Source organism: Malania oleifera, chromosome 5, assembly GCF_029873635.1.
Source record: "Malania oleifera isolate guangnan ecotype guangnan chromosome 5, ASM2987363v1, whole genome shotgun sequence".
NCBI lineage: Eukaryota > Viridiplantae > Streptophyta > Magnoliopsida > Santalales > Ximeniaceae > Malania > Malania oleifera.
The window spans coordinates 21,692,580-21,764,668 of NC_080421.1; the positions used below are offsets into that span (position 1 = coordinate 21,692,580).

Sequence of the window (72,089 nt, forward strand, 5' to 3'; positions counted from 1 at the left end):
TTGAATCATCTGAATCAAAGGTTGGATGAGAGAGTTATGCCCATATTACGAAACAGTGTTGAAACTGTCCATAATCATTCAATTAGCTTTGTTTTGCGCTCAATACCTCCATTTGCTTAATTTTATTCTTTATCCTCCATGAACCCCACATACGCAGCTCTTTCAAAGAAAAGCTACAACCCTCACGTACACGATTCACTTTGCATGCATGGCTCAGTTTCTCTCACGCATGACCCGCGTATATTTTAATTTTAACTTTAATGTCCAAAAATCATCTTACAATAATAAGATACCAAAAATCCATAAATTATCGAATAAAAACCCAAATATTATAAATTGAGTTCACTGTTAAAATAATGAACATAATTTGGTATTTAATTAAAATTATAATCTTTAATGCATGAATTTAAACTCCTAATTAGGCAACTTTGACGCGTAATCAACTATACCCACCTACGTCCTTGCCTTAGGTACACCACCCAAGGATTCACTACATTGCTCCTTTAACCAGGCAGAGCAAATTTTTTACACATTCCTTCAAATGGGATAGAGTCCTCCTTTCCAAGTAATACCCCACGCTTGGTAAACCAACGATTCAACAACCTAAATCGTCAAAAACAACAAGAAACAAGAACAAATTCTTGTGTACAAAGACACTCTCACAATAAAGCTGATTAGTACAAGTTAGAGCACTAATATACTTCAAATTAAATATCTATAAAGAATGAATTGGAAGCTCAAGAAATTAATCACCGGGTTCTTCTTTAGATTGAATGAAACTTAGTAAGAGCACAAGAACCGAGTGGTTGTATCAGCAGAAATTTAGTAGAACTCTAGTAAGGATATGTGAGCACAAGAGATTTGAGAATTAGAGACTTTGATTGCTAGATTGTAAGTAGTTGTGTGTAAAAATCCTTTGGTTTTCCATGTATTTATAGAGTTCAAAAAGTAATTTCTTGTTGTCCAATTTTACTTGGAGTAATTTCCAAGTTTACTTGGAGTATTTCCCATGTTTATACAAAGTTTGGAGCTCAAACAAACAATTTTGAAAGTTTCCCATGCTACTTTATCTTAATTTTGGAAAGTCACTCGCCTTTCAAAAAGAGGTGTCGTCAACTTCAACCACCTTTCAGTATTTTGGGTATAACTTTCACTATACAAATTTGATTTAAACGTTCTTAGTATCAATAGAGAGTTAAGAGAAAATATCACAACTTTCATGCTGGACACTTTTTAAGATAAAGAGTTTTTGATAAAGAAAATTGCTCATCAATGCAGATGTAAGGTGTTTTTAATTTCAAAAATAATTTTAACCTTTTTGAAATAACTTTTGACCTAAAAATTTTTTCCAAGTATTTTAAAAATGGGTCTCTAAGTCAATAATCATTTCTACGAGCTTCAAAGCATCCATATTGATTTTAAATTGAAGTACTTACATAAGACTTTCTTAAGACTTAAACATTCGAAGTGTGAAGTCTTCAAGTATGTCTTCCTTTGAATCCATTTTGACTTTGAGCTTCAACATTCTTTAAGCTTTCATAAGGTTTGTCAAAGTTTGATCAGTTAAGCTTTCTTTTGATCACTTGTTTGAAATGTTGGCTATTAATGCACTCTTGATCTTGAACTCTAATGCTTAATTTCTGAAACATCATCACTTTAACCAAAACATGTTAAATTCCCTTGATTTGTTATCATCAAAATAAAATTCGTAAGCCTTGTTAGGCCAACATTGTTCTTATTATTTTCAGAATTTCTTTCGTTTGTAGTCATCTCATATGTAAGGAGCGATCCTATCAATTCATATAGAGAAGTATTTTTTAAGTTTCTTCCTTCCGTTATTACAGTAGCTTTAGGTTCCCATATTGGAAGAAGTCCTTTAATGATTTTCCGAATCATCTCATAAATTGAGTAGTTTTTCTTTAATGCATTGAGGGAGTTTATTATATGGGTGAACCTAGTATACATACTAGTGATAGTTTCATCTGGATTCATCTTAAAGGCCTCATACTCATTTGTGAGCATGTTGATTCTACTATCTCTAACATCAACTGTTCCTTCATAGGTTACTTCAAGTTTATCACAAATTTCTTTAGCTGATTTACATGTCATGACCCTATTGAATTCATTTACATCAAGAACACAATATAAAGCATTCATAGCACTTGAATTTATTTGTAACATTTTAAGATCATTGTCGGTCATCTCTTTTTCTTTTTTAGGTATTTCTTTACCGTTCACTATTTTAGTGGGGATAAGGTCACCATGTGTCACAACTTTCCATGCTTTCCAATCCATAGTTTGTAAGTAAATTCTCATTCTTTGTTTCCGAAAGGTATAGTTTACATCGTAGAAAATAGGTGGTCTATATGAGGATTGACCCTCAGCAAAAGGAGATACACCTATGTGTGCCATATAGATCTTTATGTAACTTCTAATTTAAGATTTACTACAACTTTGTTTTGATACCAATTGAAAGTAAGATGTATTCCCAAGAGGAGGAGTGAATTGGGATTTAAAATTTTCTTTGCATATTCTTTTTATAAGTTCCTTTAGTTAATTTTGAATCCCAACTATGTTTCTTTTCAACTGTTATACACAAACACAATGATTAAGAAACCTTTGAACTTTAACCAACTCAATCACATAAGTATAATTGGTTTGTAATGACTAAAACTTAATCCAATCAATAAGATAAGCTTGATTTCACAATAAAATAAAATTTTCAACAAGCCTTCAAAATTCAGATTTTGATATCAAACAAGTTACTTGAGTTTAAATATGTTAATGAACTTTGATATTTATCAACGTACTTCCTTTAATCAAGATTTCTGCAATCAACATACTTTCTTTAATCAAGGTTTCCGCAATTACTAAAGTCAAATTAATTTTCACCAATTAACTAAGCATCCACGCAATTTATAAATGTAGAAATTAAAGAGAGTAAGGTAAGGAGAGTGACACCGTATTTTTACAAGGTTCGGTCCAAGACCTACGTCCTTGCCCCAAGCAAACTGCTGTGAGGATTTTCCTTTCCAACTTTTTTTTTAGGCCAAAGTTATGACCTCTCTAACAAGAATCCCCTCTTGCTAGTACAACGATCCAATCCCTTGAACCGTCAACAAATCTCCTTAGCAAGAATACCCTCTCGCTAGTCCAACGATTCAACAACCTGAACCGTCAAAAATCAACAAGATACAATTTGTGTACAATGACACTCTCAAAAGAGCTAATTAGTACAATTGAATGCACAACAAAAATACTTAAATTAAATATCAATATAGAAAGAATTAAAACTCGGAAATTTATCACCGGTTTCTTCGTTAGATTTGAATTTCTCCATAAGTGAGCAAAGAACCATGTGATTTGATCAGGAAGAATTTTAGCAAGAACTTCAGCAGAGTGTTTGCAATAAGAGTTTTTGAAGAGCGTAACAATATAGCTTGAATGTTGTTTGCAATTTGTTGGTGTGTAAAATCTTTAGGTTTCCCACATATTTATAGATGAAAAAAGATTCTATTTTGTGTTCCCCAAGTTGCTTTGAGTATTTCCTAAGTTTTCATAAAGTTTGGGGTCCAAGTAAACAAATTTGGAAACTTTTCTTCGCTATTTAAATTTGACCATTATAAAGTATAGTTGACACTATCGGGGTCAGTCGCCTGCTCTTTTAAAAAATAATGAAAATTTTAAAGTCAGAATGAGGTCAGTCACCTGAACTCATGAAGTCAGTCGACTGGGCCTATTCTGTGTTCCCAATTTATTTCAGCATAAAAAGTACAGTCGCCTGACCAAACCAGGTCAGTCTCCTAAACGTGCAACAACATATGCCTTTTCAATTTCGTTTCCAAAAACTTTTGTTAACTTTTATACTTGCCATATTACTTTAAGACTTTTGAAAATATTTTCCAAGGTTTTCAAAATTTGGTCTCTAAGTCAATAATGAAACCTAAGAGCTTCAATGCATCCATATCGACATTAAATGAAGTACTTACATAAGACTCTTTAAGACTTAAACATTCTAAGCACCAAGTCTTCATGCTTGTCTTTCTTTGAGTCCATCTTGTCTTCAAGCTTCAATATACTTTAAGCTTCATCAGATTTTTTTATCTTTGATCCCACGCTTTAAATATACTTTAAGCTTTTGTTTGACCACTTGTCTTCGGAGTATAAACTTTCAACAAAGCTTGTGAGCACTTGATCTTAAACTCATATGCTTGATTCCTGAAACATCATCACTTAACCAAAATATGTTAAGTTTCCTTGATTTGTTATCATCAAAATAAGATTTGTAAGCCTTGTTAGGCCAATAGATATGACTCATAGAGTCAACACTTGGGAGCTTGTTTGAGATCGTACAAGCTCTTCTTCAATTTGCAACAAGATCCTCTTTACCTTTTACTGAGAATCCTTCTGGCGGTTGCATGTAAATCTCCTTATCAAGATCACCATGAAGAAATGTCGTCTTCACATCCAACTGCTCGACATGTAGACCCTCTGTGGCAACAATGCTCAATACTAATATGATGGTTGTTAACTTTACAATTGGTGCAAAGATGCTAGTCTAGTCAATTCCTTCCTTCTTCTCGAAGCCTTTGACTACCAATCAGGCTTTATACCTCTTGGATCCATCATGTTCTTCTTTGATCTTGTACACCCATTTGTTGTGAAGAGTCTTCTTAGCTTTGGGCAACTCAAGTAGTTCCCATGTTTTGTTGGAGTTGAGGGACTTCATATCGTCCTTCATTGCAAGCTTCCACTTGCTCGAATCTCCCGCCTGACATGCTTCATCATAGCATTCAGGTTTTCCTTCATCTGTAATAAGTAAATAATTCATATACCTTTTATTTGGTACATGCAGCCAAGAAGATCTCTTAAGCTCTAGAGCTGGAATAGGAGGTGGTGGTGCGAAAATCTGCTCCATAGGTTCCTCTGCGGCGTTTTGCTGTTGTGTCTCCTCTACTTGAGGATTCTCAGAGTGTTGTGTCTCGACACCTTCTAAGACATCATCCAAGTCTACATAGGTTGTTTCATTCTAAACTAGTTCTGCGAGTTCTATTGGTTCTGTTATGTGTCTATCTTTGTACATCACCTTTTTCATTAAAGATTACATCTTTGCTTCTGATCACCTTCTTTTTTTCATTGTCCTTAATGCGATACCCATACTCATCTTCACCGTAACCGACGAAGGTGCATTTCCGAGACTTTAGATTAAGCTTGTTTCTAACATGATCGCTAACATGCACATATGCTACACAACCAAAAACTTTCAAATGTGAAAGTCTCACCTCTTTTCCATTCCATACCTTTTTTGGTATGCCGTGGTCCAATGGTACTGATGAACTCCTGTTAATCAAGTATGCTGTTGTATTGATTGCTTATGCCCAAAATTGTTTTGGTAAGCCCGACTGCATACGCATGCTTCTAGTTCTTTCAGTCAATGATTGGTTCATCCGCTCGGTTACACTGTTGCACTGAGGTGCACTTGAAATAGTTCTTTCCATCTTGATACTATGCTCATAGGAGAATTTTTTGAACCTGTTGTCTTCGTACTCACCACCATTGTTGGGTCTCAGTTTTTTTATATTTAAACCAGTTACATTTTCGACCATTGCTTTCCAAATCTTGAAAGCATCAACTACATCAAATTTATATTTTAGAAAGTAAACTCATACCTTCCGAGAATGATCATTAATAAATGTCACAAAGTAATTCCTTTCACCTGTGGATGAGACGGTCGTCGATCCCCATACATCTGAATGGACTAGTTCAAGTCTCTCCTTCTTTGGGGTACTGGTATATGTTTGGAAACCGACTCTCTTTTGTTTCCTGAGTATGCAATCCTCACACATATCAATCTCTATTGACCATAGATCACACAACTTTCTTTTTGAGTGCATCATCCTAAGTCTCTTCTCACTTATTTGACTAAGTCATTGATGTCAAATGTTGCTATCATCATTTCTTGTAACAATTGAAATAGACATGCAGGACCAAGTGTGTGGTTGAGGCCAATAAGGATCTTCTAGGCTGGGGATGAATCCGAATAAGTTCAAGACATGAGAGGAAAGATTGGTTCAGAGGCACGTGGAATGCAATCCAATGCATGTAAACCGCCAGTGGTAAGGCCCACTTGAGTAATTGTTAGGGAATTGGACTTACTCGCATAAGGGAGACAGTTTCTATTCAAGGGTGAGTAGTTGGAACTCACAAGTGAGGAAGAGATTGTTGAGAATTCTACTTATGAGTTTATCCCACATTGGAAAAAATGAGTGAATGATGGGTACTTATATACATGGTTGGGCTGAAGGCTCATAGGTTTAAACTTTTGGATCAAGTTGATATTTACCTATATGTATCAAGTCCACTCATAAACTCCTATGGTGCTAATAATAACACTATGGATGCATGTTTATGAAGAGGGTAGATAAAACAAGTGACTTGAATAGGTTAACAACTCGAGTCAAGCCTTTCGTAGGCAATCACCCACTTAGTTTGCATTACTCACTTTTTTTGTACCATGTGAGGTGATGAGTCATGAGCCTTAGAAAATGACACTTTTTTTCACTTATTGTCGGGCATCATCAAAGATGCGATGTGTAGCATTATTCTAATATGTATTATGCAACTCATATTTTAAACTTAAAACTCTTTTAATTATCAAAATTTGAGTTTTAAAAGTTATGACTTTTCATTTAAGATAATACCCTAATATTGAACTAAAGATGGATAAAGAAACGAGTTCATTACTTTGAAAAATTAATCAAATACTCAAAAATCTCGAACATGGTTTAAAAAATATATATATATTATTTTATTTTACATGGACCGAGGTGACAAAAAGGAGGTTGCAGTTTGAGCATCCTTTTTGTTTTATGTTTATGTTTTTTTTTGTTTTTGTTTTTTTTTTTTTGTTTTTACATTATATTTGGGTAATGAATCATAATGGGTCCATCCACCTTATGTAGTAGAGATGCAGGTGGGTCTACTAGATGGTGTTCGTCGTTGATTGCGTCACGTGAGCCAATGGGTCCTGTGATGTCACGACCATGGGCCCCAAGTATTTTCTATTATGTATAAGTGCATCTTGGTCAAAAGTCTAGGAGCTGAAATGGAATTCTACCTACGAAAGGGAGTGGATCACTCTATCAACTGATTCAACTCTATCGCCAACCTTCCCTGTCGTCGCGAATAGACTTAGAAAAATAAATAAAAATCCGTTAATTCGAATTGTATTTAACTCGTTTTAACCAACTCATAATCATCCATATGGTAAATGAGTTGAACATGTGTTTTCATTTTCATATTCGCCCCCTTAGTGAGTCGGGTCGGGTTTATCCGGCGGAGATCCGCCGACCTGCTTACTTATTAACCCATAAAAGCCCGCTTATAACCAGCCCAGCCCGGCAGCCCCATTGCCCCAGCCAGCCCCAAGTGCGGGCACACGGCCACACGGCCCGCACGCCCTCTCGGCACCTCCCATTCCCAGCCCCCAGGCCAGCCCTAATGCCAGCCCCATTCCCATTCAAAACCAGCCCTAGCCCTCCCTCATCATTTGAGATTTTGAGCCAACAGAGAAAGAGAGCCAGCTGGCGGCCGCACGAGAGACGGGAGAGTCGGGGAGACCCTTCTTCTTCGACCCTTCGAAGCCCTCTGCCATCCGACCCTTCGCGAGTCTCTTCGATCCTTCGAACCAGTAGGAGTTTCGTGAGTTCTTCTTCAACGCTTCGAAGTTTTAACCAACAAGACCTTTCGCAAGTTCTTCAGGAGCTTCGTGAGTTCGTCACCCTTTGAACCAGCTGCAAGTTTATGATTTTGTAGCAAGTTGGCACTTTTTGTTTGTTCATGTTTATGATTTTGCTGCAAGTTGGCATTAGATTAATTTTAGTGCAATCTAATTAATGATTTTGCAGCAAGTTGGCTTCGTGAGTTCGTCACCCTTCGAACCAGCTTCTTGTTATTTAGTCCAATTTTCTGCCGCGTTAACTTTTAATCTTTAAATTAATTTTATTCCGCATAAGATATTATGTTGTGCTCCTGATTCTTCAAGGTTTTCAGATGAATAATTGAGTTTAATCGGCTTTTCACGACCTCATTCGCAGGTTTTTGTGCTTTAGACCTCTTTCCATGAGGGGAAGTCCCATTAGGGTTTCTAGTTCACGATCGTCTGTTGTTTTTTGATTTCTTTTCTCTTTAATTTTTATTATTGTCTTCTTCTGGTCCTATTGCCTTTCTGGCTCCAAACTTTATAACTTTTTGACATGGTTTAATTCAAAATAATCGCATCGGATCGTATAATCAAAGGCCAATAATAACAATTGGGCATTTTACCCCTTCGTTTTCAGTCTTTGTTCTTCATTGTTTCAGAGTTTTTTCATTCATCGTTTTGATCTAAGTGCAGCGGTGGGATACTCGGGAATATGGATTTGGTGTCTGGTTACAAGGTACTCTCTCTCTCTCTCTCGTGAAAAATTGTTTCAGAGTTTGACATATTGCGTCTCTACCATGTTCATCTTGATTGTGTATATCAGCTAGCTATTGTGGTGTCGCCAGTTTAAGTCGAGCTTAATGTTGTAAAATGCCCTCAAGGTTTAATGGCCATTTCCATTTCTATTCACCTTTTATGCTGTTATGACTTTTGAGAGCATGCTTTAGCTCTAACTTAGTGTGTCATTGTGGTTGGGGTTGGGGTGGGGTGTTTGGAGTAAAGTTAGCCTATTGTGGCAACTACCCAGTGAAATTGCTGAAACAAGATGATGCTGGGGACACCTGGGATGTTCTTCCTTGAGTTAGCTAGTTCATATTGATTAAGTCGGAGCATGGAGAAATTATGTGCTGATTGTCTGATTAGAAATTAATTTCAGTTTGGAAGATGGTTCAACTGGGCGATGGTTTAACTGTTTAATGCCTTGTCATACTTGGTCTTATAGGGAGCATTTGGCATTTCTAAATTCATGCTCCAGAATCCATGGGATTGAAATTAAAAGTTTCTTTGTTTTGGCGGCTAGGCTAGGCTAGACTAGACCCTCTTAGCCTATCATTGGCGGGAGGGCCCATAGGCTGGCCAGTCCCTCCCCATGGGCCAGCAGTGACTGAGCAATAAAAGGATTGGACTGCTCTTTCTTTTGTGTGTTTGTTTTCTTTTATATATATATAATATTTTAATCTTTTTTTTATGTGTATTTGAATCTTTTGAATGAATGACTGGTCCGTCCTTTATAGATTGCAATCCGAACATGGAACATGGATACTACAATAACCATTCTATTGAGTCCAGTTGAGCCTTGTAAACTTAGCCACCAAAACAAATGCTCCCTTAAGTTGAAGTGATGGGATATAAGAAATGCAACCTCATTTAAGGTTATTTGGAGAAACAGTCATTGCAAAATTTAAGTGGTAAAGATGTATCTAAATAGATGTTTTTGTATGAGACGAGCTAAACAAGTTTTAGTTTTGTTCTTTTGTTGTAGGTTGTTATATTTAATGGCAATAATTTATTTTAAAATTGATTGCAATAAAAGTTAGGAGAAGATAAAATAGGTTGTCAAAAGAATTTCTTGTAGGTTAATATGGGGTGATACTTACCAATAGCTCAAGAATGCAGTGTGTACCTCTTAAGACATTATACACTCAATCTTGTAATATATTCAATATATAATTACTTTAAGCTATATGCTTTACTGTGTACTGTTTAATGTGCATTCATTTGAGATAGTGCCATAGCTGTCTTTTATGGCTTTATGCTTTATATGTTGCATTAATATGTGATCAAGTTACTAATTATTGTGCAGGGGGTTGTTGGGCTTGTTTTTGGAAGTGAAAACTCTACTTCAGGCGAAGATAGGTAAGCTGCTCTTATATGTTCATGATTATTTCTAAGGGTTAAAATTTTTTTTTCCCCATGGTCTATTATCAATATGATTTTGCATGGTGCTTGACTAAGGATTGGTTAAAGTTTCTGTACATTTTGATGTACAAGTTGTGCTGGTTATGATTTTAGGCACTTTGCTTAATCTGTATAAATATAAATATCTACACTACATATGTAAACATGATAACTAGTGTGTGTTACCATTTTCCCTTCAAAAACTCATATTTACCCATTTATTTATTTTTATAATATTAACATTAGTTGGTTCCTAGGCTGGTGTGCTCTTTGAGACTGACTTTTGGCTGTACCCTTTGAAACCTCTTAATAGAACTGTTTGTAATAAGAACCACTAACCCATTTTACCTGGAAGAATAAATGATGATGGATGTAAAATTCCAACAAAGTTGTATATGTGGATGGTAATAATTTTACTGTATATATATTTCTGTTACTATTTTGCATATTTATTGCTCATCCTTTTAAAATGATTTTATGTGAAAAAATGAAGCTAAGCTGCATTTTACTGTGTGAATTATGTCAAGCTTTACCCTGTATGTCTTATCTTGGTAACTTTTAAATCTGTTTTTATTTAATGACTTAGAGAAGAACATTTCATAGGTTTGTGCATGGACGAATGGGCTAAGAGTGTGTGATTGCTGCAGCATGGCTTTGAAAATCTAAGTTGCAATAGTATTGAGTTGAGTTTATATGCCAACAGGTAGAGGATGGGTGCAATAGAACAATATGAAAGGGTTTGAAGCAATGTTTTAAAAGGCGAAGGCAAAAGGCAAGGCATTTTAACCCTCAAAAGGCGAGGCATAAGCCTTAAGGCATTCGAGCGTAAGCCTTTTGAAAATTTCTTTTTTAAGATAAAAATTTGTTAAATAAATTATATATATTTAAAATAAAGTAAAAAATTAAGAAAATCACAAATATAATGTAAAAAAGAAAAACTAAATGTAGTTCGCAAAATACTTGTTGGCCATTCAAAAATTTCTAACTTGAATACATGACATAAATACAAGAGATAGCTATACCATTACAAAGTTCAAACTATTTTCATGATGTAACATACAAGTCCAGTTATTTTGGAAAGGTTGAGGTTCAAGAGTTTTAGAAATAAACTCATATTATGACATTCCTTTTGTACAAACATGTAGTTAAAATTTTCTAACCAATTCTAACTTGAGAATCACACACTCAAAATGCATAAGCCTCAACTAAAATGCGCAAAAGGCGTGCTTTTTTGTAAAAATGCCTTAGCCTCAGCATGTAATGTGTAAGCCTTTTTTGGATTTTGTTATTTTAGATTGAGCCTCAAGGCATTTTAAGCATGCCTTGCCTTGAGGCTTGCCTCAATTGAGCTTTTTAAAACACTGGTTTGAATGCTAAAAGCAGGGCTGTTCAGTGGGTAGCAGCAGCAATGGTAAGAACTGTTGGATTCTATGGAGCAGGAAGGTTAGGTTTCAATTTATGCAGTTGGACGGTTTAATTGATAGGATTTGGTCTGAAAGTATAGGTTTAGAGTTTTAAGGTATGAGAAAAGGTACTTTGATTAGGCTTGCAGGAGGAGTAATTAGGTTGGTGGATGTGTTACTGTGCAACGAACAGTTACTTAGGAGCCTGTTGCAGCCTGGAGAGAGAGATAGAGAGAGAAGAGTTGCCCAAAACTCAAATATTCATTTGTTCAATTTTTATCTTGAGGATCAAGAACTTATTGGAGACTGGGTAAAGATTGGTCTCAAGCTTTACGACTCAAACTGCTAATAAGTTTTATGTTCATAACATGATCCTAACTTGTCCCATATAAGATCCATGATGCACAACTATGATCCATTGCAAGCAATAATGAATTACAAAAACACCCCTGGGCACAAAACTCCATTAAACTGATATTAGGCTAATGTTTTAATAAAAACGAAGTACACATTTCTTTCTACCAAAGGACTTGCTGCCGAATAACCTGAGACTTGAGCAGTATAATTTCATGTAGCCAAGATATAGACTCACAATTGGAGATTGGGAGAGAGGTGCATGGATGTGTTGGATGAACAAAATAAAAATTGATGACTTTCAGTACGTGAGAAATGTTTTAAGTTCGAACTGCATTATTGTTGTTGTTGTTTTCTTTCTTTTGTTTTTTTTTTGGGGGGGGGGGGGGGTGGGAGAGTGTAATAATGATGAAAATGGAACAGATGGTCCTGATTTCATGAGCTTATGCATAGTTTTTTTTTTTTTGAATTTAAAATTTAATTGGAAATTTATCTGTTCATTGTTTGACTTGTATCAATAGTTATGTTGAACGTTTGCTCGACCGAATAAGCAATGGCGTACTGGCAGAGGACAGGAGGACTGCTATTGCTGAACTTCAATCGGTTGTAGCAGAGAGTCAAGCTGCCCAGCTTGCATTTGGGGCAATGGGTAAGTTTCTCCTTCACAGATTATATAGAGGCTTTGCTTTTATTTCATGTTTCCCGTGTATGATAATCACTTATTTCCATTGCAGGCTTTCCAGTTCTTACAGGCGTTTTAAAGGAAGAACGTGATGATGTCGAAATGGTTTAAAATCTTTTTCCATTTTTTTGGTTCTATTCCTATCTAGGGACTGAATTGTGAACTCAAGGGGGTCCTTATTCCGTAAATTTGACATTCTATTCCACTCTGTCTGAATCTGATTTTTAATAATAATAATTACATAAATATGAAAAAGAGAAGGAGCAACAAGAAAAGGGGAAGAGTAGTAAAAACATAATTGGATATAAAATTATCTTCTTGTCTTTAAGCTTCCTGGTGGTGTTTAGAAACTGACCTAGTTTCCTTATGGTAATTGCCATTGCATTCTCATCCAAAAAAATGAACATGGATGTTTCATGCTTTGCATGCATGCAGGTTCGAGGTGCTCTAGAAACTCTTGTAAGTGCTTTGAATCCTATCAATAGTGCAATGGGAGCAAAGAATGAGGTCCAGCCAGCTGTAATGAACAGTGATTTGCTTTCTAGAGAATCTGAAAACATTTCTCTTCTTCTAAGTTTGTTGGTAAGAGTCCTCTATTTGGATTTAACACATGGAAATGCAGTGGTTACTGGGTTATGACATGGCTCCTACTTTTGAACTTTGACAGTCGGAGGAGGATTTCTATGTTCGGTACTACACACTACAACTTCTAACAGCTCTTCTTATGAATTCTCCGAATAGGTATTCTTCCTTTTCTATTTTCTTCATGTTTTATTCAGTATTTGGATTGTCTCAGTTATGCTTTTCCTGTTCAGGTTACAGGAAGCTATTCTGACCATTCCTCGTGGTATAACTCGGCTTATGGATATGCTCATGGATCGTGAGGTATGAACTGGTTCGTTGATGGACTTTTTTGGGTTCTTTTAAAGTTAGTTATAAAGATTTTAAACTTAATGGCAGTTTGCCTGTATGAAAATACAATACATGATGATATGGCAAAGAACAGTTCTGTAGCCTTGTGTTTTCCTGTTCATATTTCTTGGGTGCTGATTTACAAGAATTAGCTTTGACAAAATATATTATTCTCAGATGTTTTCCAGAAACTGTGCATTGTGGAGCCCTATGAGGCTATGAGATATTGAATTGGTCTTCTGCCTTTGTTTTTGTTTGGATTCATTCCTTGTTGCATCATTCTTTTGGGATTCAGATGATTGTGGTCCAATTTCCAGGTTATACGAAATGAGGCCTTGTTACTTCTCACTTATTTGACGCGTGAGGCCGAGGTGACCTTTCCTCTTTTATGGTTACATTCTCCTCAGAAGAACCCCATGTTTGAAACTGGTTTATTTTCCTACTAATGGGCAGGATTTTATAATTGCAGGAGATTCAAAAAATTGTGGTATTTGAAGGCGCATTTGAGAAGATCTTTAGCATAATTAAGGAGGAAGGAGGTTCAGAAGGCGGTGTTGTTGTGCAGGTAATTAATGGCCTTTTAAACCTTTATTTTGTGCAGTTTTTTGTTTGGGTTCGATGTTTTGTTTGATTTTGGATGCTTTTAATATTCTTGGTGACTTGCTAGTTCCTCTCTGGATGCTCCTATATGCAATCATGTGCTGCTGTCTACTGCATATTGCTCTGGGTAAATTTATGAATGTAATTGTAAACTATAATGTTGCTAATATACTTGCTGCCACACAGGACTGTCTTGAATTGCTAAACAATCTCCTGCGTAACAATGCCTCTAATCAGGTGTTCGTCTTTGTTGTTATTGTTCTTTTGTTTGGTTTCTTCACATTTCTAACCATAGCATGTACATGGTTTAGATATTATTGAGAGAGACTATGGGTTTTGATCCTCTAGTATCGATTTTGAAGCTCCGAGCAAGTTCCTACAGTTTTACCCAACAAAAGGTTTATTATTGTGGTTTACATTGTGTACCATGTAAATAACTGCTGTAGATAGATGAGATACTATTACAGTACTCTTACTGTTTATTTGTTTTGTTTTATGCCAAACACCATACCAGTAGACAATAAATCTGCTCAGCACGTTAGAAACCATTAATTTGCTAATAAGGGGTGGTCCAGAAAATGAGTCTGGAAAAGATGCCAATAGACAAACCAACAAGACAGTATTGGTTCAGGTTTGTTACAAATTATGTTTATGATATGAATTATGATAAGCTTTTTACTTGGTTGACATCTCACTGTTGATCTGCTGGATGACTGTAGAAAAAGGTTTTGGACCACCTTTTGATGTTAGGAGTTGAAAGCCAATGGGCTCCTGTTGCTGTGCATTGTGCGGTAAGATAGCTGTTCTGTGCCTTCCTACTGCAGTGCTATGTTGTCTGTCTCTCTCTCTCTCTCTCTCAAGTTAAATGAAAGAATGCAATCAACTTCAGCTCTGGTGAATTAAGCATAGTTTGTACTCTCAAGTTTACCTTTTTTAATGGAGGAATGCAATCAACTTAAGCTCTGGTGAATCAAGCATAGTTTGTACTCTTTTGTTGGTCAATTGCATTTGTCTGCTGAGTCTTGCTTAGTGATCAAATAGGTTACAGGAGTTCTCAACTTGCCAATTACAATTTTTTGTTTGTATAATTTTTGTCGTGTTATATATAAAACCACATTGTTGTTTCAAAGAAATTTAAATTGTATTTTGTTTAATATTGTGTAGGCTTTGCTTGCAAATGATGCATTTGTTGCTTGTGCTGTGCCACCATATTGATGTTAGAAATTAGGACTGTTTTGCCTGTATTTGTCAAGTTTTTCACCCTTTTTGCTTGTGCTGTGCCCCCATATTGATGTTAGAAATTAGGACTGTTTTGCCTGTATTTTATCAAGTTTTTCACCTTTTTTTTTGGATTTCTATGGTTCTTACTTCGTCCAATGCATGTTGATGGGTACGTGTGTTGTGTGTTGTGTGTTGAGTGTTTTAACTACATTTTTAATGTAAATGACTATAATGTTCTGTTTGATATTGAATATGACTCATTCCAAGCTTGCCTTTGCTTTTAAAATAAATTGATTTCTAATCTTAGCATGTCTTTGAACTAGTATGTAATCATGGAAAATCATAATAACAGCCATTAGGATTTTGTAGTTTTATCCATTGTCTTTTAATGTGTTATTTCATGTGTACATTTTTTTCAATGTATTCTTCTCCAACATGTCAAGTTATCATCCATCTCTGCTTAGATTCGAAGTGGTTGAGTCCATCAGTACTAGGGCGCCAGATGATCTTACTAATGTATGTGTATTTTATATCATGACATTATCATTAGTGAAGAGGATATCATGCATCATTTGACCATTTATTTCAGAAAATGAAGTGGCATAAATTTTGAGTTAACTTTTCCTGAACTATGTACTCATTGATATCTCTCTGCATCTTATATATAATATATCTCTCCCCCCCCCCCTCCCATATATATTTTTTTAAGAAATTTCAGTGCAACAATAATTTCAAAGTGTTATTATCTTTGATTCTAAAGATGTATAAATTTATTGGTAACTTTGTCAGGCACTACAATGCATTGGTGATTTAATTGCTGAACATCCCAAGAATCTCGATACTCTTGTGAGTAAGGTTCTTGGAGAAGAACCTCATGTAGAACCTGCTCTGAATTCTATTCTCCGAATCATTATGCGGACTTCTAGTCTGCAAGAGTTTGTGGCGGCTGACTATGTCTTCAAAAGATTTTGTGAGGTTCACATCGTGTACTTCCTCCATTACTTTGTTTGTCTTGGTAAAATTTGATAACTTTTTGCTTGTAGTTCATCATATCTCACTTATGTTCACACTCCTGGTTTTCGTTTTACATTGAGACAATTTAATTACAATACCTTTCATTTCTTATTTAATTCACCTCATTGGGAGCAGAAAAATTCTGATGATCAAGTGATGCTTGCATCCACACTAATCCCTCAGCCGCATTCAATGACTCATGCTTCAATTGATGAGGACGTGAACATGTCTTTTGGAAGGTTGGTTCATTCTCAATGTTTTCAATACTCCATTTCGATTTATAGCTAAATTGTATTCAAGCTTTTATGTTGTCATTGCATTGGTAAAACTGAGACTTTTAGTCATTCTTTTTTGTGATTTTACCACTTCCAATGAGTGACATTTCAGGAATCTGTTTTTATGGCAGCATGCTATTACATGGTCTTACTCCAAGTGAAACTGATGGTGATCTTGAGGTAATCTATGATTTTAATATTTAATTGGTCAATTTGAAAGATGACAGAAGAAAATCTGCATTACAATTTTTGTATGTGTTTTTTCTAAATAGGGGTTAAGTGGCGGGTATTTGCTTTGCTTGCATTCACTGTTCCATGGATTTCTAGGCATGTGGTGCTTTTTTTTTGTATAAGGTTTTAACTAAAAAGATTACTCTGAGTAGGAAAATGGGCCCTTGTAAGGGATATTTTAGATGGAGGAGCCAGTGATATTTTGAGAAGTCAAAAGTCCAAACTAACATCTGGAGATCCCTTTTCTAGTATAGATGTAATCCGTGCAATTCCATGGAATTTCTTTTCTCAAATTTGGCATTTGTTCTTTCCTTTGGTCAAATTCACAATGGATAATGGTTATAGAGCACATTTTTATAAGGATGTCACCCGGGGGGGTGGGGGGGGGGGGGAACTCATTTGGCGAGTGCTTCTCTTAGTCTTTATTGAATTTGGATCCTCAATGATGCCTCAATTTCTAGTTTCTTGGTTCTTAGTGGGGTAATTTTATTTAGAAATTTCATTTTTTATTTCTAAAAGTCTTAACCAAAAGGAGGCTGAGGATCCTCCTTTGTTGCTTGTCTTATCATACTTCTTTCAACCTCCATCTTGTGGGGATAATACATAGTGAATCCTAAGGGTCCATTTGGTATTGTTGTTGTTTTCTGTTTTTGTTTATATATAATGAAGAAATAAATTATAAAAACATGTTTATTTATGTTGCCAGTTTTCTATTTCTATTGTTTATTTTTAGTTGTTTGTGAAAAAAACTGAAAACCAAATTTATGGTTTTCAATTATTTTAGTAACCTATTGCCAGAATATCTCTGTAGTCAAAATTAAATTTTTTGGATTAAACAATTCATTTTTTTGCATACTTTTTTTTAATTAAAATTTAAGTTAAAATTAAATGATCATATGAATTTAAATATAATAAAAAATCCGTAAATTTTCAAAAAAATTAAAATAATAATGAAGGCCATTAAAAATTCTTTTTGACTATTTTTCAATTGTCATGTACAATAAGATTGTTCTTGTAAAGTGAATTATGAAATGTAATAATTAAGTAAAATAATCATAATTATTTTTCTTTTTATTGTAATATTTTTAGTTTGTATTATTTTGTACTTTTGCTATTTTAATTATACATTTTTAATTGTTGTCTTATTCAAGGACTAAAATGAGAATTTGTTTAATCAAGTTTTAATTTTTTTTTTAATTTAGAAATATTAATCAAACATGTTCTTGGTTTTTATTTTATGTTTCTGGTTTTTAGTTTTTGTTTCTAGGTTTCATTTTTCATAATTTTTGACAATGATACCAAATGGCCCCTAAACAATTCCGGTGTTTGCAAATCTTTGTTCTCGCTTTTAACTTGGTTGTATAATTTTTCTCCCTTCATAAAATTTATTGTGGAAATCTAAGGCCTTGTTCACTTGTCGAAAACAATTTTATTTTCTATTTCTAGTTTTCTAATAATTACAAAAAATGCCACCTTGTTTTGCAATCTCAAATTTGTATGGGGAAGTAGGAAAAGCATCTTTTTGATTATTTTGTAGATTTCCTATATGAATCTTAGAAATTTGGAAAAGAAAGTGACATTTTTGTAATTATTTGGAACCTGAGAAAGGAAAATAAAAACTGTTTTCCACAACTAAACCCCTAGATTTCCATCTAATGTAAGGCCTTTGGTATCTATCCTCAACAAGTTAACACCAATCATCAGATGCATGTTAGAAGACATATTAAGGCCGTTTCTCATGATATTTATTTTGTATTATTGTGGTGATGATATTAATAGACTTCTTCTCTTACGTTGTCCAGCTGCTCGGAGTATTTCTAATAAGTTATTTGCATTGCCCAGAAAGCATTGGCTTTGTACGATTACATTGGGGTTCTAATAATTTCCTTTAGGCCCTGTTTGGAACTTGGAAAACATTAGGAAAAGGATAGGAAAATATGAAATAATCCATTTTTTTGGTTTGACTATCAAGGAAAGCGAGAAAGAAAATAAAATATACAAGCAATGAATGAGCTAAAATTTGATTTTACACTATTAATATTTAATTTTTTTTCCTTAATTTTTAATCATATTGGAACAAATTTTTGTTCTTGATAACATTTGACATAGAGAGAAAGTAAAGTGGAAAAGGAATTTCCCCATTTTCTTTTCATTTCCTTTTCCCAAACAAAATCCTTGATCCAAGGACCCTTAGGGGCTTCAGAAGGGAGGAGCTAAGGGGTTGTAGAGGTGTGCTTTCTGTTGCTTTGTTGCTTGTGGCTTGAGGTAAATGCTTGATAGCTTAAGGATCAATGTTTGTTATTAAAATTATTGAGGAGAGAATTATTTTTCTTACCACTACAGTGCTTTTGCTCTTGGAGTTTTTAACATGATTTGCATTACCCATTTTCAGCAGTGTTTTAAATGCTGGACCTGATTGGCTAGTTGAATCATTCGAACTAGCAGCCTCCTGGTTTAACATCGAAAATAGAATTTTCTAAAAGACCAGCCCAAATTCAACTAAGCTGGTAAAAAAGGGGATCATTTTGATTGCATATTAGAAAATTCTAAATTTTTTTTATCGTAAAAATTATTATTTTCATTGGAAACATTTCATTTGTATTTTATTGCTATAGGTAAGACAGAAAACTTATTTATTTTTGCATATTCTGATTACAATATTATGCATGACATAAATATAAAATTAATGACAAGGTAGTGGTTGAATTGGACTGACACGCCACAAACCGATCAGCTGATGAGTTCATTGATTAGTCTTGTTTTTTCAAAACATTAACTTTCAGAAATAGCTTTGTTGGTTGGATGCTTTTCTTTTACTTTTTGAATCTAGGGATTTTTCGTTCATAATGGGTTGACATCAAGGTTTCTTTCTGAGTCTTCATCCTTTTTCTTTAGCTATGGATGAGCTCTACATCCATCCAAAATGAGAATCTGCGGTGCTGGTTTGCATATGATATTGCTTGATAGATGCAACTAAAGATGGAGCAGACTCCAAATTAGAATTATGGAGAGAAGCTTTAGAAGCTAGAGGTTCAAACCAAGTAGCAGACAAAATACACTATACATTTTAGTAACTAGAAGGAATAATGGAGAAACTATTATACTATGTTTGGTTTGCAGAATTAGGGCTGGAAAGGGAATCAACATATAGAACCCAACTCCCATTTCCATGCTTGGTTTACATCAGTGAGGGTGGAATTGCATTCTGGCTCAAATGCTATTTCTCCCATTTAATTGGCTGGTGATTTTGTCTCATATGTGTTGGGATTATAATTCTATTCATGACTTCCTTTTCTGGAAGACAATTATAACCTTCATTAGATAATAAATTCCAAAAAAACCATAAGTGGACCCTCTCTTAACTGCCAATGACGATGACAACAGCAACTATCATATTAGTATTACTGCAACGACAACCACCACCACCTGAACAACAATATCATGTATTTTTCTATCTATTGTGGTCACCGTTGAAAATCCATTTGTTGTTAAGGAATATGAATTGGTATTTTGAAGTATTCCATATGACAGATCAAATGCAAAATGGCAATTTTGACAGTCATTCCATGTGACGTAATCTGTTCAAAGAGTGATTCTATTCCTACCTCATTCCTTTCCTACATTCTATTTTGTGAGTCAAATATTTAACTTGATGGTCAAGAAATTCCTAGTGTTAAAGGGTTTCAGTACCTTCAATCTATTGTGCAATCCAAAAGACAAAGTAGAAATTGAAGATGTGATACATAGAGTTAAATAAAGTTGGGAGAGATAGAGGGTGCTTCAATCGCGGTGTGATTGTAGAATGCCCCAAAAATTAAAAGGAAATTTCCAGAGTTTGACCCATAGTAGAAAAAATGCTACACCTTAGAGAACCACAAATTGGTACAAAAATTATAAAACATGGTACATTTTCATTCCGGAACGCTAAATCTAGTGATCCTAAGTTTTAATTCAATATTTTTGCCATGTCATATTGTTTTATTACTTTAGGGAACCATCACATTGTAATTCTATTTTCAATCGTCATTAATCTATTTCACAAAGAAAAAACTCTTCTAGATTTAGAAACATCTCAGCATTCTCTACAAAATATGCAACTGCCATTACACATTTTTTACCGACATATCTATAGAAGTATATCCCTAACGTTCCACTTTTTACAGAATGTGCTGTACTGCGATCCTGTTCCCGTTTCATGTTCTAGGTAACATTTGTTTAACCACAAAACCAGTAATGTTAATAAGGATTAGAATGTTTTTGGTTACTAAAAATGTATATCCAAAAAGAGCAGAAATAAGATTGTTAAGATGGATGACGAGAATAGCTTTAAAAGATACATTATGGAATTAACATTTGGGGGTATGTTAGGCATGGACACATGTATAAGATCAGGTAAAAACGACTAAGATGATTTGGAAACTAGTAATGCAGACCAAGTAGTACTTAAGATTCGAGCTTTCATTTGGACTTTGGTTCGTAACAGGATTAATACAAGTGACATGCTTCAGGCTATGAGGTTCTTAGGAGTATTAATACAAATGGCATGCTTCAAGCTTGGAGACCACACAAGGTTCTCAGGCCCAATGTATGAGTAATTTTCTGCGAGGAGAATGAAACAAATTGTCATTAATTTCTACATTTTGGGGTGGCTAGGTCTTTGTGGAACAATCTGTTCTCCTGTTTTGGCAAGGATTGGGTCACTTCGCTGTCTGCTCAAGAGTATATAGCAGGGTGAAATTTTGGGGTTTTGAAAAGGAAAGGAGGAGAAACTTCTGGTTTTGCCCTGTTTTTGGCGTTTTACACACTTGGCTTGAAAGGAATGGTAGGATTTTTAAAGACTAGAAGACTTCTCTGAACTTGATTTGAGAGAAAGTTACTTATGCTTCAATTTAGGCACATTCTTTTGTGGTTTTTGAGGGCCTATCACTGTCCAATATCCATAAGGACTGGAAGGCAGCATTGATGTAACTCTTAGATGTTTTTGTTTTTTGTTTTTTGCTCTTGTTTTTGGAGAATGCTTCCTCCTCTTTCTCTGTAATCTCCTGTTTTTTATTCAATGAGTTTTCCGCTATAAAAAAAAAGTGATTCAGATGATGTTATAGGAGGGTAGGGGCATGGAGTTCGTAAAATAACTTTTTGATAGCACTTCAACTAACTGAGGATATTGCTCTAAATTGTGCAATGTGACGGTAGTCGTTCTAACTCTAATGTAGTGGGAGTTCTTGTTTATGTTTTCTTTAAACTTCCTTTCTTTAGGATGAGAGCTTATCTTCTTCCTTGTAATCTTCTCCTCCCCCCGCCCCCACCCCTCCCCACCCCATTCTTTAATCAAAAGGAAAAAATGATGGGCCTGCCTGTAAAAGCGATGGATTGTGAGCTTACTGGGAGAGGGGAGCATTTGAAAACTTATAATTGATCTGGGTCAGATATTGAATTGCTATGGCCCATCTGAGGATGGTGATGTACAATTAAGGCGAGTTGATGCCTCAGTTGTTTCAAAGCCTTATTCTAAAAAACTAGAAGGGGATTCTCTTAGTTAGAGCGGCCAAAATCAAAGATTGATGAAAGGTTCTCATTTTTGGTTCATACTGGTGTTGTGCAAGTGGAGAGTGCAAAAATTACGGTAATGCAACTGGCAAATTTCGGAGATGCTCTTTATAATCTAGACAACCAGTTCCTTATGAGTGGGTGCTAATCAAGTTATTAAGGCAGATAATCTTGGATCGAATTTTGAAGCCTATAGTGTTTGTGCTGTGGAGGTAAAGGGTCAAGACAATCGTTTTGATGTGGGTTGTAATGCTGGGGATAAGCTTGGTAGTGGTGGGGGAAAGGCTTGTATGGAGGGGTGTATTAAAGTGCATACTTGACAGGTAGCGGTGCAGGAGGGGGAGTTGACATGAAGAATTCAGCATGTGGGAGCAGATACAAAGTGAGGTGAGAAAGGTTGTGCAAAAGGGAAAAGGAAATGCAGTGCTGGTTCTGAGAATAGGAGTGACTTTGATAGTGATTTTCCTGTGATAATGGCTTATTGTTGGGTTGGGTTCATGAAAATTATGGATGTCTTGGAATCTCCTCATTTGATTGGAGATATTTCCCACGAGCCAGCAAGTCCTCTTGAAGGTTTAGAAGCTGTTAATATTTTTGAGAATGATGGTCAGGATATAGAGCCGCAAACAATGATCAGGTTAGAGATGCAATGCTATATAACCTGTTCCTTCTTTTTTTGGTAAGGGGGTGGCGGGTGGGGTTGGATTCAGTGGGAATGATATTGAAGCTTGCAATGGTTGGATAATATGGGTTTATGATTATCTAATCTTGGAGGATTGGAATTTCATTTGGATGGTGGTAAGAGCAATTAAAAAAAATGTCCGTATGAGCAAAATTTGAAGTGTTCTATTAATTATGGTGGAAATGGTTTAAGAAAAAACTCTTTATTTGTATTAGGTTTTTTGGCTTATTTTCCATGTTTTATTCATAGTAGTTAAAAGCGCGCCTCACGCCCAGAGAGGCAAGGAGGCTAGCGCCTCATACCATGCAAGGCGAGGCGACCTGCAAGAGGCACAGAGGGGCAACAGGCGTAGTGAGGTGCACCTTGAAAAATTTGAGTCTGTTAAATGAAAGAAATAGCCAGAGCCAGAGCCGTAGCCCTCATTTGACTCGAACAAACAGGAGCCCTAGCCCTCTTCGACCCTTCGAAGCCCCACGACCCTCCGTGACTTCGTCTTGCACATTCGAACCAGCAGGAGCCTTCTCGAGTCTTCGAACCAGTAGCGTGAGTTCGTCTGTGAGCCTTCGAACCAGCCAGAAGCCTGCGTGAGCTTGTCTTCAAGCCTTCGAACCAGCACCGTGAGTTCGTCTTTGACATTTCGATCTAGTACGAGTCGTCCGACCCTTTGTGACTTCGTCTTCCACAGTTCGAACCAACAAGAGCCTTCGCGAGTTCGTCTGCGAGCCTTCGAACCATCTGTGAGTTCGTCACGTCGTCTTTGACATTATGAACCAGCAGTGAGCTTGTCTTCTTCTTCTTCTTCTTTTTGCTGCATGCGTACTGCTACCTGTTTGCATTTTGCTTATGTCACGTGAGGGTGATGGTGGATTTCAGACACGTAACCCCCCAAATCAACGGATCAGAATGGATTTCAAGCTTCTACTGTCTTCTTAGGATTGGATTTTGGATAGCTCTGAAGAATGGGCCCCCAAAAAACAAAAAAGAATTTTCAAAAGGTTAATGTTTAAATTATTCTTATATGATCAATATTTATGTACCACTCATTAAAATAATAAATATTCACTCTCCCCATAGTATTTTCAAGAAAGTTTTGATATATCAAATGTGGCAATTTAAACTTAATTTTGATATTAAATTTTATGAGTATTATTTTAAATCATTAGAATCACTTTAACACAAATTCAAGTCGTGATTATTGTATGGTCAAATCTTCAATTATAATTATTGCTGCTAAAATTTATCTGAGAGAATTTGGATCAATTATAATATTGATTGCATGCGAAAATTAAAAGAGAAATGACTTGAGGGATGCAAGTTGTACTTTGGAGAATCGCTTCAATGCTTAAATCAGGGAAATCTTTTAAACCAGTGTCTCTCCCATGCAAACTATATTTTATTGTACTCTTTTCTTTTATACTAAGAAATCTTTTATTTACTCTTTTCTTTTGATGTTGAACTATGTTGAATCATCCTGTCAATTTTATTAAAATTTCAATTGTTATTAAATATTTTGGCATTTTAAATTCTAGTATTACTAGATCTTCATATGTTCATATATCAATTACCCCAAACAGGTATTTTACACTATTTTAATAATTGTGTGCCTCACCTTCGTGAGGCGTGCGCCTTCGCCTCGCGCCTCGGCTTCAAATACCCTTTGGGCGTCAGCTCGCCTTGTGCCTCTGACTACTATGGTTTTATTTATTTATTTTATTATTTTTTGAGGAGTTCTGGTCCTGTAATTTTTTCTCTCGTGATATATTTCTTTTGTTATCTAAAAAATAAGGAATAAAGCAAAAGTTTCCATAGGTCACACAGTTTTTGTCATCAGGATGTGGCTACTAAAGCCAGTTTAAGAATGCTTAAAACTTAAATCCATATTCAGAAACTGAACTTTTTTTCTTTTTTTTTTCCCCCATGTCTTCCTTGCTTAAAGAATGGCATGTGACTGAATTATCAAGAAGTACGGCTATTGATTCTGTGACTGTGAAATCAATATTTATATAGGCTTAAAAGTGTTATATAAACCATAGTACCACACAGCAGAACACTCTCTTTCTCTCTTATTTTTCAGTGTTCTAATAATCTGGCTAACCTTCTGAAGTGCAGACTTGTTGCCGTGCCGCGAGTGTTCTTTCCCATGTGATAAAGGACAACATGCAGTGCAAAGAAAGGGTATGCAGCCTTTATTCTTCATAGTTTCTACTTTTATTTGCAAGATAGCTAAATTGCTCAACCAAATTTTCTACCCATGTATTCTTTTTTTCTTACGTTACATTTTAATTAGGAGGAAAAATTAATGACGTTGATGTGCTGATAAGTTTGAATGTCTTTGGAAGGCAGAATGTGCCGTCCTTTTCTTAATTATCTGATTTTAGAAAAAGATTTTCAGGTTCTAGGAATTAAACTGAAGGCGCCTGCACCATCTCCAGGACCCCCAGAGCCCTTAATGCACCATCTGGTCAAGTACTTGGCTCTTGCATCTTCCATGAAAAATAAAGATGGAAAGTCAAGTACAACAGGGAATATGTATGTCCAGCCTATTATTCTCAAGCTGTTAGTGACCTGGCTTGCTGATTGCCCTAGTGCAGTGCATTGCTTCCTAGATTCACGTCCCCATCTCACATTTCTACTTGAGTTGGTTTCAAATCCATCTGCAACTGTGTGCATAAGGGGAATGGCTGCAGTTCTCTTGGGAGAGTGCGTCATTTATAATAAATTGAATGAAAGCGGTAAGGATGCATTTTCCGTAGTTGATGCCATAAGTCAGAAAGTTGGGCTTACGTCATACTTTCTGAAGTTTGATGAGATGCAGAGAAGCTTTATCTTTTCCTCTGCAAAGCCAACCCAGCCCCGTAAACCATTGACAAGATCTAATGCTGCTAGTATGTCAGAGATTGAAGATGCTAGTGAGAATGATGTAACTAACCAGAAGAATGAGGATCATCCAATTCTTGCATCAATTTTTGATGCTCAATTTGTTAACTCTGTTAAGAGTTTGGAAGAAAAAATCAGAGACAGCACTGTAGAAGTTTACAGTCATCCAAAGAGCAAGGTGGCAGTGGTGCCAGCAGAATTGGAGCAGAAGAATGGCGAAAGTGATGGGGACTATATCAAGCGGCTAAAATCATTTGTAGAGAAGCAGTGTTCTGAGATACAGGTATGGTTGTTTGTACAATTTGCATATTTCACATGATTAAAATAAATAAGATTAGGCTTCAATACAGGAAGGCAAAATAGAAAGGGTTCAACATGAAGTACCTTGTTAGCTTTCCATTTTCACCCTTTGTGGGGAAAATTGATATGGTAAAATCATTGTACTCTGCATTTGGGAGCTTGAATTTCAGGCCTTGGATCTGAATTTGTGTGGATTTGAACACAGTACATTGAGTTTTATCTAAATTCACACAAATCCAAATCCAATACCTGAAATCCATCCTTCTGAACGCTACCTTAAATCATTTGTGCTGGCTAGGTTCAGTGGCCTCTTAAGACCTCAATATGTAAACACTGCTCCTAGTTAAGCTCTACAACATATAATTGTAGGGGATTGAAAAACCAGAAAAACAAGAGGGCAAAATGTCAGAAGGTTAATTGAGTAGACCTGGCTAAATTCAAGGAGAAAACATAAAATGTGCCAGCTAGTAACCATCTTAAAATCTGCCTGGTAAGGTATGAGAGATTTCTTGATGATTCTAGTTATGTTCTTAATGGGTTTCGTGAGCTAACCTTCAATCTCTTTTGCTGCCCTGTTATAATCAATTCCCTTACGAAGGCAGGTTTATTCTTAAAATGTTTTTTATACCATAAATATTACTCATTGAACATTTGCTGAATGATGATTCATGAAATGACCATGGTGCCTTCCCTGGAATGATACATGGGCATTGTGATTGGTGGGGGGGAAAAAAAATTCTTAACTCTGATGCATTATGTTATGTTATGTTCGAACTTGAATTGAGATGCATATGAATTAATATTGTTTTCCCTTTCCCTTTACCCCTGAAGGACCTTCTTGCACGAAATGCAACTTTGGCTGAGGACCTTGCAAGGACAGGTGGAGGCGGTTATTCTCAGCCTGAGCAGAGAGTGGGTGGAGGCTTTGAGAGAGTCCAGATAGAGACACTGCGGAGAGATCTTCAAGAAGCATCTCAACGGGTAGAGATGTTCAAGACAGAGAAAGCAAAGGTGGAGTCTGAGGCAGCCATGTATAAAAACCTGGCTGCAAAGGTTGAATCTGATCTCAAGAGTCTATCTGATGCTTACAATAGCCTTGAACAGGCCAATTACCATATGGAGAAGGAGTTGAAAACCTTGAAGGGTGGAGGGGCCACGACACTTCCAGATATTGAGGTAATAAAGACTGAAGCAAGGGAAGAAGCACAGAAGGAGAGTGAGGCTGAACTAAATGATTTGCTCGTGTGCCTTGGGCAGGAGCAGAGCAAGGTTGAAAAATTGAGTGCAAGATTGCTTGAATTGGGAGAGGATGTAGATAAAATGCTTGAAGGTATAGGAGATGATATGGGGTTGCCTGAAGATGACGAGGATGAGGAAGATTGATGATGATTATAAATGTAGTATTGGAGTTAATTGTGTTTTTCTCAACTCTTTGTACATTTTTTAATGAATTTGTACAGCACTATTTTTATTATTTAGTGTGTTGAGAACAGTAGTAAACTGAAAGTTTAAGATTGGATACTAAATATTTATTGCTTAAAAGCTCCCTATGGTGTTATCTCATGTCGCCGCCAAGCAATTTCAGAAATTAGAACTATTCGCGAGTAACTGTGATGTTGTGCTGGAGTTCCAGGAATGAAATCAATGTGGTTGAATCCACTGCTTGGGGTGTCTTTCCGCTTCAAGGCAGCAGCTCTTGCAAAGGTAGGAACGGGACACCCACCAAAGTGGGCTTAAAATTGGATTATTGTAGTAAAACTGAACCACTAAACATGAGCTAGTCATGCTAAACTAGTGGCTACCTTATTGCTTTAACTTTTTGCCCTTTCAATTTTTGCTGGCTAGTTCGGGCCAGTGACGTGGCAGAAGCAGAAAGTAGGAGAGGAGACTGGGTCCATGTGCCTGCTTTTATGCTTTTCAGGGATGATCTTTTCTTTACAATTCAGATTAGTTGAAGATCCACTCATTTGCATAGCAATATGCAAATTTAATGACAATGGTTTTTTACTTTTCCCTAAAAGGAAAAAAAAAAAAAAAAGAAGAGGTGAGCTGCGACGATTGTACTGCAAATGGGGGATAGGGTCATGGAAGTAATCCATGTGAAAGTTTTTATTTATCTTTTTTTAAAGCCCGCTGCCATGACATTTTTGACATGGCTCTATAGCCCTTTCCTTTTATGAGTACCCAAAAATGTGCTCATTCCTTGAATTCATGTAGTAGTAACATAAAGAATCTCTCATCCACTTTATTATGCTATTAGTAATGTCTGATTCATATAATTTGTGAAAATCATGAATAGAAGAAGCATGAATTTTACACCAAGATTACGACGACGATTCTGTTCAGCAGCGGTAAATTGGTATTTTCCTGGTGAAGTCAGTGTGAGCAAGAGGATGATGAAAAAAAATTATTGAAGTTGTTGCTTGTTTTTAATAAATAATGTGCTTACATGCCTCTTGCAAGAAGCAATGTGAAAAAAAAAGGGCAAGGTTGTTGATTGTTGTAAGTAGGATTGCGCAATCGGTTTGGGGGTAAAATATAAAAAATCGAAATTATTCAATTTTGTAAAATGTTAAATCGAACAAAATCACCGAACCACTCAAACTAATTGGTTTGACGATGATGGAAGTTGAACCAACTGAATTTTATGTTGTCTTTTCTCTTTCTTTTTCCCTTCAAAAATTCCTATATACATTAGTCACAATTACAAGAATCTTGTATTAATGACAACTCTTTTAAACTTACTGGTCAAGAAATCAGTAACAATTAGGTGATCTAATCATACTAAAAAAATAACAGTTTAAAAAATGGTGACTCCATTAAACTTAAAATTTCATTATATAAAATTCTCAATTCATGCTCAATCGGTTACCATCTGAGTCGAGGTGATTTGAGTCGATACCAATCCAGATGCATCGAAAATGGCAATTTTGGAGTCGAGTTCTGCAATACGAGATATGTTTTTCTTGAAAGACTCATCTTTAATGATTTTTGTATAGGACAATGTGTTTAGGCTATATCTTTAATATTTACTATATCTATTGTTAAAATATTGTTGTGAGAATAGTTTTCTTTAATTTAATTAGTTCAAACTATGTTTTATTCAAATAATATAATTAGAATTTCACGTAGTGAGCAAAGTGATTTTTGGGTAGTTAATCTCTCAACTAATCACTAATAACTATATATTGTGATACAATTTATTAGATTAATGCATTATTTGGATTTTATGTGGATTTGGGCACTTTAAAATATGTATGAATATATTAACATAATGGTATAAGTGTGCTTTTGTTGACACTCCCATAGTCCGGTGCAGATGCATTGATAGTATGGACAAGGTTGGTGATAATACACAACAATTGCTAAATATATTGATGTCTAGAGGGGTCGATTCTTGAAATAAGGGCATTAGACATCCGAATGGCGGATCCGAAATCATATGAAGGGGATAATATATGCAGTGAGAAGTGGATCAAATATGGTCCAATGAAATCACGATTAACCTATTTTTATTTTTGGTGAGGTTAAAACACCTATTTAATATACTACCAGTTCGTTAGTCTTTAAACTATACCTAGGTCCAAGGAAACCTATAGTCAATAGACTACATTACCAGGTCGGATTCAGGGGCACAGTTATGTGAAGAGAATGTATTAGTACCCCCGTCCAATGGATGGTAACTAAAAATTAACTAATCAAGACTCAGGCACTTCTTTTTTATTCAATTACCAAGTCGTAATACCTGTGAAAGACAGAAGTTATCCTCACCTTGGGATCCTTAAAGGCGTGAAAAGACACAACCTCCAATGATCCCTTTGTTTATTTACATGACCTATAAATATTAGGAGACCTTACAAGAGACAAAAACCTCCTTCACCTCCCATTTCCCAAGGGCATACAAAAACATAATCCTCAAGTCCGTAGGAGAGTTCATTACAGAAGTTGATTTCAATAACCCAACATATGGAATCAAGAAATAAATCCATTATTAAAAGCATGTAAGATAGAAGACACTCATAAAAATACAATGCAAAGTATGTAATAAAAGTGTACACCTAAATCAAGGAATCTAGTAGAATCATTTACTGAGCTAGCCCAAAATGATTTTGCTAGAATCCTTGCCCCCTCATGCGATAATCGGTATTATGTAGCCCCAATTCATCATATTCGTACTCATGGGGGCGTGCACACACATACACACAAACATGCAGGAATACACATGCATAAAAGAACGAGACAAACCCTTTCACATGGCACATAACATTATGCAATAAGCAAGCCATACAAGAAAAACTACTAGAAATGATCAAAATTAAGCAAAAAGGGTCCTAGGATTTTTCTAAAATTTTCTCCATTTTATGAGGTTTTATGCAATTTTTGAAGATTTTAAAGGAAAATTTTAAAAATTTTATCTATTTTGTGAATTTTTAAATTTTTATTTTTATTTTTTGCCTTTTTAATTAAAAAAATTGAGATAATTTTTTTTATAATTTTTCTTTATTTTTTTTGTGATTTTTTTGTAATTTTTCTCGATTTTTTGAATTTTTAATGAGTTAAAGATGATTTAAATATTATTTTTAATTAAAAATGTGGGAGCAATTCAAACTGTTGAATTGAGTCGAACCATATCAACAAGGAAGACCCAAATTGACCTGGATTGAAGAAGAGAGGAGAGGCGAGCAGAGTCCACGATTTTGCCAAGTGTCAACCATTGAGAGGTGACAAATGGCACACATTCGACGATTGGATGACTTTCTTTTTTCTTTTTTTGAAAAAAAAAAAACATGAAGGTGATACGTGGCAGGGTGACATTATGATGACCTCACTAGCCACGTTAGGTGGTACGGGGTACCTTGTAGAGACCCGGAAAAATAAAATAATAAAAGAAAATGAGAAAATTAGGTTTTTGGCTGGAAGAGCAGAAAATCGGTGACGATTTTTTGGAGGGAATAGAAAATCAGTGACAATTTGGGAGAGGAACCCGGTTAATAGGAAACCAGCGATAGTTTTCTAGAGGGAACAGAAAATCGGCGACGGTATTGGAATTTACCGCAGAGCGAAAACGGGTAAACAGTAAAAATTGGGCCGGTTAAATAGAAAGAAAATCGGCGATGGTTTTCTCTGCAGTGGGCCTATTAAGGAGATCCTGTGAGCATTTTTATTAAACCAAACAATTCTCTCTCTCTCTCTCTCTCTCTCTCTCTCTCTCATGCAACCCACAATCCCCTCTTCCTTCTCTCTTCAATTTTGGCCTCATTTTAGCCCAAATTGATGATTAGGAACCACCACGGGATTCCGGGGAAGATTCTCTGCAACCTGCACGGAGCAGATTTTTAAGTTGAGGTTGCGGAGTACCATCCCAAAATCAGGGTAAGTGGTGTATTTCTGGGTTTTTAGTTAATTTAGAACATATGAAACCTAGGAAATGCTAAATGGAAATTATTCTGGGAGTTGTGTTGAATAATTTGGGGAAAATGTGAATTGCAGGTTTTTGGGCTACGAACGCCGAAGGGCATAGGAAATTGGGTGTTTTAGCAAAATCTCGGTAAGCCAAGTAAGGGGAATAAATTATAACAGTTACCTAGCAGGTGATGTTAGAGATGGCTAGGAGTTCGGGAGGGCGGAGCTGCATGATTGAGCAGTTCACAAGTATGAGACCTATATCGTTTTCTGGAGGAGCTGACCCACTTGTGGCTGAGAACTGGGTCCAGGATATGGAGGACATGTTGGCAGTTTTGCTGTGTATAGATGAGCTAAAAGTTTCCTTTGCGACATTTAAGCTGACAGAGGAAGTAAAGCGCTTGTGGAGATCAACAAGATTGTTGGAGGAGAAGAGACCGGAACCTATAGCGGTGATATGGAGTCATCTCAGGGAGATCTTTTTTGAGAGATACTTTCTGTTGGAATTGGTGTATTCCCAAGAGGGGGGGTGAATTGGGTATTTAAAAATTCCTCCTAGATTTGGTCCAAATTCCACAACCAGTATTACCCAAACTTAGGGTCTTTCTATATATTCATAAACCCAATTTATCTCAATAGTGAAACATAAACATTCAAGTGTTGGAATTTAAAATGCTAAAATTAAAAGCAGGCACAAGAAATGTTATCGGGATTCGGCCAACTGTGCCTATGTCCTCGCCTCAGCTCGCAAGCCTGAGGATTACCACTATTGCTCACTTAATGAGTGGAGCGACACCTTTTACAACCAGGTCAAATTCTTATGGCCGACTTCAACCTTTACAAATTCTCCTTACGAGGCAGAGAAGGCCCTACCAATCCTTACGGCCTCGATCAACACCCCCTCAGGTCACACCTGAAATACAACAATGAAATACAAATTTGTGTACAGTTCAAAGTGTTTCTATCACAAGAAGATTTGCACCAATACACACATGCAATAATCAATGCACTTCCAACAGATAAGAACTATAAACTCGGTGCAACAATGTGTAATAGCACTCAATCTAATGTCAATAGGCAATTAATTGCAAGAGTGTATTTTCAAACAATCTTTGAAACAATATATCAAAGTATCTCCAATCACAAGTATGGTTTCAAAGATATCCAACAAGTGTAATCAAAACAATTTTTGCACAATCAAAACACAAACATAATGAGTCTTGCAATAATGATGCAAAGACTCACTAGTTAAAAGTTTTCCCCACACAAGGATTTATTAATTAAACCGGGGGGGGGGGGGGGGAAATTGGCTAAACTCTCAATCATAAATCAAACACATAATCAACACAATAAGAGTTTTAGCAAGTCGTACAATTTAAAATCACTCAAAGATACTTCGATTTAGCAAAAGGAATGGCAAAGGATGAGTGTATTTGGCTTTGGGTAGGAAGAGAGGCTCTAAAAAATTTAGAGAAAATTTTGGCTAATCAAATCCTTAGTCATATCTTAATATTTCAAATGAACACATATTTATAGATATACCCAAAATTATGATTGTTGGGGATGGATACCACGGAGATTATTAAAATTGTTTTAAACGAGTTTAATCAAAATAACCCTGTTTTAACCTCAGTAAAAATTAAGCAACCCGAGAGTTTCGGTCGACCATATTTAAGGTTCGATCGACCAAATCACTAAGTTCGGTTGTCCATGGCATTTTTGAACTAAGGTTTTGGTCAACCATATTTAGGCGATTTTAGACCCTCTGATTTTCGGTTGACGAGGGTAGGTTCAATTGACCAAATTCAGAGGTTTGGTCGACTAGGTCAAATATGAACTAAGGGTTTCGTTGACCAGAGCGTTGGGAATCACCCACGTGTCAGTTCGGTCGATCATACAGTTCAAGTTCATTTTAAAATGGTCTACCAAATAGTCAACCTGTTGACCCTGGGAGGTTCGGTCGACTGAAGTTCTATGTAGGTTCTGGTTCGGTCTACCGAGCACACTTAGGTTGCGCATTTAAGTCCTGATTTTGAATATTAATTTTATCTGATAGCATAAATTAAAATGAGGACTTACTCTAAGTATCTGTGTAAGGTCCTAGGGTCTTTCTAAGGTCCTTTTACCTAGACCCAAAAATCCAGTGTCGGTCGACCGAAGGGTGATCCCTAAGGTCGTTCAACGGTCTTGAGCTTATAGGTTCCTACATGCATGATATGCATCAATTACTACAGACCGTTGGAATTTAAATAATATTACAGACCCGAATTAAAAATACAAAGAAATTAAACACTTTGGGTCTTCTTTTTTTTTTCAAGTCAATATGTGCCGCCATATGATTTCGCCAATTTGATCTTGCCCACAAACTCGACAAACATTAAATACCTTTTATTTGTCATTATAAAAAATGAGATAGGACTCAAAAATTCAACACTTTCCCGCTACTGTTAAGAATGCGAAAGCGGCGGAGTTTCTGCATCTGACGCAGGGACCAATGACAATACAGCAGTATGCGGCGAGATTTATTGAGCTGTCTTGGTTTGCTCCGTATTTGGTATCTGATGAGGAGAGGAAGGTGAGGAAATTTAAGGAAGGTCTGAGGTAAAGTCTATTTGAGCTGGTTATAGGCTTTCGGGCTTAGACCTTTGCAGAGGTAGTAGACAGAGCTGCAGTGATTGAGGGTGGCCTTCAGAGAGGCACTGCAGTGCAGAGCCAGGGGAAGAGACCCGCCCCTTTAGATGTTCAGGCAGGGTCCAATCGAGGGCCTTGGAGGACGTAGAATAGTAGGGGAGGACAGAGACAGATAGTGAGAGATCGGGTTGTATAGGGTAATCATACGCCCCCTTCTTGTTCTATATACTATAGGAGACACTCAGGAGAGGGCCAGGTTAGGGATATTGTGTGTTTTCAGTGTTATTAGCCTGAGCATATGGTGAGAGATTGCCAAGAATTGCCAGTTGCTGTGCCTGCTTATAGACTATACTGAGGAGGTCATCAGGGACCTTGAGGTGAACAATAGAAGAATATTGCCCCAGATCAAGCCTATGCGCTGACACCGATGGATGTAGAGGCAGTAGGAGATGTTGTGATAGGTACAGTTTCAATTCTGTCATTTACAACTACTGCTTTATTTGATTCAGGGGCGACTCATTCTTTTATTGCCCAGGAGTTTGTTAAATTTTATGGGTTAGAAACACAGCAGTTGGGTGTCAGTTTGTCAGTGGTTACACTGTCAGGGGCCATGGAAATATGTGATAAAGTACTTAGTAACTGTCCGATATGCATTCAGAGGAGGATTTTATTGGCTAATCTGGTGGTCTTGGATATGCATAGGTTTGAGGTGATACTGGGGATGGACTAGCTAGTTGCTCACTATGCCAATATAGATTGTCAGCAAAGAAAGGTAGTGTTCAGACCTTCATGGGAACAGGAGTACAGGTTTGTGGGGTCTTGTGTGTGTACCCAACCATAGTTATCCACTATTCAGGCGAGGCAGTTGCTGCTAGAGGGTTGTCGAGGTTATGTGGCCTGTGTAAAGGCGGTATCAGAAGGGGAGTTAAGATTAGAGGATATCTCGATAGTGAGGGATTTCCCTAATGTTTTCTTGTAGGATTTGCTAGGACTACCTCTTGATTGTGAGGAAAAGTTTTCTATTGATCTAGTACTTGGGATAGCGCCGATTTCGAAAGCGCCGCAAAATGACACCGGCAGAGCTGAAAGAATTAAAGGATCAGTTGCAAGAATTGTTAGGCAGGGGATTTATTTGGTCCAACGTGCCGCCTTGGGGAACGCCAGTATTATTTGTGAAAAAGAAAGATAGGTCGATGAGAATATGCATCAACTACTGAGAAATTAATAAAGTGACTATTAAGAATAAATACCCACTTTCTTGCATTAATGATTTGTTTGATCAGCTACAAAGGACACAAGTTTTCTTGAAGATAGATTTGTGGTCTGGGTATCATTAGGTAAAGGTCAGAGTAGAGGATGTTTCAAAGATGACATTCAGGAATCGGTATGGCCATTATGAATTCTTGGTTATGCCGTTTGGACTGAAAAATGCTCCTACAGTGTTTATGGATTTGATGAACCACCAGTATTTAGATCAGTTTGTGGTGGTATTCATTGACGATATACTGGTATATTCAAAGAGCTTGGAGGAGCACAAGGAACATCTGAGAATAGTACTTCAGGTGTTGAGAGAAAGAAGATTGTATGCAAAATTCAAGAAGTGCGAGTTCTGACTAGAGCAGGTTACCTTCCTCGGGCATGTGATCTCTAGGGGTGGTATCTCTATAGATCTGAGTAAGATTGAGGCGTTAATAGATTGGGTATGACCAAAAAATATGTAGGAAATTAGAAGTTTCCTAGGATTGGCTGGGTACTACAGCACATTTGTTGATGGTTTTTCCAAATTATAGGGGCCGTTGACTAGATTGACCAGGAAAGGGGTGAAATTTGAGTGGTCTGATGAATATGAGCAGAGCTTCCAGGAATTGAAGAATTGGCTCATCACTACACCAGTGTTGATGATTCCTTTAGGTGAAAAAGGTTTTTTGATTTACAATGATGCATTGCATAAAGGGCTTGACTATGTTCTGATGCAGCAAGGGAGAGTGATAGCGTATGCCTCACGACAGTTGAAATAATATGAGAAGAATTACCCTACCCATGATCTGGAATTGGCAGTTGTGGTTTACACACTAAAGATTTGGACACATTATCTTTATGGGGGTAGGTGTGAGATTTTTACTGACCACAAGAGTTTAAAATACTTTTTTCACGCAGAAACAACTAAACATAAGGCAAAGGAAATGGTTGGAACTGATAAAAGATTACGATTGTACCATTAGTTACCACCCGGGAAAAGCTAATGTGGTGGCTGATGCCTTGAGCCGGAAGTTAGTGGGTGCATTGGTATCTGCAGTGGTGATACAACATCCAATTCAGAACGATCTGGAGAGACTGGGGATAGAACTTGTAGAGGGTGATCATCATACATTTATTGCCAATATGGTGTTGCAACTGACTCTATATGAAAGAATTAAAGTAGTACAAAGGAGTGATGTAAAGTTGGTGGAGCTTATAGAGAAAGTATAGGATGACCAAGAGGCAGATTTCAGTATCTTAGATGATGGAACCTTGAGGTTTCGTACTAGGTTATGTGTACCTACTGATCCTGAGATTAAGAAAGTGATTCTAGAAGAAGCGCACCGATCCTTGTATACAGTACATCCTAGTAGCACTAAAATGTACAAGGATCTTCTAGAATATTTTTGGTGGAGTGAAATGAAAAAGAGAGATTGTTAAGTTCGTAGCACAGTATTTGACATGCCAATAGGTGAAAGCTAAGCATCAGAGACCGGTGGGGTCCTTGCAGCCGCTGTATATTCCTGAGTGGAAGTGGGAGCATATAGTGATGGATTTTGTCACAAGTTTGCTGCCAGCATTATATGGACAGGACACCATTTGGGTAGTTGTAGAACAACTTGGAAGACTACCCATTTTCTACCTATCAGAGTTAACTACTCCTTAAACAGAGTTATACATTCAAGAGATAGTGAGAATACATGGCGTGCCAGTATCCATAGTTTCAGATCAAGACCCACGGTTCACATCCCATTTATGGAGGAGTTTATAGGAGGCCATGGGTTCTCAGTTGTCATTCAGCACAACATTCCATCCTTAGGAAGATAGACAGACGGAGAGGATGATACAAATATTGGAGGATATGCTACATGTATGTGTGCTAGACTTTGGAGGCAGTTGGTTACAATTTATACCACTAGTCAAGTTTGCGTATAATAACAGCTATCAGACCAGCATTGGGATGTCACCATTTGAGGCATTGTATGGTAGGAGATGCCGATCCCCATTGTACTGGGATGAGATTGGAGAGAGACAGATCTTGGGGTCAAAGCTGATACAACAGACTTAGGATAAAGTCAGACTCATTAGGGACAGGATCAAAATAGCGTAGAGTCGGCAGAAGAGTTATGCAGATACTCGTCAACGAGAGTTAGAGTTTGACGATGGAGACCACGTAGTTTTTAGGGTGGCACCGTTTAAAGGAGTTATGGAATTTGGGAGGAAGGGTAAACTAAGCCCTAGGTATATTGGACCGTTCCAGATTCTTGAAAGAGTGGGTTCAGTTGCCTACAGGTTGGCGTTACTACCGACTTTATCCATAATTCACGATGTATTTTACATCTCTATGTTGAGGAAATATGTCCCAAATCCCTCCCATGTGATTAGATATGAGGCATTGGAGCTCAATGATGCTTTGTCTTATGAAGAAGTGCCAGTACAGATTTTGAATCGGAAAGAACAAAAGCTGCGTACGAAAAGCATACCACTGGTAAAAGTTCTGTGGTGCAACTATGCAATAGAGGAAGCTTCTTGGGAATTAGAGGAGAAGATGCACCAGAGATACCCACAGCTGTTCAGTGGGAACCAGGATTAAGTTATGTAATTCAATTTGTATAGTATAGGTAGAATTTTGGTTTTAATGGTTTTGGGGAGAATTTTCTTTCAATGGTTGTAATCTCCTAGAACCCCCTTTGTAACCACCTTATTCCTTCGCCATAAGTGAGGGTAATTAATAAAAATGGTGGTGTTTTCTTTAAAAATGGAAATGTGGAGGATGACAAATTTCAAGGACGAAATTTTATAAGGAGGGGAGAATGTAGAGACCCGGAAAAATAAAATAATAAAAGAAAATGAGAAAAGAAGGTTTTTGGATGGAAGAGGAGAAAATCAGTGATGATTTTCTGGAGGGATTAGAAAATCGGCAACAGTTTTGGAGAGGAAGCCGATTAATAGGAAATCAGCGACGATTTTTTGGAGGGAATAGAAGATCGGCGACGATTTTAGAATTTACCGCAAAGCGATAATGGGTAAATGGTAAAAATCAGTCCGATTAAATAGAAAACTGGCGATGGTTTTCTCTACAGTGGGCGTATTAAGGAGAACCCGCAAGCATTTTTATTAAACCAAACAATTATCTCTCTCTCTCTCTCTCTCTCTCTCTCTCTCTCCCCCCCCCCCCCCAATGCAACCCACAAACCCCTCTTCCTTCTCTCTTTGATTCCGGCCTCATTTTAGCCCGAATTGATGATCAGGAACCATCACGGTGTTCCTGGGAAGATTCTCTGTAACTTGCGCAGAGTGGATTTTCAAGTTGGGGTTATAGGGCACCATCCCAAAACCAAGGCAAGTAGTGTATTTCTGGTTTTTTAAGTTAATTTAGAGTATATGAAACCCAGGAAATTCTAAATGGAAATTATTCTGAGAGTTGTGTTGAATAATTTGGGAAAAATGTGAATTGTAGGTTTTTGGGCTACGAATGCCAAAGGGCATAGGAAATTGGGTGTTTTAGCGAAATCTTAGTAAGCCAGGTAAGGAGAATAAATTATAGCTATTTTGTTTTCTGAAAATTACGGGTTGAGAAATATGAGAAATGGTATTATGATATTTTACTTGAAATTTATTTATGATATTAACATCAGATGAAATTTGTGTGGCATATGATTTATATTGAGATTTTTTTAAAACTAGGTTAAATGCTTTACCCTGATAATGTGAGATTATGAAATGTGAATTGATGTATGAGATTTAAAATGGGGAAAAATGATGAAAGTGGAATATACTGAAAAATGTATATCTTCTGAGATATGAAAATGTTTTATTAAGAAATGTGAATTATGTGAAATGAGATGTGTATATGTATTTATGAGATGAAATGGGAATTGAATTAATGAAATACCATTGAAATGATGAAATGAGTTGAGAATATTGAAAATGTGAACATTGCAATGATAATACTGCAATGAGAATAATGATATGTGAATAATGATATGAGAATATGAAATTGAGAATATGAGTATTGTAATGTGAATACTACAATACAGATATTTAAATACGAATATGAGAAATGTGGATATAAGAAATATGAATATGAGATATGTGAATATGAGAAATGTGAATATTGCAACGTTAATTCTGCAATATGAATAATGAGTTATGAGAATTGAAATATGGAATTCCGAAATAGGAATACAGAAATGTGATTGATGAAATGTCAATACTGCATGATGATTGTTGGTATGTGGTAGTGATAACCCTGATGGATGGATATGGAAACCCTAATGATGGGTTGTGATGTTGAGCACGATACCATTGCTAGTGGTGTTAGTGCAACCACACAAGCTCGTGGAGCATGTGGCGTGACAGTAGACTGAGCTGTATAGTAGAGTTGTCGTGCCCCTAAGTCCATATCAGGGCTATTGGCCTGCCAGTTGTACTACAGACACGAGATATATGATATGAAATTTGACCTAACTGGGTTGGCCAACCGCGGTTAGGTCCAGCCTTCGGGCCGCACAACCCTATTCATGGGGGGAAGCATGACATTGAAAGATATCCTCAGGGTAGCCATGAGTATAGACACGGATGTATCGGCAACTAGGGACACTCATGAGCTAGATATGGAAATGGAAATGAAAATGGAAATGAAATGAGAATGGAAATGAAAAAGAAAATGAGAAATGAAATAGCGTGAGTTAATAAATAATTAAAACGAAGTAAAACACACCGCCTGAGGGCTTACTGAGTAAGGTGAGTGCTCTGATATGTATCAGTTGTAGCTGAATCCAAGTTAATCGGGTTAGGATGCAAACAATATCAGGGAAAAGGGAAGCTGCTTGTATGGGCGGGCAAGCTTCCCTATTCTCAGGAACTTTTCTAGTAATTATGGGTTGCGTGTGTATGGTTTTGGAAATGAAAGTAAAAGCTTATGAAAGCTTGTGTTGTATATTTAAATGAGTATGATTGTGGAAATGGTATATTTTCTCAAAAGATATTATTACTAAAACGGATATATGTTATGATATAATGAATCTTATATTGCCACACACTATAGATAATTTATTCCGTCTTACTGAGATGTGTTTCACCCAATCATTTAAATATTTTAGGGAACTAAGATAAACTTGGTGATAGAGCTCCAAGGTAGAGGGGAGCAGATACCCTGAGTAGTCAAGGTGAGTATTTTAAGTTAGGGAGGTTTGATTCCCCTAGAGTTTTTGTGGTTGACTTGTATATATGGATGGTAGTACTTTGGTATGTGTATTTGTTGTGGTATGTATATATATATATATATATATGAAATGACTTCCGCTATTAGAATTTAGTACATGTATATGGTTGTCTACTTGGTACCCACTTTCGGGTTGGATTATGTAATGTGGTATCAAAGGTTGATGTGGCCGATATGTGATATATGTGTTATTTGTTATATGAAAAAAAAAATGGTATGAAAAATAGGGGCGTCACACACTTGCCACCAGCCTAGACCGCAACACTTGGATTGTTGATGTGGCAGCAATCCAGCTATTCCCAAAAAAACACAAATCAGATGACCTGAACTGTGCCACGCCACATGTTGATGTCACTCACCATACGTGGCCTAGAATGCGTCACCACCTGGCGGGTGATAGAGAGCCACTATCGAAACTTTTTTAAAATATATATATATATATATATTTTTTTTTAAAAATCTCTTTTTTTTTTCATTTCTCTCTCTCTCTCTCTCTCTCTCTCTCTCTCTCTCTCTCTCTCTCTCTCTTTTCTCCATCTCTTCTGTTTCTCTCAAATATGAGTAGTCACTTCCAAGTTGTTCTGACTATTCTGAAGATTTGGGACGCTAGTTCTCAAATTTGAGTAGTCACTACCAAGTTATTCTAACTATTTTGAATATTTGTGGCATTGGTTCCCAAATTCGAGTAGTCTCATCCAAGTTGTTTTGGCTATTTCAAAAAATATGAGTAGTTGCATCCAAGTCATTTTGACTACCTCGAAAAATCTGAGTAGTCATTCCCAAGTTGTTTTGGCTACCTCAAAAAATTTGAGTAGCTTCAACTAAGTTATTTTGACTATCTTGGAGGCATATGACATTAGTTCCCAAATTCAAGTAGTCGCATCTAAGTCATTTTGACTACCTCAGAAAATCTGAGTAGTTGCATTCAAATTATTTTGGCTATCTTAGAAAATTTGAGTAGTCGCATCCAAGTTGCTTTGACTACTTTAGAAAATATGAGTAGTCGTTTCCAAGTTATTTTGGCTTTCGGAGGCACATAGCATTAGTTCCCAAAATTGAATAGTCACATCCAAGTTTTTTTGGCTATATTTGAGGTACGTGGCATTAGTTCCCAAATCTGAGTGGTTGCATCCAAGTTGTTTTGGCTATCTCGAAGGCATGTGGCATTAGTTCCCAAAATCGAGTAGTCGCATCCAAGTTATTTTGACTATCTCAAAGGTATGTATCAGTAATTCTCAAATCTGAATAGTCACTACCAAGTTGTTTCAGTTGTTTCAAAGGCATGTGGTAGTAGTTCCCAAATCTGAGTAGTTATTTTCAAAATTATGATGATTTATCTACCTTATTGGTAAGTGACATAGTTTCAAAACCTGTGGTAGTGACCTCTTCATAAACTAGGACAATTTACGCATACTTTGTAAGTTTGTTGAATTAACCTATATTTTATGCATATTTGTAAATCCATACATTTTTTCTATCGTTAGGGTTTTGTTATGCAAGGTCCAATCCAAAATTTGTGTCTTTTGTCTTATAGATTTGTTAATGAAGGATGCCAAGAGACAAGTCTTCCTGTCACCCTAAGTAACACATCTATAAAGAGGGACAGCTATAAACACCCCATTTTGTCCGGGGCTTATATAAAAAAAATTGGGTAAATTTTTTAATTCCATAAAATGGGAAAATACAAAGAAAATTTAGAATACATGGAAAAAAAAATTTGAATACATTAAAAAACAAAAAAATAATAAATAGAAAATGATAAAATGAAATAAAAAGAAGTGGGCCAACATTTTAACTTCAAATTCAAACCTGCAAAAGAAAATCCAACAATTAGACATGTGAGAAATGTAAAAAAATCGAAATAAATTTGATTGATTAAATTTAGTGTTGATTGACCTAATCAATATTAAATTGAATGAATCCCCAAGCCCATAAATAGAGAATTTTTTAGGTTGAGACAAATAAACACTGAAATTGAGACATACAAAGAGAATCAGAAAGGTATTGCTTATGAAAAGAATTGAGAGAGAATTACTAAGAGCTTGGGTGATTGAAATTGAAGAAGTGAGAGGAAGTTAAGGACTCATAAGTTTAAATTGCAGAAGTAGTGAGAAATTGGAAGTGAAAATTCAAAGGAGTAGGCTTAAAGATTGGAGGAGTTAGAAGACAGAGGTTGGTTTTCTTTAATTTTATTTAATTCTATTTTTGCTCCTTGGATAATTAAAATTGTAAAATTAAAAATTCAACATTTTTGTGATTTGAATGTAATTAGGAATTTTAATCCAGATTTGATTATCTACATTCAGATTTAATAACTTGGTTCTAAGACCCAACCCTAAAACCTGGGCTAACTTGACCCATCCAAGTCAATTGACCCAATTACCCACCTAGATCTGAACCAAAAGACCGTCAACTTGACCTAAGTTCTGGTCCATTCAAGCAAAGCCCAATAAGCTTAAAATCTTTCTAGCTAAACAGGCTGGCCCAAAATCCTAGACTCCATATGCTTATGGCTCAATTGGGCTAACCTAAGCTTAGACTCAATTCCGAATCCAAACCCAAATGGGTCTAGCAACTAACCCAACTAACCCGAGCCTAACACCCTAACCTTACCTAATCCTGGGTAGATTAACTTAGCCTAAGACCCCGCTGATCCAATCTAATCCAGCCAAGCCTAACCTTCATTAAACCCTTACTTTAACCCGAACTTGAGCCAGAACCTAACTTAGGTTAGAATCCAACCTAATCAACCCCTAATCCCTGTTTGAATCCAAAGAAAGTGCAAGAAAATTGAATAAAATTCATGATAATCACACAATAAAAAGAAAGAAAAGGGGTGGTTACTCATCTTTTATGGGATTGGATTTGTTGTTCTCTGCTCCTGCTATTGAATTGAAACATGCAAGAAAATCAGGGAGAGAGATAGAAAGAATAGGAAAAAAAAAAAAAAAAAAAGGAAAGGTGAGATCTGAAAAAGGAAGGAAATAAAAGAGAAAAAGAGAAAGGGAAAGGGAAAGACCTCTGCAAGGAAAGAAGAGATAGAGGAAACATAGAAGAGAAAGGAAAAAAGAGAAAAGGGAAGAGAGAGAGAGAGAGAGAGAGAGAGAGAGAGAGAGAGAGAGAGAGAGAGAGATATCTATGAGAGATTACGAGACAGAGAGAGAAGAGAAAGAAAGAACAGGAGAAAGGGGGAGATTTGTGTGGGAAAAAAAGAAAGAGAGGGATCTAGGTAGAGAGAAAGAGCAGATCGAAGATAGAGAGAAAAAAAGAAGGGGGAACTAGAGAGAGAAAATTCGAGAGAAGGGAGAAAGAAAAGAGATAAAAAGAAAAGTAAACAAAGAAAAGGTTTTTTTTTTTTATATTAAGTTTTAATTTTTTTAAAAAATAAATAATCATAATAAATAAACAGTGGGACACGTGTCACCATACGAATGGTGATTGAGAGATATGGTGTGATCTCGAGAGGGGGATGAATTGGGATTTAAAAATATTTTACTAATTTAAACTTCACCGATTCACCACATTAAATCTCATTTAAGAATTAAAACGTGTATGAAAAATAAGAATGACAATAAATAAACATTCATACACATGCGAAAATTAAAGTGTGGAATTTAAATGAGTGAGAGAGAGAGAGAGAGAGAGAGAGAGAGAGAGAAGATTTGTTATCGAGGTTCAGCCAATCTTGCCTACGTCCCCGCCTCAAACCAAACCAGTTTAGAAGATTCCACTTCCTTTGCTCACCTACTAGGTGGAGAGACACCGTTAAAACCTCTCTTTACGAGGCAAGGTAAACCTCGGCTCAAATTTCGGGGTTGAGCCACAATCTACAACTACACCTTACAAGACGATGCTCCTAGTTCTCCTAATTGGGTTTGAACCAATCCGGTGCATGTTACAGGTCAGTGCAATCCTCTTCCGACCACATGCCAGGAATACAACAATAATAAAAATTTGCGTATAGAGAGAATGCTTCTCAGATAAACAAAGATGTACACAATGAAAGCTCTAATATGTACTCTCAAATGATTTCAAAAAAAAGCTTAATAGAGTAATGATTTTTTTTCTCAAAAATATTTTTCAATAAAACGTGAGAGTATGTAAAATGATTTCTTTTTAAAACGACCTTTTTAAACACTTTCAAAAATTAAAAGACTTCTAAGCAAAATATATTGAATTGAATATGTGCTCTAGCCTTTTTCTCAAGAAGCTTATCAAGCGAAATGTATATCAATTAATATATGCTCAAAGCTTACATGAATACCCCAAAGAATTTCTCCAAAAAAAAAAAAATTTTAAATAAAAGAATAGGAGAAACAAGGGATTTCTTTCCCAAATGATTGACCATCAAAAATAAGGCTTTCAAGTTATATATATATATATATATATATGAATGATGATATAAGCTTGAGCCTTTTCAAATAAAACCCCAATAATATTTTTCTCTAAAAAGATATTCAAGAAGAGTAGGAGAAATATGAACTTTGATTTTTAAAATAATAAGGAAACTTTCAAGCTATATATTATGAAAGTGAATATAAGCTTAAGCCCTCCAATAAACCCTTGAAAGGTTTTCCCCCCCAAAAAAAATTTTCAAATAAAAGGAGTATGGGATAAATTTAAACTTTGAAAATTATACAAAGGCTATGAAGCAATATATATATATATATAAACTTGAATATATATGCTCAAACCTTTTTTAAAACAAAACCACCAAATATTTTTCTCCAAAAATATTTTCAAATGAAAAGTAGAGGAGAAACTTTGGTATTTGGAAAAAATGAAAATAAAAGGGTTATTAAGCACAAAAAGGTTTGAGCATATCACACACACACACACACACACATATGAAAGATAATATATGCTTAAGCCTTTTAAAACAAAATTACCTCAAGAAAAAAGAAGTCTTTTAAGCAAGAATATATGAGCTGATATGTGGTCCAAGATTTCTTCAATAACCCACAAGATTTTCTCCCAAGAAGAATTTTCAAGATGAAATAGTCGGAGAAATATGAAATTTAAAGCACAAAGGGGTATAAAAAATGAGGGAGAAATAAATAATAAGCAAGTATACTCTCAAGGGATTTTTCCACCTTTTACAAGTGCTTGAGGTTTATATTTATAGGCTAAAACCAAAACTAGCCGTTTTATGGCCGTTGGGGGAAGATATAGTATTATATCTAAAAAAAAACCAGCCGTTTTTGCTCGTTGGGGTGCTTTCTGCGCGAACACTTTTCAGTTTTTTTGACATAACGTTTACTATAGAATACTAAATTAGACGTTCTTGGTATCAAAAGAAAGTTAAGAAAAAATACCACAACTTTTATGTTGAACACTTTTTTGGATAAGAAGTTATAGATTGAGAAAAATGCTCATCAATAAGATGGAAGAAACATAAAGGAAAATTTTCTACTAGGTACATCTTTCAGTGTTTTGACCATAACATTTTGTATACGACTCTAAATTGGACGTTCTTAGTATCAACAAAAAGCTAAGAGAAAATACCACAACTTTCATGTTGAACACTAGTTAAGATAAGAATTTATGAATTGATAAAAATGTTCATTTATACTATCCGGCCGGCTCACCAGTCAACTGACCCCTTTGTAAAAAAATAGTTTTTGCCTTCTTTTAACTTCAAAAACATTTTAAAACATTTTTATAAGTTAGGCATTTTAGGGAAAAATGTTTTTCATGTTACTTGGAGCTCCTATGGTCAATCTAAAGTCATATTTGAGTTTCAATTAAATCATATGTAATGCATGCACAATTAATCCCTAATTACTATTACAACCCAAAAATTAAACAAGTCTTCACACTTTTGCTCCTCGAATACACCATGGATTATGCCGGGGTTTGCTCGTTTAGGCACTTTTATGCTTCTATTAGGCATCCATTACTTGTGCTTCCCAAGATGTAAACCTGTTCACACTCAATGCACAAATGAGATGCTTGTTATTAGTCATAATCAAAACGGGGATCAGACTCAAAAAATCAACAGTGACATGTAGCACAACTAGGGCCACGTATTCGGAAAATGGCGTGGTGTAATCTTGCCCTACTAAGGTGTCTTTTCTCCAGATGGCCAAATGAGATGCTTGATACTGCCATGTGTCTTGTAAGGACCTTAAAAAAAATATTATTATATTAAATTAATTAATTAAACAAATAAAATGAATAGTCTTAAAAAAAATTGAATTGATTGAATTAATTAAATAAATAATATGATGGGCATATATGTATATATATATATATATATATATATATATGTATATAATAATAATTTCGTATTGGATATATATACATAAGTATAACTCTCCTTAAGCTAGAGCTTCAAGAGAATGAAATTGGTTTTCAATTTGAAACCACCCCCCCCCCCAACAGAACTGTGAGCATTCCCCATTTCTCTCTCCTCAAATCCACTTTCTCTCTTCTCAATTTCTTCAGTGAATCGTGTGCCGATTGAAGAACGAGAAGTATCCATGGGTTCCAAATTCGACCACCAACATTTTAACCAAAGTAGATTCGTGGTTTGGGCATCGTAGGCACCACTCCTGGGATAAGGCAAGGAGAATAAATTATGTTAGTTATTTTAGAAATTCAACCTGTTAAATTATAATATGTGATTATAAAATTGTAGTATTTGATTATATCGAATTTTTGGGATTAAGTTAAATTGTGGGAAATTGATTAAATTAGATTTTTAGGAATGTTTTGGGATTAAGTTAAACTACAGCAATTTGATTTATGGAATTTTGGGGAATATTTTGGAATTTGATTAAATTTAGGGGATTTAATCATATTAGTGTTTTTAAATATGGTAAAAATTAAATTTAAATATGGAATGTGGATCATACCCACATTTTCTTTAGAATTTAATCGGTTAACGGGAGCGTGTGAATCTAGAAATATTAAGATAATTGTAATTCTGGAGTTGAGCTGATTGAATTGGAAAATATGATTTTAGGATTTTGAGCTCCGAACGCTCTGAGCGTTGGTTTAAAGATCTTAGCAGACACCCTCTCAGTAAGCAGGTAAGGAGAATAAATTATAACAGATATTTTTGAAAAATTAATTGGTTAATTTAAAGTATGTAAAAATGAGAATACTATATGATTTTAGAAAAACTATGATATGGATATTTTCCCTATGATTATTATATTATGATTATTAGTCTAAAATTGTGTGGCATGAGGAATATGAAATAATTGTCTTATACTGGGAATGTGATTGATACTGAAATATATGATTTGCACTAAGAAATGATGTATGAGAAACACAAATATGATTTTATACAGTAATGAAGTTATGAGATATATAGATATGTTTCTATACAGATATGATAATATGAAATATACTAATATGTTTTAGATAGTTATGAAGATATGAGAAACCCAGATATGTTTTATATAGATATGATGATATGAGATTTATACACAAATATGTTTTTATACAAGAGTGATTATATGAGAATATAGATATATTTTATACTGAAATGATGATACGTGATATACATAGATGTGTTTATATAGAAATGATGATATGTGATATACACGGATACATTTTATACAGAAATGATAAGATGAGATCAATGGTTTGTATAAACTGGAGAAGATGGGTACGACTTAAATGAGGTGTATTTAGCTGATTTCCTGTTGGTATTGGTTTATGCTTATATGAGGGTTTTTTTCTTTTGTTTGTTTTGTTGTGTGGGGTGTTTTATTGGTTTGTAGGTCCTTGTTTTGTTTGTTTGGACTTGTAGCCCTGTTTTGGCTAGATGTTGGTATTATTTTTTGGGAGACCTTTAAATTTTATTTTTTTTTCTATTATAATCTCCCATTGCTTGTCTTGTAATCACAGTATTCCTCTGCCAAAAGAGAGGGTTTATCAATAAATAAATGGAGGTGCCGCCCTTCTTTGAAAAAAAAAAGAAAAAAGAAGATATATACAGATATGATAAGAATTATACAGATATGATGAGATATACAGATGTGATGAAAAATGAATACAGAAATGTGGAAATGAGAACCTTGATGGACTAGAGATATACAGAGAGCACAGTACCACTGCTAGCATATGTGTTAGTGTAACTACACGTCTTATATAGAGTGTGGCGAGATAGTCGATTGGGCCTATGAAGAGTAGAGTTACCCCCTGGGGTCTGGACCAGGATTGGGTAGGCCAACCATACTACAAACGCTTTAGTTTTGATCTAACCTAGTAGGCCAACCATTGTTAGGTCCCGCCTAAAGGCTGCACAACCCAGTCATGTGGGGTGAATGCATGATGATGTGACATGAATATCCTCAGGATGGTTCCTCATTACAGACGCGATAATTTTATGTTATAATATGATGAACAACCATGAGTTACAGACATGTTGTGCTATATGCTGATGGATACTCATGGGCTAGAATATGAATATGAGAAATGAAATGAAAAATGAACAGCCATGAGTTACAGACGTGTTGTTTTATATATTGGTGGATACTCATAAGTTAGAATATGATTGTAAGAAACGAAAGCTTATGGAAACATGCTGATATATGATTATGAGAATTGATAGGAAAGTTTATGAAACTATGATTTATATATAAATATGATTATAAGTACATATTTGTATATTTTTCTCAGTTGATATAATTATTTAAATGAATGTGCTATGATATAACAAAACTCATGTTGCCACACACTGTCAATAATTTATTCCATCTTACTAACAGGTATCTCACCAAGAATTTAAACATTTCAGGAAATCAGGATAGACAAGTGGAACGAGCTTCGAGATAGTGGAGATATAGTACCCTAGTATTCAGGGTAAGTGTTTTAGAGTTGGGGATATGTTCTGTATAGCCCTAGAGTATTTTATGGATTTCTGGGGATGTATCAGAGCTTAGGTTGCTAGGTTCTGCAGATTTCAGTGGAATACAATACTAGAGTATAGGAATGGATCTTGATGAGAATAGGAGATGGGTAGACTAGGATATAAGTTAGTCACTGTTGGAGGATAAGATTGAAATTTAGGGTTCTTGTTGACCTTATAGGTCGCGCCCGATTTTGATAATGACAAATACCTATTATATCTAATGGGTGTTTAAGATTATATGCAGGAACTCAAATTGGCAGATCAGGATGCACATAGAGAAAGTGAAGAGTCAAAACCTAATCATTCTTTGTTGTAATAATGTTTCTTTGATGTAAAGGGTCTATAATAGTAACTAGAGCTTATGCCTTGTATTGCATGCATCACCTACATGATCTGATAGCTAAGCTCAAACCAATCATAATGCAAAAATGACCTTAGAATGATTTTAGGGTTTACCCTTCGGTCGACCGACACCGGATTTTTTTAGTGTCTTCAAAATTGGACCCAAAGTGACCTTAGGACACTCACCTTTGCACTTGCATGTATTAGGCACTTGAATAGGGTTTGTATGTTTCGAAACGGGACCGAAATGCACACTTGGTGCACTTTCGGTCGACCGGCTAAGGCAGTTCATTTTGCCCTGGTCGACCGAAACTGACCTGGGTCAATAGTTGACCAAGGTCCTAGTCAACCGAACCAGGTAGTTCAAAAATCCCCGGTCAACCGAAACCTCCCTAGGTCAACATATTGACCATCTGGTCGACCAAGCCAAATTTGTACACCAACTACCTAGTTGACCGAGGGTCCTCGGAAAAAATCCCAACGGTCTGGTCGACCGAACAATCCAATTCAAAATGGCCCGATCAACTGAACCTCGGAGAAATGGGAAATCACCCACTTTCGGTTGACCAACCACTCAGTTCAAAAATGCCCTGATCGACCAAACCATATGAGTTGGTCGACCAAACTTGTTCTGGTCGACCGGACCTCTCGGGTTGCCTTGATTTTAACCGCAGTTAAACATTTTTTAAACAGGGTTAAAACATTTGAAATGTCATTAAACTTTCTTAATAATACCCAAAAGGTTCCTAACGGTCATATCTCTTCCCATGTCTATATATATGAGATCATTTGGGAAAATTATAGAGGGATTAGCTACTTTGATTAGGAGAAATTCTCTGAAATTTCCAAATCTTATAGTACTCATATCTAAGCCCCAACCACTCATACTTAACTTCTCTTATTGCTCAAAATCTCTGTAAGTCGATTGAGTGCTTGATTAGGAAGGTTTGCTCTCCCATTTTGATTAGATTGATTTGATTTTTACGGGAACTTAACCTAAGTGTTCTTAGGGGACTTTGTTAATAAGTCTCTCCTAAGAAGACTTATATATAACTTCTGAGTATTGCATAGTCATTGCAATATCTTGAGAAGTTTGTTTTTGTTTTTGGATTGCAAAAACTTTTCAAACATTTTCAAATATCTTGTGGTATTTATTTTGATATAACTTTGAGAAGATTTTTTTTTTGTGACAGTGATCTTTGTTGCAATATTCACTCACTCATATAGTATTTTCTGAATACAAAGATTACACATCTTTTGCAAACCAAGCATATACATCATTTGATGTTTACATGCTTGAGACATCCTACTGATTGAAATACTTGAGTCTTGACATCTTTGTGTGAACTTATTGGCTGAATATCTTGTGATACAAATATTGCTTGATTGATACTCTCACACACTCATTACACTGATAGTAAACACATATATCTGAGAGTTGAGATATTTGACCACATTGAGCTTACATATTATATCATTTGTGGTGTATGTAATTACGCATATTCAGTTACATATCTGCTTTACACGAAAGCACAATCACTGCACCATTTGATTGTAATACATATCTGTTGTATTTCCAGGCACAACCCTGAAGAGGGAGACTAGCCCTAGAATAGTCTCGGATTGGCTTAGACCCAATTTGTAAAGCTAGGTGCACCATCCTATTAAGGCGTGTAGGTTGAGGTCAGCCCCGCTAATTGACGTGGTTAAGGTTGAGGTCAGCCCTGTCCTAATTGACCTGGTTGTAATCGGTGTCGCTCCACCCTTAAGTGAGCTACTAGTGGAATCTTCGGTCTTACGAGCTAGAGGTGGGGACATAGGCACAGTTGGCCGAACCCCGATAACATATCATGTGTTTGTTCATATTTCTGCACTTTATATTTACAGCACGTGTATGTTATTATGTGAATGATGCGCTTGATTTAAATTTTCATATATTATATTTATCAGCGTATTTGGAACTGCATAGAAGGACCCTAGGTTGTAATACTCTGCTAACATCTAGCTCAACCTAGGAGAAAAGTTTAAAACTCCAATTCACCCCCCCCCCCTTCTTAGGAATACACCAATTCTAACAGTTTTATCTTGCAGCTTGGAGGCAGGAAATTCCATGGTGGTTTTTGTGATTTTCCTGGGGTGACGATTTCAGGAAAGCCATGGTAAACTATTGCCGGTTCTTGTTTTTGAGTGGTAAGACTGAATCTTAAATTGGGAAATTAAGGACGTTAAGATGAATGGTTATAGGAGAATATCTTATGGGTCTTAGCCAGATGAGTGTATTAGTTGTGTTATGATGATAGGGTTCTAATACTATTTTGATCCATTTTTAGGATGGAACCTGAGAATAATAATACGAATGCTAGTGGTGGTGGTGACGGTGCAGAGCCTTCTAGTATGGGCGGCAGTGATTCTGATGCAGTATTACGCAGCATCACCCAACAAGTGATGGCAGAGATGACTAGGAATCCAAGGGAACGGGGCTGCACGATTGAGCATGTTGGCCTGACATGGCTTTCGAATCTTGTTTTGAACAAATAAAGGTTAATTTAACATGTTTTTGTTTAATTGATGATATTTTAGGAAACCTTGTATGACAAAGTTCAAAAGGATCAAAGAAATGAAAGTTCAAGATCACAAGTACCATAAAGTCATACTTCATTAACAAAGTGATCAAAAGAAAGCTTAAGAGGACAGAGATGTTCAAAACATATGGAAGCTTAAAGAAGACTCAAGCTCAAGTCTAAGAGGATACAAAGCAAGGACATATATAAAGGGTTCAAGCTTAGAGTGTTTAAGTCTTTAGGATCACTTATGTAAGTACTTCATTATAAATATCATTTTGAAATGCTTTGAAGCTCATTAGAGGTTGATATGGACTAAGAGACCTTATTTTGAAAACCCCAGAAAATGCTTTTTAAAAGTAACAAAGTAAGATGACTAAGAGTTTTGAATCTAAACTGAAAAAACAGGTGACTCACTCAAAAAATGAGCAGTTCAGAAGCTATCCCAAGTATAGGAGTTCAGTCGTATAATAATTAGCCCAAGGGTCAGATCGTATCCTTGGGGAATGCATTTTAATTCCAAACTCGTGTAATTCCAAAAGAAATTAAGAAAAGAAAAATTTACTAAACATAGTTCAGATTCAGTTTCTTGGGATTTTTGAGATTTTGCAATGAAATTTAAATTCTAACTAAAAATTAAATATGTATGAAATAACTTAAATAAATATCAGATTCAATGTTAGAATAATGAAAGAACTAAACTCTACAATCATTCAACTAAATAAAAATATTAACTTTAAACGTAAACCCAAGCAAGAATACACTCTAAAAAAAACACCAACTTTAATAATAAAAATACCCAAAGAAAATAATTAAATCCCTATAAAAACCTTAAATAAGAAGACAAATTGAAATTAACAATAATAATGCTCAAACAAGAATTTAAATGCGCGCGCGCGCGAGAGAGAGAGAGAGAGAGAGAGAGAGAGAGAGAGAGAGAGATTTAAATAGAAATTTATCTAGTAAAAAGAAAGTTCTTAAATTAAACAAACTGTTTTAAAACAAAAATTAATCCAAACTTTGAATAAATTAAAAACTTAACAATAAAATTAATTTAAAAAAAAATGAGTTTAAATAAAGAGAGAGATGAGAGAGTAAGGGAGAAGAGAGAAGAGAGAAGAGAGAGAGAGAGAGAGAGAGAGAGAGAGAGAGAGGGGGGGGGGGGGGAAAAAACTAGCCATAAAGGAGTCTTCTTGGTGCACACTGCCTCCCCAGCCCTTGCTGCTACTCTATGAACAAAAACCAAAAAGAAAAAAAGAAAAAACCCTACCCAAAACCTATATCCTTTTCTTTTCTCTTTTCTTTCTTTCCTTTCTTTGCCTCACCTAGCGTATCACCCACGCCCACTAAGAGGACTCGGCTGCATGGCTGGGTCACATCACCTTTTATATATATATATATATATATATATATATATATATATATATATATATATTATTTTATTTTGTTTTCCTTTTTCAAAAGCACTCGGTCTACCCTCCACTTTCAAGTTTGATTTCGACCATAATGAAGCTCGTATCTCTCAAATATTAAAACACAAAAGTTGTAGAGCACTTCCTTGTCTTTCCTTAAAATATTGAATCGTATCAATCGGAGCTCGAACGAGAATGTTACGCCTAGATTACGGAGTAATGCCAAAATAGTCCATAAAAATAGCGTATGGTAACTTCACGTCTGATTTTGACCTTGATGTAACTAGTATTTCTTAAACTCAAAACATAAAAATTGAATAGCATTTTCTTAACTTTCTATAGCATCTTGAATCATCTGAATCGGAGGTCGGAGAAAGAGTTACGCATAAATTACGGAGTAGTGTCGGTTTTTAGCTTCCAATAGTTGCCCTGCAATAAAAAAAATACCAAAAATTCATAAATTACTCAATAAAACCAAAATATTATAAATAGAACACAATGTTAAAATATTTTGAATAATTAGGTATTTAATTAAAGATATAAGTTTCAATGCATGAATTAAAACACCTAATTATGTAATTTAGGCGCATAATCACACCCCCTAACTAAAGTTTTGCTAGTCCCTAGCCAAAAAAAGAAAAAAGAAAAAAGAAAAAAAAGAAAACTACCAAATTTTATCTACCTCCTCTTTCGCGGGAAACATGGTTGCATTTACCAAATGCAACAAGACTTTAAACCCCTAGGTCGATCCTAGTGGACGAGTTGTAGTCTCGTGAGGGTTTCTAGGGCGACACCCACAAACACCAATTCCACTAAATATTAAATGAATGTACATGCAACACAAATATACCATTTCACATACATGAATATCACTAGATTACACACAAGCTCATACACAATTCACCCAATTTCGAAACAAGTCATTCGTGCAAGTTTCATCGTTATATAACCGTTAAGAATAGTATACTCACGTAAAGTTAACCAGTAATTATGATTCAGAGTTAATGTAGCCATATAAATTTGGAGTATAAATAGGCAAAATCTTAAGGCATATGTAATGTGTAGGACTCGTTACACTTAGGATACTAGTGGACACCTACAGAACGGTCATTTTGACTCGACCTAACTGGTATACCCTAAAAAAACACTCAAAAAGGATGAGTTCACTCGTTATATGTGAGGAGGAGTGTCGTGATCAAACATCCCACATATTGCAAGGAACAAATGCTAAATGTATGGAGTTGACTAGTTTAAAAAGGATCCTGACTATTTGTGAGGTATCAGGTCCTTTACTCTAGCATCTTCTCACCTACTCGCCATATCCAACCAAGACCACCCTAGATCAACTTATTCACAAACCAGGCGTGAATACATCTGAGGCATTAAGCGGTTGAAAAGTCTTCATATGTGGATAACATTTTTCATGTCCCTAACTTTTTGTTGTATTTATGTGGAGTAGATATTAATCTTTCACTTTATTTATATGCATTTCTATTTATTTTTTATTTTTTTTTCTTCTGCTCATTCTCCAGTTTCTTTCTTTTCTTGGTCAATTAGGACAATCATTACACTTCTTTTATTATATTCATACCACCAATGGGAATTAAGCTCAAACAGTAGTCCATGAACTAAGTCTATCTCTAGGGGTGGTTCAGCCTTCACTTCTTGAGTAGGCTACAAGACCTAGGTTTCTATCTCCCCACTGGATGTCACCTCTAGGCTAGCAAGTCAAAAAAAGAGACTAGTGTATAAAGAGTATCCTGAAAATAAAATTTTTTTTAAAAAAATGAAAGTTAAGTTTCATGAACTTTGAGCTGACGTCAAAAACTCAAAAGAAGATAAATGGATCAACAATACCTCACAAGGTGTCATAGTCGTCACAGGCGCTCTCTGAGTGCTCACAAGGAACCCTAAGTGCTACAAGTCACGTGAATATGTATTTTTAGCCTCATGAGATACCATGTAAATACAAGAGTTTATATAGTCAGATTAACACAAATGAACTACTAGTCGACCTACATAGACTTACAATTCCTAGATTAGCCATATAAAGAGAAACTACACATAAATAACCCACTATACGACTTAAGTGTGCAACTTTTAAGTTATATGCAAGTATGTAAAGGGTATAAGTCAGTGTTAATCATGGCCTAATCATCCATATTCAAATTTATTTATTTTTTTCAATGTAACATATCATCCCCCCTCCTAACTAAAGTGGAAAATTGTCCTCAATGTGAAAGCATTGGGGAAATAGAAAAGATGTGCGTGGGGGAAGTGGAGCGTACCTGGGTGGAGAAGTAAGGGGAAAGAAAAACTGAAACTTAGGAAAAATGTACCTAAAAATTAACTAAAAATAAAATTAGGTAAAACAAAATGAAGACAAAGGAAAGAAAAATATCACAATTTGTTTGGCGGAGGCTCTGGAGGAATTTCATCTTGTGGGTGCAGGTCTATAAATTAAACCGGCGAGTCTCCAAATTTGAGTTGCCACAATGAATCAGTCTTGTTACCTGCACAAAAGTTAGCCTAAAATAAATCAATACGTCCTAAGGTACCAGACAAAACATGTGCAAACTGTCTTCCTTGTTTTGACAAGAAATTATCTTTATTAAGTATATTTTCCAGGAAATTCACTTCTTTAAGAACCGGTCTTTAAGGCAAAGTTATCAGACCAATTACCTTTGATTCTTCATAAGCATCAACATTAAAATTTTTACTTGATTCCTTGAAAATTAAACATTCACCATTCTACTCACCCTCTTTCCCAAGTGTACCCATCACCTTACCACTGTGGGGATTCGCGTCGGCATTACACTCCTTGAAATTTAATCCAATAGGGAATGATGGTTCCACGACTTTCAATCTCTGAGGGTAAGGTACCACAGGTTGCTACCCCTTATTAGTCTCAACCTCCTCATTAATTGACTTCTTCGCTTATAGACTCACTTCATCTAATATTTCTTTGACTTCCTTTGTCTCAATTGTAACTTCAAGTGCAAGGAAAACTTGTTGTCTATCTATGAGCATCTTAGGTTGGGAAACTTCTTTCCCACTTCTCGAATTAACAACAACCTCCTCTGTCTCAAGAGAAACATTATGTATTTGTTGCTGTTGCTGCTGGTATTCTTGAAGACTAGGCTGAGGTTCTACTGGAAATTTCCCTTTTTCTAAGATGTTCAACTGCGTGCTCATCTCATTAGTGGTGTCCCGTAATTTATTTATGACCTGAGCGTACTGATTGTTAATTGTGATTTGAATGCATGAACAGCTGAAAAGCATCATCAAGAGACTTCTCCGGTAGTGTAGATGCTGCATTAAATTGAAATCCTAAAAGTGCATAGCTTTGAGGGATCTATTGTGGCTGATACTGAGGCGAAAGAGTGTTTGGATAATATGTTGGCTCATATTTACCTCCACCACTGATTGCGCTGATAGGTTGTACTGCCATGGGTGTCTGATCGTATCGTGTATTCCATTGTCGGACACTTCAGCTAAATAATTAAAGAATGATAGTGCCTGCTCCAGTTCCTTTCTGAAGGTTTCTCCATTACACATGGTCTGAACAAAGTGTTTGCAATCAGGAGTAAGAGTTGTATAGAAATAACTGACTAACCTCTATGATTCAAACTCGTGATGTGGACAAGTACTTAATAGATCCTTGAATCTCTCCCAGCAAGCCCGAAAAGTATCATCACCCTTCTGCATAAACTGAATGATCTGCTCTTACAAAAATTGAGTTCTCTGTGAGGGACAAAACTTATGCAGAAATTCACACTCCATATCAGCCTAATTAGAGATAGAGTGAGGTCTCAAAGAATTAAACTACATCTTTGCCCTATCCTTCAAAGAGGTAAGAAATAAACGAAATCTAGTAAATTCATCAGTTCTAACACAAGAGAAAAAAATATTGCAAGTCAACTCAAACTCCGTCAGGTTCCGATAAGGACACTCAAATTCTGTCCCGTAGAATTGAGGTTTTTTTATTTTATTTTTATTTTTTTACGTTTTATTTTTTTCTTCATGAGAAAAATTAAACTAACGGGAAAAACACTAGTTTGAAACTAAAACTAACATTCTCCGATAACGACACCAAAAACTTGATTCACTCGAAAAATGAGAAGCTCGGAAACTATCCCAAATATAAGAGTTCGGTCGTATAATAATTAGCCCAAGGGCCAACTCGTCTCCTCAGGGAATGCATTTTGATTCTAAACTCGTGCAATTCCAAAAGAAATTAAGAAAAGAAAAATTTACTGAACATAGTTCAGATTCAGTTTCTTGGGATTTTTGAGATTTTACAATGAAATTTAAATTCTAACTAAAAATTAAATATGCATGAAATAAATTAAATAAATATCAGGTTTAATGCCAGAATAATGTAAGAACTAAATCCTGCAATCATTCAACTAAATAAAAATATTAACTTTAAACGTAAACACAAGCAAGAATACACTCTAAAAACACAAAAAGAAAATAATTAAATCCCTATAAAAACTTTAAATAAAAAGAAAAATTGAAATTAACAATAATAATGCTCAAACAAGAATTTAAATGCGAGAGAGAGAGAGAGAGAGAGAGAGAGAGAGAGAGAGAGAGAGAGATTTAAACAGAAATTTATCTAGTAAAAAGAAAGTTTTAAATTAAACAAACTATTTTTAAGCAAAAATTAATCCAAACTTTGAATAAATTAAAAACTTAACAGTAAATTTAATTTTCAAAAAATTGAGTTCAAAGAAAGAGAGAGATAAGAGAGTAAGGAAGGAGAGAGAGAGAGAGAAGAGAGAGGAGAAAAAAACTGGCCGTATAGGAGTCTTTTTGGTGCGCACGGCCTCCCTAGCCCCTGCTGCTACTCCATGAATAAAAACCAAAAAGAAAAAAAAAACTCTACCTAAAACATATACCCTACTTTCCCCCTTGACTTTTCAACCTCATTCTTTCTTTCCTTTCTTTTCTCTTTTCTTTCTTTCCTCTCTTTGCCTCACTCAGCATATCACCCACGCCCACTAAGAGGACCCTACTGCATGGCCACGTCAGATCACCTTATATATATATATATATATTTTCTTTTCTTTTTTCAAAAGCACCCGGTCTGCCCTCCACTTTCAAGTCCAATTTCGACCATACTAAAACCTATATCTCTCAAAACTCAAAACACAAAAGTTGTAGGGCTCTTCCTCAGATTTCTCTAAAATTTTGAATCGTCTTGATCGAAGCTTGGAGGAGAAAGTTACGCCCAAATTACAAAGTAATGCCGAAATAGTCCATAAAAATAACGTATGGTAAATTCACGTCTAATTTCGACCTTGATGCAGCCAATATTTCTCAAAGTTCAAACCATAAAAATTGTAGAGCGTTTTCTTAGATTTTTACAACATCATGAATCATTTGAATCGGAGGTCGGATGAAAGAGTTACACACAGATTATGGAGTAGTGTTGATTTTTAGCTTCCAATAATTTCCCTACAATAAAAAAAAATACCAAAAATTCATAAATTACTCAATAAAATCCAAATATTTTAAATAGAACACAATGTTAAAATATTGAGAATAATTAGGGAGAATAATTAGGTCTTTAATTAAAGTTATAAGTCTCAATGCATGAAAACACCTAAATACGCAATTTAGGTGCGTAATCAACATGATTTATAACTATTTAGGTGACTGAACTTTTAACCTCAGGCGTTTGAAGATTTTCCTGAACAAATTTTGAATAGGCAATATAGGCTCAAGAGCCTGATCCTTGCAACCTCAGGCGTTTGACCCTGTTTTAAAGCTTAAATTTTACATTTTTCAGAAACTTCAAGCGACTAACCTCGAAGCCTCAGACGCCTGACCACTGTTAACAGTTATAATTTTTAAAGTTTTTAAAATTCAAATTTATATTGCTTGTGCCCCAAACTTCGTATAAACTTGGGAAACACTCCAAGTAACACGAATTAAACACTTTTTGGGCCTATAAATACATGATTTCTTGAATCAAATCAGTACCAATAATTGAAAATCTATTTTCAAGTCATATTACTCTTTCTCTCTCAAAGCTCTCTTGCTTACACATTCATACTGAGAATTTATGAGATAATCTAAGTCTATCATTCTTCTCTGAGCTCAAACCTCTGAGTTGCTGATTCACATCAAAAGAAGAATTCCGGTGATACAATCTTGAGCTTCAAATCTCATTCTCTTTGATATTTGTTTTGAAGTATATTAGCTGAGCTATAAATTGTACTAACCAACTCTATTTGAGAGCATCTCTTGTACAAAAGAAATCTTTCTTGTTTCCTTGTTTCTTTGATGGTTCAGGTTCATTGGATTGTTGTACCAAGCATGGGGTATCGCTTGGAGAGGGGGTTCCACCCTAAATGAGGGATTGTAAAGGTTTGTTACGCTCGAAAAGGAAAGTCTTAGTGGAATCCTTAGGTGGTCTTACCTAAGGCAAGGATGTAGGCTGGGTATAAGCCAAACCTCGTAAAAAATTCGGTCCCACTCTTAACCTTTACTCTTTAAATTTTTAGCATATATAAATTGTGTCTCTAAGTGCAAGTAGCTGAAAATTGAGATTGAGAAAAACTTTTAATTTTAGACAGTACGTTGATTAATATTTTACGAAAACCTTAAAGGGAGTACGTTGATTAATCGTTTGCGGAAATATTGGTTAAAAGAAGTGCACCAATATTCATTTTTATAGGGCTTTATTTAAAACTCTAAGCTAAGTTTTTGCAAACGCTAAATCAAGGAAGTATTGTAGCTCTTATTTGAATGGTTGGTTGATTGATTGTAATTGTTAAAGGTATTTTGTTTGTGCTGATATTGAGTGTGGATTGTGGTTGGTTTAATTGAGCATGTAAAATCAAAACATTTTTGTGTGTTTTCTAAGTATACAAAAGGTTGTGAATTTTTTAAAATAATTTAAAAGAATTTTATAAACCCAATTCATCCCCCCCTCTTGGGACTGCACCTTAGGCTTCAGAGCAGTTCACATGTATGAATCCCTCATCATTCTACAGAGGGGCTGACTCTTTTGTGGCTAAGGGCTGTGTCTAGGAGATTGAGGAGACGTTGGTCGTTCTCCCTTATACCGATGATCAGAAGGTTTTTTTTGCTACAATTAAGTTGACAAGAGATGCTAAACGCTGGTGGAGATCAGCAAGATTGTTGGAGGAGCAGAGGCTTACGCCTATAGCCATGACCTGGAGCCACTTCAAGGAGATATTCTTCGAGCGATATTTCCCCGCTACTACCCGAAATGCCAAAGCGGCGGAATTCTTGAATTTGACCTAGGGACACCTGACGGTACAATAGTATGCTGCTAGATTCATTGAGCTGTCCCGTTTTGCTCCATAGATGGTACCAGACGAGGAAAAGAAGGCAAGAAAGTTTGAGAGAGGCCTGAGGCAGGGCATATATGAGTAGGTAATAGCTTTTCAGGTCTAGATATTTTCAAAACTAGTAAATAAAGCCATAGTGATTAATACCAGCCTATAGAGAGATGCTAGGGCATAAAAGCCAGAGGAAGAGGCCCACGCCTCCCGATTTTTATATAGGTACCAACCAGGTGCCTTGGAAGAGGCATGGGAGCAGAGGAGGTCAGAGATAGGGATGGGAGACCGAGCTATACAGGGCAGACTATTGCACCCTCCCCGTCCTAGGTGCCATAGGAGATATCCAGGAGAATGCCAGGTTAGAGAGGTGATCTGTTATCGATGCAATCGACCTGCCCACATAGCACGAGACTGTCGTGCACAGTTGGGTAATGTGCCTGCTCCTAGACCATACCGAGGAGATAACCAGGCACCTCAAGACAGTCAGCAGAGGAATACCGCCCCAACGCAGGTCTATGCTCTGACACAACACAATGGTCCCAGACGATGTAGTGACAAGTATTATTTCAATTTTGTCATATATAGCCATTTTTTTATTTGATGTAGGGGCGACTCATTCCTTCATAGTCCGGGAATCGATCAAGTTATGTGATATAAAAGCTCAGCCAGTAGATGTCAGTTTATCAGTGGCTGCACCAACTGGGACCATTGTGTTGTGTCGAAAGGTACTCAAATATTGTCCGATCAGTATTCAAAGGAGGTCTTTGCCAGCTAACTTGGTAGTTCTAGACATGCATAGTTTCGAGGTAATCTTGGAAAGGACTGACTAGCTACCCACTACGCTAGTATTGACTGCTATCAGAAAGAAGTGATATTCAAACCTCTAGGAGAGCAGGAGTACAGATTTGTGCGGTCATGTGTGTGCACCCCACCACAAATATTGTCAGCTATATAGGCAGAGAGGCTACTTTTGGAGGGATGCCAGGGATACCTAGCTTGTGTAAGGGAAGCACCAGAGGGAGAACTAAAGGTTGAAAATATTGTAGTGGTGAGGGAGTTCACTGACTTATTTCCTGAGGATTTACCTGGGTTGCCTCCTGATCATGAAATTGAGGTTGTTGTAGACTTATTGCTAGGGATGGTACCAATTTCTAAGGCTCTTTATAGAATGGAACCAGTAGAATTGAAAGAGATAAAGGAGCAGTTATAGAAATTATTGGACAAGGGGTTTATCAGGCCCAGTGTGTCACCCTAGGGAGCATCATTGTTGTTTGTTAAAAATAAATATTGGTAATGAGGATGTGTATAAATAACTGGGAGTTAAATAAAGTGACAATTAAGAATAAGTATCCTTTTCTCCACATTGATGATTTGATTGACCAACTCAGGAACATAGGTTTACTCTAAGATTGATCTCTGATCAGGGTATCATCAAGTGAAAATCAGGGCAGATGATGATCCAAAGACAACATTCCAAACGAGGTATGGTCACTATGAGTTCTTGGTTATGCTGTTTGGATTGACTAATGCTTCTACTGCATTCACAAACCTGATGAACAGGGTTTTCCATGAATATTTGGATCGATTTGCAATAGTGTTCATTGATGATATTCTAGTCTATTCGAGGAGGCTTGAAGAGCATGAAAACCATTTGAAACGAGTGCCTCAGCTGCTAAGGGAAAAGAAGCTTTACGCTAAATTCAAGAAATGTGAATTTTGGTTAGAGAAAATTGCATTCCTTGGACACGTGATATCCAATGATAGTTTTTTCAATGGACCTTAGCAAGATAGAGGCAGTAGTTGATTGGGCAAGACCAAAGAATGTATAAAAGGTCAAGAGTTTTTTGGGATTAACAGGATACTATCGCCGGTTCATGGAAGGATTTTCGAAACTATTGGATCCTCTGACACCATTAGTAAGGAACGGTGTAAAATATGAATGGATTGATGAGTGCGACCATAACTTCTAGGAGTTGAAACAGCGACTTGACACTACACCGGTTTTAACTATTCCATCAAGAGATGGTGATTTGGTGATCTATAATGAAGCGTATCTGAGAGGACTTGGGTGTATTCTAATGCAACAGGGAAAGGTTGTGGCTTATGCTTCTCAGCAACTCAAGGAATCCGAGAAGAACTACCCCACGCATGATTTGGAGTTAGCTGCAGTAGTGTATGCATTGAAAATTTGGAGACACTATTTGTATGGTGGAAAATGTGAAATATTTACAGATCATAAAAGTTCAAAATATTTTTTTACACAGAAAGAGTTGAATGTGAGGCACATGAGGTGGTTGAAATTGATTAAGGATTACGACTGCACCATCAGTTACCACCCAGGGAAGGCTAATGTTGTAACGACCCGAATAAAAGGTGGAATTTAGATAATAAAGAGGGAGGAAAAATGGAAACAGGAATAGAAGGAAAGCTTCCAAGCTTCGTCGATGAACACAGGGTTTCGTCGACGAAGGCTTTAAGGATTTCGTCGACGAACACAGGGCTTCGTCGACGAAGAAATACAGAGAGGGGGGTTTGAGCTGACTAAATTTCGTCGACGAATGACTGAATTTTTTCGATGAAATTAATAAAGAATTCGTCGACGAAGGACGGGCTTGTTAACGAAATCCCATGTTCTATAAATATGGGAAAATCTAGATTTTACTTAAAGATTAAGAAATTTATCATCTCTCTCTCTCTCCTCTTCGGTTCTCTCTCTCTCTTTCGTCAATTTCGAGCCTAATCTTCACCGGATCAACAATCCGAAGTCACCACAACGCTCCTAGCGAAATTCTCTACAAGTCTGCTAGAGCGGATCGTCAGGGAAACGAAGTTGGATTTCATCCCAAATCCAGGGTAACACTTTATACTCCATATATGGATTTTTGACAGTTGAAGAAAGTGATATACGTGTAAAAATACTGAACTTTAATATTGGGAATTTCCATTTCTAGGGGTGTTGAATGGGAAACGTTGGAAATCATCCCTAAGTTGAGGTAAGGCTTTTTAAGCCGAATTTGATTTAACGGTAGTTATAAGAAGTGTTATGCACGTAGAAATATTGAAGTTTAATTCTGGGAGTTTTCATTTCCAGGGTGTTAAGTTGAGAACCCTATGAGTGCGGGGAAGATTTTCTTAGGGGCTTTTCAAGAAACAAGTAAGGGGATAAACTAAGCCAGTTCATTTTGAGAAAATGTATATATAGTAGCATTGGATTTCAGGAATATATATATATACATTTTATGTGATTTATATTTGGAAAATACTGTGAAAATGATCGTATGTTGAATATATGAAAATCTATTAGTGTGGCATGAGTATAAAATGTTATGAGATACTGTTTTTGGAAATGTGTTTATGATGTGAATTTTAATGATGAAAAACTGGCGTACAGGCCAAGATTTTTATATGTTTTGCCGGCGTACGGGCCGTGCTATGTGACTGTGATTTGCCAGCGTACGGGCTGTGCTATGATTTGCCGGCGTACGAGCCGTGCTATGTGGATATGATTTTTCGGCGTACGGACCGTGCTATATGGATGTGATTTGCCAGCGTACGGGCTGTGCTATGATTTGCCAGCGTACGGGCTGAGCTATGATAAAATGTGTAATACCGGCGTACGGGCTGATGATTTTCTTGATACACGTATATATGCAAAATGATATGATTGATGTGAAAATTAATGATATGATATATTCATGTATCACGGTTTCAGTATATATTATATGATATCAGAACCTGGTTAGCTTGGTCTAGGCTAGCACTTGCACAGTACCATTGCTATGTGTCCATGGTCTTCGTGTTCATGATATTTGTGTTAACGCCGCTGTATGGAGTGGTGTGAGATTGGATGGTTGATGTGGTTTATAAGAAGTGTGTTGATCGCCCCTGGTGTACGGACCAGGTCTGGCAGACCCATTGGATCTACAGACTACTGTTTGACTTGGCAGTGGTCGGCCAACCATTGTCAAGTCCCGCCTTCAGGCCACACAACCCAGTCAAGTAAGGGTAATACATGACAACAGCCAGCTAACCTACGAGGAATGTTTTTATGTTATTATTATTATATGAGATGAGATATGTTTATGAAAATGCAGTATGTTCTGTCATATGTTGATATATATATATATATATATATATATATATATATATGTTTTCCAGATTTGACGAAACAGTACTGAATATGTTCTGTATGGTATATGTATAACACGAAATGCTCATGTTGCCACACACTGGTATTAGTTTGTTTCCCTTATTGAGAGGTGTCTCACCCCTAAATCTTATTAACTTTTTAGGAGCCCCAAATAGGAGAGCGGAAAAAGCCCCGCTGATATAGTATTGTTTATCTGCCCTTTTTGAAGGGTAAGTTTTTGTAGGAACAGTTAGATTTTGCGGGGAATGTCCTTAGATATGATTTTTGGGATGTATATACTGAGATACAGTGATTGTAGTAACTCTGGTGTTGTAATGCATGTTATAATGAGATGTATATGATTATATGCTTTCTGCTGCTAGGGCTTCTACTGTATGTTCTGATATATCTCTGGTACCCACGGGTCCAGGTGGATTGTGACCTGCTTAACTGGAATATGGGAAATGTGCTATTGATATTATTATTATGAAAAAAAATGTGGAAAAATGAGCAGGTCGTGACATTTTGGTATCAGAGCCTAGGTTGCTAGGTTCTGTAGACTTTAGAATGCAGCGGAAACAATACCAGAGTTTAGGAAAAGATTTAAGGTTGCTCTACAGTCTAGAGGCAGGACTTCCGTGGTAGTTTCTGTGTTTTTCTTAGGGTGACGATTTCAGGAAAACCATAGTAAGCTATTGTCGGGTTGTGTTCCTAGAATGCAGGACTGGGGATTAGAAATAAGTTAGAAATGTTGAGATAAGTGATGAGGATAGGTGGGTAAATTGTGAGAATAGGATTACTGAGTTACAACTACTATTTTTCATGATGGATCCAGAAGGAAATAGTGCCCATGCGAGTGACAGTGATGGAGCAGGCCCCTCGGGTGCAGCTGGGACCAACTCTTACGCGGTATTACGTAGCATGGCTCAACAGGTCATGGCTGAGATCGCTAGGAGCTCGAGGGAGCATAGTGGTCCATTTGCAGGCCATGGGTGCACCATAGAGAAATTTACAAAGATGAATCCTCCGACGTTCTCACGTGAAGTTTATCCTGTAGCCGCTGCGAACTGGATGCAATAAATCGAGAAAATCTTGGCTATATTGCAGTGTACTAAGGAATCGAAAGTCCTCTTTGCCACCTATCGACTAACAGGAGAGGCCGAGAGGTGGTGGACTGCGGTGAGACTATTGGAGCAGCAGAGGGTGACTCCAATAGCCATGACATGGGACCGATTTAAAGATTTGTTCTTTGATAGGTACTTTCCAACTACTGTCAGGGAGGCTAAGGTAGAAGAGTTCCTAAGTCTGAAGCAGGAATAGCTATCTGTCTAGCAGTATGTAGCACATTTTATCGAACTCTCTCGTTTCGCCCCATATATTGTTCCTGATGAAGTGAAGAAGGCGAGGCAGTTTGAGAGAGGTTTGAGACGGAGCATATTCAAGCAGGTGGTGGTGCTGCGGATCCAGGACTTTGCTGAGTTAGTCGACAGAGCGGCCTTGGCAGAGATTGGTGAGCGTCTTGATGTAGAGGAGCAGGGGCAGAGGAAGAGATCTGCATCTACCGACTACCAGTAGGATCATAAACCGAGCCAGTGGAGGAGAGGAAATCATGGCAGAGGACGAAGACAGGAGACGGGAGGACGTGAGGTGCAGACAGGGCAGGGTCCTCTAGTCTGTTAGACTTGTGGTAGGAGGCACCGGGGAGAGTGTTGAGCTGGTGGTGTAGTGTGCTATCGCTGCGGTAGATCGGGGCATATAGTGCGAGATTGTCCTACCCCACCAGATGCAGCTCCGGTGTGCTATCGCTGCAGTAAATCGGGGCACATGGTATGAGACTGCCCTACCACACCAGATGCAGTTCCAGATCCTAGACCATATCGGGGAGGTTATCAGCCACCACGTGGGGGCTAGCATAGGAATACAGCACCAGCTAGGGTGTTTACTCTGACGCCGAGTGAGGCTGAGACATCAGGTGACGTGGTGATAGGTATGGTCATTATGCTTTCTTTTAAAGTTATTGCTTTGTTTGATTCTGGAGCTACACACTCGTTCATGTCATCGGGGTGTGTTAAATTATATGGGGCTGAAACGCGATCATTAGATGTTGAATTGTTTGTATCTACACCGACTGGATCGATAGTGAGATGTAGTAGGGTGCTCCGAGATTGTCCAGTCGATATTCAAGGAAAGACCTTGTCTGTTTATCTAATAGTGCTAGACATGCATGGGTTCGATGTTATATTTGGCATGGATTGGCTAGCAGTTAATTTTTTCAGTATAGATTGTCGTGCACGAGAGGTGATATTTAGATCTCCGGGGGAAGCAGAATTTAAGTTTGTAGGGTCACGAGTGCAATCCCCTCCTCAGCTAGTTTCAGCTATTCAGGCCAGAAAATTATTGCTGAGTGGTTGTCAGGGATTTGTGACGATTGTAAAGGAGATGTCAAAGGGTGAATTGAAACTTGCTAGCACACCTGTAGTAAAGGAGTTTACAGATGTTTTCCCAAACGAGTTACCAGGCTTGCCACTCGATCGTGAGGTAGATTTTCCTATTGATCTACTTCCAGGTATAGCGCCGATTTCTAAAGTATCGTACCGGATGGCGCCAGCGGAGTTAGCAGAGTTGAAGAATCAGTTGCAAGATCTTCTTGATAAAGGCTTCATATGACCCAGTGTATCTCCGTGGGGAGCTCCAGTTTTATTTTTGAAGAAGAAAGATGAGACTATGAGGATGTGTATAGACTATAGGGAGATTAATAAAGTGACGATCAAAAACAAGTATCCTCCACCCCGTATTGATGATTTGTTTGACCAACTCTAGGGTACGCGGGTGTATTCAAAGATTGACCTCAGATCCGGCTTTCATCAGGTGAAAGTGAAAGCAGAAGACGTCTCGAAGACGGCCTTCAGGACCAGGTACGGGCATTACAAGTTTCTTGTTATGCTGTTTGGTCTGACAAATGCTCCTGCTGTATTTATGGACTTGATGAACAGAGTCTTTCACCAATACCTATACCAGTTTATTATTGTGTTTATTGTTGATGCACTGGTCTATTCGAGGAGTTATAAGGAGTTTCTTGGGGCTAGCAAGCTATTACCGCCGTTTCGTTGAGGGATTCTCAGCTTTGTCAAGACTTTTGACATGACTGACGAGGAAGAATGTCAGGTTTGAGTGGGACGACAGCTGTGAGCAGAGTTTTCAGGAACTGAAGCGGAGGTTAGTCACAGCACCAGTATTGGTTATTCCATCTGGGGGTGAGGAGTATGTCATTTACAGTTATGCGTACTTGAAGGTATTTGACTGTGTATTGATGCAGCATGCCAGGGTAGTTGAATATGCATCCCGACAGTTGAAGGAATATGAAAAGAACTACCCTACCCATGATCTAGAGTTGGCTGCAGTGGTACACGCATTGAAAATTTGGAGGCATTATCTATACGGCGAGCAGTGTGAGATCTTCTCCGACCACAAGAGCTTAAAGTATTTCTTCACGCAGAAGGAATTGAATATGAGGCAGAGAAGGTGGTTGGAACTGATTAAGGATTTTGATTGTACCATCAGTTATCACCCAGGGTAAGCAAACGTGGTAGCTGATGCTTTGAGCAGGAAATCCAGGGAACCAGTGTTGGCAGCTATAGAGATCTAGCATCCGATCATAATGGATCTGGAGAGACTCGGCATAGAGTTGGTAGAGAGTGATCTTCCAGTGTGTATTGCCAGCTTAGTAATACAGCCTACTCTGCAAGAAATAATTAAAGCTGCTCAGAAAGAAGATCCAGAATTAGCAGAAGTGATAGATAGAGTACAAAGTGGTCAGGGGAAGGAATTCAGTATTGTGGATGACGGAGCCTTGTGGTTTGTACCAGATTATGCATTCCTGCCGATACTGAGATTAGGAAGATCATTCTAAAGGAGGCTCATAGATCCTTGTATACCGTTCATCCTGGTAGTACGAAGATGTACAGAGATATGTGAGAATCGTACTGGTGGAGTGGTATGAAGAGAGAGATCGCTGAGTATGTAGCCCAGTGTTTTACGTGCCAGCAAGTAAAGGCTGAGCACCAAAGACTGACAAGGCAGTTGCAGCCGTTATTTATCCCAAAGTGGAAGTGGGATTATATATCTATGGACTTCGTGTTAGGACTGCCGACGACGTTACATAGCCAGAATGCCATCTGGGTGATCATTAACCGTTTGAGGAAGACTGCCCACTTTATACCTATCAAGATCAGCTACTCCCTCAGCCGTTTAGCGGAGATTTACATTCAGGAGATAGTTCGTTCTCATGGGGTGCCTGTATCTATTGAGTCGGATAGAGACCTGTGTTTTACATCATGTTTTTGGAGGAGTTTCCAAGAGGCTCCGGGGTCTCAATTATCGTTTAGTACGGCATTTCATCCTCAGTCAGACGAGCAAACTGAGAAGATGATACAAACATTAGAGGATATGCTCCGTGCATGCGTATTGGACTTTGGGGGTAGTTGGACTCAGTTCATGCCGCTGGTAGAGTTTGCGTATAATAACAGTTATCAGTCCAGTATTGGTATGGCACCTTTTGAAGCTTTGTACGGTAGGAGATGTCGATCTCCTTTGTTTTGGGATAAAGTGGGTGAGCGGCGAGTAGTGGGACCAGAGCTTGTGCAGCAAGCATGTGATAAGGTTAAGCTTATTAGAGACAGGATCAGTGCAGTTCAGAACCGACAGAAAAGTTACACTGATAATCGCCGCAGGAATCTAGAATTTGATGTGGGCAATCCTGTGTTTTTGAAGATAACTCCGATGAAAGGGGTTATGTGATTTGGGAAGAAGGGAAAACTTAGTCCTAGGTTTATCGGTCCATTTGAAATTCTAGATAAAGTGGGATCGGTAGCTTATAGGCTAGCTTTACCTCCGGTGTTGTCCAAGATCCACGACGTATTCCATGTGGTTATGTTGAGGAAATATGTCCCAGACCCTTCTCATGTCATCAGTTATGATGAGTTAGAGCTTAGTGATTCACTGGTGTATGAGGAGGTACCAGTACAGATTTTAGATAGGAAAGTACAGGAGCTACGTAACAAGAAAATTCCTCAGGTGAAAGTCTTGTGGAGGAATTATGCCGTGGAAGAAGCTTCTTGGGAGTCCGACGAGCAGATGAGACAGAGGTATCCACATTTATTTCAAGAAGTTTGATTGGATAAAATGTAAGTGGTTAAGTAGTTTTCTTTGGCAGGTACGTGTAATGGTTTAATTAGTGTAGTATTTTAGTTCTGGGAGAAGTTTTCTTTTGTACATGTAATCTTCCAGGACTTGGAATGTAACCACGGTATTCCTCCGCCATAAGTGAGGGTAGGTAATAAATGAGTAGACCCTTTTTCCTGGTTAAGGGATGACAAGTTGCGGAAATAGTAAATTTTGAGGACGAAATTTTTTATAAGGAGGAGAGAATGTAACGACCCGAATAAAAGGTGGAATTTAGATAATAAAGAGGGAGGAAAAATGGAAACAGGAACAGAAGGAAAGTTGCCAAGCTTCGTCGACGAACACAAGGTTTTGTTGACGAAGTCTTTAAGGATTTCGTCGACAAACACAGGGCTTCGTCAACGAAGAAATACCGAGAGGGGGTTTGAGCCGATTGAATTTCGTCAACGAAGGACATAATTTCGTTGACAAAATTAATAAAAAATTCGTCGATGAAGGACGGGCTCGTCGACAAAATCCCCTGTTCTATAAATATGGAAAAATATAGATTTTACTTAAAGATTAAGAAATTTATCATCTCTCTCTCTCCTCTTCAGTTCTCTCTCTCTCTTTCGTCGATTTCAGGCTTGATCTTTGCCGGATCGACAATCCGAAGTCACCACAAAGCTCCTGGCGAAGTTCTCTACAAGTCTGCCGGAGCGGATCGTCAGGGAAACGAAGTTGGATTTCATCCCAAATCCAGGGTAAGGCTTTATACTCCATATTTGGATTTTTGACAATTGAAGAAAGTGATATAAGCGTAAAAATACTGAACTTTAATACTAGGAATTTCCATTTCCAAGGGTGTTGAATTGGGAACGTTGGAAATCATTCCTAAGTTGAGGTAAGGCTTTTTAAACCGAATTTGATTTAACGGTAGTTATAAGAAGTGTTATGCACATAAAATTATTGAAGTTTAATTCTGGGAGTTTTCATTTCCAGGGTGTTAAGTTGAGAACCCAGTGGGTGCGAGGAAGATTTTATTAGGGGCTTTTCAAGAAACAAGTAAGGGGATAAACTAAGCCAGTTCATTTTGAGAAAATGTATATATAGTAGAATTTGATTTCAGGAATATATATATATACATTTTATGTGATTTATATTTGGAAAATACTGTGAAAATGATCGTATGTTGAATATATGAAAATCTGTTAGTGTGGTATGAGTAAAAAATGTTATGAGATACTGTTTCTGGAAATGTGTTTATGATGTGAATTTTTATGATAAAAAACTGGCGTACGGGCCAAGATTTGTATATGTTTTGCCGGCGTATGGGCCGTGCTATGTGACTGTGATTTGCCAGCGTACGGGCTATGCTATGATTTGACGGCGTACGGGTCGTGCTATGTGGATATGATTTGCCGGCGTACGGGCCGTGCTATGTCGATGTGATTTGCTAGCGTACGGGCTGTGCCATGACTTGCCGGCGTACAAGCCGAGCTATGATAAAATGTGTAATACCGGCGTACAAGTTGATGATTTTCATAATACACGTATATATGCAAAATGATATGATTGATGTGAAAATTAATGATATGATATATTTATGTATCACGGTTTCAGTATATATTATATGATATCAAAACCTGGTTGGTTTGGTTTAGGCTAGCACTTGCACGGTACCATTGCTATGTGTCCATGGTCTTCGTGATCATGATATTTGTGTTAACGCCGCTGTATGGAGTGGTGTGAGATTGGATGGTCGATGTGGTTTATAAGAAGTGTGTTGATCGCCCCTAGTGTACGGACCAGGTCTGGC

At 36.7% G+C, this 72,089-nt stretch overlaps 2 protein-coding genes and 1 non-coding gene across 5 annotated transcripts; all 3 read left to right on the forward strand.

Annotated features, from left to right (window-relative positions):
- Positions 1-7,411: 7,411 nt before the first annotated feature.
- Positions 7,412-27,524, forward strand: LOC131155697 (golgin candidate 6). Of its 3 annotated transcripts, none has more exons than XM_058109014.1 (20): positions 7,412-7,768; positions 8,362-8,438; positions 9,786-9,838; positions 12,159-12,286; positions 12,372-12,424; positions 12,755-12,901; positions 12,987-13,060; positions 13,135-13,204; positions 13,549-13,602; positions 13,701-13,796; positions 14,018-14,068; positions 14,143-14,229; positions 14,349-14,462; positions 14,551-14,622; positions 15,842-16,027; positions 16,202-16,305; positions 16,473-16,521; positions 24,911-24,976; positions 25,194-25,961; positions 26,810-27,524. In XM_058109014.1, exons 2-20 carry the CDS (start codon positions 8,415-8,417, stop codon positions 27,359-27,361), a joined length of 2,748 nt encoding a protein of 915 aa, XP_057964997.1. In that variant the 5' UTR covers positions 7,412-7,768; positions 8,362-8,414; the 3' UTR covers positions 27,362-27,524. The 3 variants fall into 3 exon arrangements, with proteins under 3 accessions (XP_057964997.1, XP_057964998.1, XP_057964996.1); XM_058109015.1 differs by having other exon boundaries at positions 8,391-8,438; XM_058109013.1 differs by having other exon boundaries at positions 8,396-8,438.
- Positions 27,525-31,581: 4,057 nt separating this feature from the next.
- Positions 31,582-37,844, forward strand: LOC131155885 (uncharacterized). Its single transcript, XM_058109333.1, has 3 exons — positions 31,582-31,833; positions 33,798-33,982; positions 37,637-37,844. The coding sequence occupies exons 1-3, from the start codon at positions 31,582-31,584 to the stop codon at positions 37,842-37,844; spliced, it is 645 nt and encodes a 214-aa protein (XP_057965316.1).
- Positions 37,845-57,287: 19,443 nt separating this feature from the next.
- Positions 57,288-57,395, forward strand: LOC131156867 (small nucleolar RNA R71). The gene has a single exon (XR_009137133.1). It is a non-coding gene; the product is annotated as a small nucleolar RNA R71 (small nucleolar RNA).
- The last annotated feature ends 14,694 nt before the right edge of the window (positions 57,396-72,089 follow it).

Bases quoted from the DNA above. Each gene is read 5' to 3' on its own strand.
- LOC131155697 (XM_058109014.1), top strand. From the start codon at position 8,415: ATGGATTTGGTGTCTGGTTACAAG. The intron at 9,839-12,158 runs GTAAGCTGCTCT...TTGTATCAATAG, and splicing joins TCTACTTCAGGCGAAGATAG to TTATGTTGAACGTTTGCTCG. The intron at 25,962-26,809 runs GTATGGTTGTTT...TTACCCCTGAAG, and splicing joins AGCAGTGTTCTGAGATACAG to GACCTTCTTGCACGAAATGC.
- LOC131155885 (XM_058109333.1), top strand. From the start codon at position 31,582: ATGGCTAGGAGTTCGGGAGGGCGGAGCTGCATGATTGAGCAGTTCACA. The intron at 31,834-33,797 runs GTGATATGGAGT...AAAATGAGATAG, and splicing joins AGAGACCGGAACCTATAGCG to GACTCAAAAATTCAACACTT. The intron at 33,983-37,636 runs GTAAAGTCTATT...CCATGTGATTAG, and splicing joins AAATTTAAGGAAGGTCTGAG to ATATGAGGCATTGGAGCTCA.